Below are 72,089 nucleotides of genomic sequence, written 5' to 3' on the forward strand. Positions count from 1 at the left end.
GTTTTGGTGTTTGTTTTTGTCTGCCTGTCACCTTGCACTCTGTCACCTCTGCTGGACCTGCCTACCTCCCACTCCACACCTGCCCTGCTGCTGCAATCAAGCCACCTGGTTTCCATCAGCTCATCACCCAGTCTGCACTTAGTTCCTGTCCCTACCTTCAGTCTCTGCCGGATCGTCACTCAGTGTACACGGTTTGTTGGAAGAAGACTACTATTCGAACTAACCTTTAGAAACTGTACTCTGTTGCCAGTCGGTGCAAAATTTAAACCTGTTTGTCTTTTGTTCAGTCCTTCCTGCCTGCCCGTCTGCCAGCCCAGCCATCACCTCAAGCCCTCCAGCCGTCATCCCCCCTCCCCCCGGACCAGCACCCTTCCTTCCCCGCATTCCCTCATCTCAAATAAACTTTTTCTTTCGTCAGTCAGAGTCTCGTTCTGGGTTTCTTGCTAAGCCGTGACAACCAGGATCAGTGTCTTAGTTTCATAAGAGCTGAGTCATCCCCCCCCCACACACACACACACTCTTGTACAGAATTCTTAGTTGACATTGACAGAATGCATTCCGGAACCTTAACCATGACAACCAAATGCCTAACCCTAAAACCAGGTCTCAGCCCCCTTTAAAAGCCCTAAAAGCCTCATTGAATGAATGAGTGAAATCATGCATCAACAAAACTGAAAACTCAGTGGACGCTTTCATCTCATCAACTTTATCCAACGTGTTGCTCTGTTTTGAAGAAATTACAAGTAAGGTTTGAAGAAAACAAAGGAACATTCCACTGATTTAAAACAAACACTCTCTTTAGCTCCACATACTGTGAACCAGGCATTATTTTCATTAGCTCTCATGTGATGGAGTTCAGAGTTTTTGAATATTGAAGCAATTGTTCTGTCAAATATTATAAATATTTTTTATAAATATATTAAATATAAATATATAAAGGTTATGGATATTATTAACATTGTAGATGAATACTCTTGGGTTCTTCACTCCCACCTGTTGAGAGAAGACGACAGAGAAGAAGAGTCAGAGTCAGTGATGCAGCTCAGATGTGGAATAATAACATCACATGTTACAACAGCTCCTGATGCTCCTGACAACAGCTTCAACTCTTCTTGGAAGACTTTGCTCAACACTTTGAAGTGTTTCTGTGAGAATTAGTGTCCATTCATTGTGTCGAGCAGGGGTGTCAAACATACGGCCCGGGGGCCAGAACCGGCCCGCCAGAGGGTCCAATCCGGCCCAGAGGATGAATTTGTTAAAATTTCACACTACGATTACAATCTAAACGTAATGTCAAATACAATATTTTTCACTTCCAGATACCAGTGACTAAATGTTTGTGCCTTTTTTGTGCCACTTATATTTCTCAAGAAATTTCATGTTTTGTAAAAATATCCTTCATTAAATGTAAAACAAAGGAGAAAAAACAAAGGAGTTCTTGTTGTTCATAGGTTATTATGCTATTATTTTACTATTTTTACTGGTACGGCCCACTTGAGATCAAATTGTGCTGTATGTGGCCCCTGAACAAAAATGAGTTTGACACCCCTGGTGTAGAGCATTGATGAGGTCACACACTGATGCTGGACCACAAGGTCTGGCTCTTAAATTCTGTTCCAGTTCATCCCAAAGGTGCTGGATGGGGTTAAAGGTCAGGGCTCATGTCTTTATAGTGGTTGCTTTGTCCACTGGGACACAGTCATGTTGGAGTAGAAATGTCTGCGTCTGCTGAACTTCAGATTGTCCTTCACTGAGAGAAGAGGCCGAGAGTCCAAAGCCCGATTGAAACCCGTCAATTCAAATACTTTTGTCCATATAGTGCATCTATAGTGCTGCAGGAACTACTCCTCATCTCTGTTGACATGGAAGTCAAGGTCACATGTTCAGCTGTGGCCTTAAATGCGTACTCTGTGTACTTTGATGGAAAGTATTTGTTAGTAGATATATTTCAGGGACATTTGTTTTTTTGATTGAATTGTTGTTGCCACTGTTTCATGTTGCCTCACACACACACACACACACACACACATGGTGACGATACTCAAGTCACTCATTTGCATATTTCTTCAGGAAAAAGTTGTTTTTATATTCTGTTCATGCAGAATTTGTCTATAAACCTTAAACCAGAGAGAACTTTGATTTTGACTCCTGTTACAAAAGTCATGTTACAGAGTCTTGGAGGCGGAGCTTTAACCTGAGGTCCAACTGAAAGGGGCGGGGTTTGTCACTCCAGTATTCATGTTTACAGCAGAGTTACTAACAGCCTCTTCATGTTATTTGATATAATGTGAATGTAAATGACTTTCTCGTGGTTTTATGTGGTTTCACTACATCCATAAACCTTATCTTTGGTCTTCCTCTAGACCTCCTGCCTGGCAGTTCCAACCCCAGCATCCTTCTACCAATATACTCACTATCCCTCCTCTGTACATGACCAAACCATCTCATTCTGTCCTCTCTGACCTTATCTCCAAAACATCTAACGTGTGCTGTTCCTCTGATTGACTCATTCCTGATCCTATCCATCTTCGTCACTCCCAAAGAGAACCTCAACATCTTCATCTCTGCTACCTCCAGCTCTGCTTCCTGTCTTTTCCTCAGTGCCACTGTCTCTAGACCATACAGCATTGCTGGTCTCACCACTGTCTTGTATATCTTTCCTTTCATTCTGGCTGATACTCTTTTATCACACATTACCCCTGACACTTTTCTCCACCCATTCCAACCAGCTTGAACACGTTTCTTCACCTCTTTTCCACAATCTCCACTGCTCTGGACTGTTGACCCTAAATACTTCAAATCCTCCACCTTCTTTATCTCCACTCCCTGTAGCCTCATGGTTCCACTTGGGTTCCTCTCATTCACACACACACATATATTCTGTCTTGCTGCGACTAACCTTCATTCCTCTCCTTTCTAGAGCATATCTCCACCTCTGGAGCTTTTCCTCCACCTGGTCTCTGCTCTCACCACAGATCACAATGTCATCTGCAAACATCATAGTCCATGGAGATTCCTGTCTAACCTCATCTGTCAGTCTGTCCATCACCACCGTAAACAAGAAGGGACTCAGAGCCGAACCCTGACGTAGTCCCACCTCCACCTTGAACTTCTAGAATGACAACTTAATGTCTTTCTTCCATGCAATCAACTCATTTCCCTCACCTGGTTTTCCATTGGCTCATTAGTCCCTCAGTGATTATATAGCAGCCCATTTTCAGATGGTCTTGTGTTGGTTTTTTGCTCCAGCATTTCTAGTTAGTCTTCTTGTTCTGATGTGTTTGCCTGTTTGTGACTGATTTCCTGCTTTTGGACTTAGTAATCTGCGTTTTCCTGCCTCGTTGTCGTGCTTTTGGGTTCTCCCTTGCCAAGGTGTCAATTCTTAAAGTCAGAGAAGACTCACTTTCATTTCTTTGCTTGTGATAAAGATCATTTCTTGATATTTTGCTCATTTCTTCATGCTTTTGTCAGAGTTTGAAGGAAAATGACGTTCCAGTCTGAAAGTGGCTACTTTGACGTTTTCTAACCAAACAAGATGTGCTGCTGTTTTTACAGTGTATGATACAGTGGATCTATAATCTGTGATGAAGTCAAACTACAAACAGCTGATGGACGCTCATCATGTGAGGCGCTCAGCTCTAGTCTGTGAGTAGCAGCAGCTCATGGCTCGTCTGTTGTCTCTCTGTGTCTTTGTGTCCAATCATGAAGTCTGTCACTATTGTGCTGTCACAGCTTCACTGAGGAAACACTGATTTTTGTCTGACTGTGATTAGAACAACACTCTACTCACTCCAGAGTCTCCAGTCTGTAGTCTGGACTCTTCTGAAGATCACACAGAGGCTTCACTGCTGAATCCTGCAGCTTGTTCAGACTCAGGTCCAGGACTCTCAGGTGTGAGGGGTTGGACTTCAGAGCTGAGGCCAGAGAAGAACAGCTGATCTCTGTCAAACTGCAGACCATCAACCTGAATAAAGAATAAAACATGAGACTTTAGACAACTGTGTGTGAGTGTTTAAGGAGTTTATTATTTTATTCATCAGTGAATAAAATTAGTTTAATGTAAATGAAATGAAAGTTTAAAAAAACAACAGCAGCATCAGTCAGTGAACTCACTCCAGAGTCTCCAGTCTACATTGTGGACTCTCCAGTCCAGAACACAGCAGCTTCACTCCTGAATCCTGCAGCTTGTTCTCACTCAGGTTCAGGTCTCTCAGGTGTGAGGGGTTTGACTTCAGAGCTGAGACCAGAGAAGAACAGCTGATCTCTGTCAAACTACAGCCCAACAACCTGAATAAAGAATAAAAGTGTTTTGTTCAGCAGGTGAATTTTAATGTGTGAGTCAAATATCAGCTGTGAGGATGAAAATGTATCTGAACATTTTCTACAGTGTATTTAGAAAGCATGAGTCATGTGACTGTGAGACACACGAGTGTGTGAAGGTTCAGTTCAAGTGAACGTGAAGAATAAAGACGTTTGACGCAAAGAAACAGCAGCCTATAAAAGTGTCCACAGGACACCTGGAGACATGGACACAGGCATGTATAGATCTTCATAATCTATATTTTTAATTCATGGAGTTTCACATTTGTAAAACCTTCCTAAAGGCCATGAAAAGCCCAGAAACATCTTATTTCTCAGAGTGACGTCACTGCTGTGTACGAGCACAGCAAAGCGCGTGTTGCATAAACTGCCGCAGTATGTGACTGTATCAGACTGAGTCTGTGCTCCGGTCATGGAGGACGTACTGAACAAATATTTATAATTAGGACATGTCAGAATGGTCAGTTATGAGCTCTATGTGACCTTTATTAAGATTCAAGATTCTTTATTGTTATTATGCAAGCATAACAAAATTTCCTCCCGAGACTCTCAGCACACATTGAAATTTTCTAAATAAAATAAAAGCACTTGTAGAAAAAAAGATAACAACAAAAATAACAAATACAAAAATAGAATGAACAAAACCAAAACAAGATAAGGTAGTGCAGGTGAAGTGTGCAAATTGCAAGTGAACAGTGCAGGCAAATGTATGTACAGGGGGAAAGAGGGGCGGTGGTATGATAAATATAAATATAAAGTGCAGTGTAACCAAGATTAAATAATCCATGCTGTTATTTTGAAAGGATTGTTCCCTCTGCCAGTGGGTTACTTCCTGTTTATTTTAGCAGAATGTCGCATGTCGAGATGCTGGTTCGGCTGACCCATCAGGTGTCAGCTCTCACCAAGTTCACCTCCAAAAAGGTTTTCCTTCTCTTGGGAAGCGAGGAGTGAGTGGAAACAACACATGAAACAAAGACATAAAAACTCTAAAAGTTGATTAAAATTGATAAAAAAAACGGCTGGATAGTTTCACTGCAATCCCGTGAGAGAACGGCAAGAAGGACCTGTCCTCACTAGAGGAGGAACAACGCATCGGTGAGAAATGTTTTGACCATGCTAATCGCTAGCCGCTAATGCGCTAGCTGCTATTGCGCTAACGCTAAGAAAACACTATGGTAATGCCATTCACTTATGCTAAAGATGTTAGCTTTGTTCATTTGAAAGTGAAGTCTAAATTGGTCCAGTGTAATATCTGTTTGTTGTTGTTGTTTGTATGTATTTAACCCTTGCATAACGGTTATATGCTGTGTGGTTATTTGTGTGGATTTAAGGACTTTAATTTGTGCTTTTTAAGCACACAAATCTGCACTTGAATGACTGGGGTGATGGATTTGGTGGATATGTACACCTGGGTGTCGTCGGCATAACAGTGGAAATTAAGTCCATGATGACGGATAATATGACCAAGGGGAAGCATGTAGATGATGAAGAGGAGGGGGCCGAGCACCGAACCTTGGGGAACACCAGTGGAGACAGGGAAGGTATTTGATTTGAAATTATTTATGGAAACATAATGATGGCGGTCGGTGAGGTAGGAGGAGAACCAGGAGAGTGCTGTGCCGGAGAAGCCAATGGTTTGGAGACGGTGGAGGAGGATGCTGTGGTCGATGGTGTCAAATGCTGCACTGAGGTCGAGGAGGAGGAGGATGGAGAGTGAACCAGAGACGGCGGCAAGGAGGAGGTCGTTGGTGACTTTTAGAAGGGCTGTTTCTGTACTGTGATGGGGGCGAAAACCGGATTGAAATGTTTCAGACAGTTGGGAGTTGAGGAGATATTGCTGGAGCTGTGAAATGATGGCGCGTTCCAATATTTTTGACAGGAGTGGGAGGTTGGAGATGGGTCTGAAGTTGTCCAGGTTGTCTGGGTCTAGGCCAGGTTTTTTCAGCAGGGGTGTGATGGTGGCTAGTTTGAGAGTGGGAGGAACGATACCAGAGCTGAGGGAGGAGTTTATGATGGTGGTGATGAGTGGCGTGAGAGTGGGGATGCAGGCTTTCAGGAGGGGGGCTGGGATGGGGTCAAGGTGGCAGGTTTTTAGTATCATGTCTTTTAGTAGTTTGGTAGTGTCTGTGGGGGATAAGGGAGCAAAGGAGGACAAGCCGTGGTGTGTGGTCATAGTAAGGTCAGATTCTGGGGCGGGCTGAGCTGAGACAGAGGTATGAAGTGTGGTGTGGATGGTCTTGATTTTGGAGTGAAAAAATGACAAGTAGTTATTGTATTTGTTTGTGGTGAATGTGGAGGTGATATTGTCTATGGGTTTGGTGAGCTGCGCGAAGGTGGTGAACAGGGTACGTGGGTTTGATGCATTGGAGTGTATGATTTGGGAGAAGTAGTTTGACCGGGCAGTGTTTAAAGCTGTGATGTAGGTGGAGGTGAAGTGTTTAAATGCATCAGCGTGGACAGTGAGACCGGTTTTCTTATGGAGTCTTTCTAGTTGTCTGCGTTTGCGTTTCAGTTGGTGGAGATCAGGAGTAAACCATGGGGCAGAGGCAGAAAAGGAGACAGTTTTTGTTTTGAGGGGAGCAAGTTGGTTAAGGCAGGAGGAGAGGGACTGGTTATAGTGATCGACAAGTTCTATAGTGGTGGAATCTGTGGAGAGGGAGGAGCGAGATAGTGATTCAGATATGAAGGATGAATATGAGATGGGGTTGAGTGATTTGAGATTGCGGAAGGTTATTGACCGGGTTTGACTGGGTGTTGGAGTGGGGGTGACAATGTCCATGGTGATGGCTCGGTGGTCAGATATAGCGAGGTCGGATAGTGTAAGGTTGTGGACTGAGAGTGGGGCTGAGGAGCAGACGAGGTAGAGGATATGTCCATGGGAATGCGTGGGTGAGTTGACATGTTGTGTGAGGTCAAGGCAATGTAATATGTCCAGGAAGTCTGCAGTGAATTTTGAACTCGGAGTGTCGATGTGGATGTTGAAATCGCTAAGGAGGAGGATACATGGAGAGATGGAAGAGAGCTGGGTAGAGAAGTCTGTGAAGTCTGAGAGAAATGATGAACAGTTTTGGGGGGGACGGTAGATTATGGCAATGAGAAGTGACCGAGAACCAGGAAGTCGGAAAACCAGGTGTTCAAATGATGATGTGGGTGGAATGGAGATGGGGCGGAGTTTGAGTCTGTTGTGGTAGATGACTGCAATGCCTCTTGAGAGGCTTTTGTTGTGAAGTCCTTGTGACGGAAGTTGAGACAGGGAGGAGGTTGAAATTAGTCATGTGACCATTGCGCGGATGACGTATACGGATGTTGTTGTGCCGGTGTCCAAGATGGTGTGTGCTGCGGTTGGAACAGAGCGTGGGAATGCTGTTTTCGGTGGTGGAATGGAGAATGAATCTGCGACGTGAGCCACAGTGGATGTATGGGCAACGTCGGAGGAGGCAAAGCTGTTTCACTGTTGTCAAAGTGTCCGAGGAGGGAGGTGCGCGATGGTTTAGGCTGCGGAGCCGCGAGGTAAGAAAACTTTTTACAGGAGCTGTTCAAATGTTCAAAAATGCAGACAGACGTATTTTCCCGAAGTCTTTTCCATATGGAGAAGCTGCAGCCAACGCGCGCCAGCGTCCTCTCGTCTAGACACTTCCAATGTGTCTGTGTGTTAGGCTGTCAGAGTCCAGATCAGGTAGACGGCGGCCCACAATCCCCTGTGCAGTTCTCACTGGGTCCTGTTGGTGAGGAAGTCGCTGATCCAGGAGCAGAGCGATGGTGCCAAACCCAGATTTTGAAGTTTCAGCGCCAACACGTCCGGGAGAACAGTGTTAAATGCTGAACTAAAGTCCACAAACAGCATCCTGACCTAGGTGTTTGGATGCTGAAGGTGAGTCAGGGTTGTGCTAATGAGACAGCATCCTCCGTAGAGCGGTTCTCCCTGTAGGCGAACTGCAGGCTGTCCAGGCCCGCAGGGATGGCGTCTTTGATGTACTTCAGGAGGATCCGCTCAAAGCACTTCATTATGACTGGGGTCAAGGCGACAGGACGGAAGTCACTGAGACAGGTGACAGTGGATTTTTTGGGCACAGGCACAATGATGGAGGACTTTAGGCAGACAGGGACCGAGGAGAGCTGCAGCGACATGTTGAAAATGTCCAGGAAAACTGCTGCTAGCTGATCCGCACATGACTTCAGTGTCCGACCTGACACCTTATCCGGGCCTGCCGCCTTGTTGGTATTAATCCTCCTCAGGGTGGACGTCACCTGGTGCAGCTGCAGGGTGAGAGGCTGGTGCTGCACCTCTGGCTGAGGAAGATGTACAGTCCTTCTGCTGCTCAGAGAGTCGAAGCGTACAAAGAAGCTGTTTAAGGTGTCAGGCAGAGTGGGGTCGTGACTGGCCTGCTGCTCACTACGCTTGTAGTCGGTGATGGTCCTGATGCCTTTCCACATGTTGTGGGTGTTGTTGTCACGGAAGTGTTCCTCGATGCGTTGCCTGTACCGGTGTTTCACCAGCTGGATGCCCTTCTTCAGTTCTTTTTAGGCCCTGCTATAAGCCAGTTTTTCTCCTGCTCTGTGGGCTGCATCCCGGGCTTTTAGCAGGGACCGCACTGTGTTGTCCACCCATGGCTTCTGGTTGGGAAAAACTGTGATTGTTTTTGTGGGTAGAACAGCGTTGGTGCAGAAGTGAATGTAGGACAGCACAGATGACGTGTAATCCTCTAGGCCTGCATCCCTTTTGAACACCTCCCAGTTTGTCCAAACCTGGATGGTCCTGGTGGTGGGTTTGGTCCTGCAGATCAGAGATCTATAGGCAGGGATCAGCTCCACAGAAGTATGGTCTGACATGCCAAAGTGAGGTCCTGCTGCAGCCTTGTATGCCCCTTTGATGTTACAGTACAGTTGATCCAGTGTGTTATTGTCTCTTGTTGGAAAGTTAATGAATTTGTGGAATTTGGGGAAGACAGCCTTTAGTTCCACATGGTTAAAGTCCCCAGCCACTATCACAGCCGCTTCTGGATTCGCATTCATTTGGCCGCTGATGAGGCAGTACAGCTCCTCCAGTGCTCGCTTAGCATTAGCTCGCGGTGGAATGTACATGGCTATGATAACAACAGAGCTGAGTTATCTCACCAGTTTGAATGGTCTGCACTTCACTGCCAGATATTCGGTCGGGGGAGCAGAGTGTTGAGATGACGTTCGTAGCTGTACACCAGGAGTCATGGATTTACAGCGCCAAACCTCCGCCTTTAGACTTGTCTGAAGCTGCAGTCCTGTTGGCTGGGAAAAGGGCGGCCCGCTAGCTCCACCGCTGCGTCGGGGATGTTGTTGTCCAGCCAGGTCTCAGTGAAAACCGCCACACAGCTGTCAATCCGACGTGAGACGATCCTCAGTTGAATTTCGTCCAGTTTGTTCGCGAGTGACCTGACGTTAGTGGACACTAACCGGCCTGTGTGGGTTAGCTTGTAGTCTAGCACGCAGCCCGCTCCGCTTACTCCGCTTTTGTTTCCGTAGCCTCCGCCGTCTCCTTGGCCACAGAGGGGGGATGATGAGAGCCTCTGTGGTCCGCTGCAGCTCCGGTGGAATAAAGTCCAGTTTTAGGGGTGAAAAAAGTCCACAAATCTTCCCCAGGTCCCATATTTCGGCCCTTCCATATTGTATTAAGGCGGATGTGGGTGAAAACACAAACAGAAACACGAAAAACACAAATGTAAACAAAAACAGCTGAGAGCCCCGAGCGGCTGCGTGTGCACACGATCCATGAAATGTGTGTGTTTGTCGGTGAAATACGGTCACTGACTAAATGCGGCGACCGCTGGCCTCAGTCTGATGCGAAGTGGTGTGAGCACACGAACACACATTTGCGGACTTTATCCGGCAAATTAGCTTCATATATAAAATGTATCTACTGGACACACAAATACTCTGAGGCTGGAAGTTTGTGTAAAACACTGTGCTCCACTGTGCAGCCACCAACAACACACTTGCCCCTCCACGTTGACATAATACCCCTCTTCCTCCCTCGCCTGCACTCTCGCCTTTTATAGGGACAAGGTTGAGCTAAGGTGGAGCTCTCCAAGTAAACTTACTGGTGGGGCGGTAACATTCGCGGCATGCTGCCGTCATAAGCGCAGGGAATTCAACATCGAGTGTTTTATCGTCTATACTTACACTAAGGGGGACCACGAAAAAAGGACTAAATATTATTTTTCCACACTTTGGCGACTGGTAGGGCCTCCAGAGTCCCAAATATAAGTATTGAAATGTTGTTTCTGCAAAGTTGATTTTGCATAATATGTCCCCTTTAAAATATTACAACAAAGCAGGTTTTAGTTATTTATTCGTCGCTTATTCGCATTTATTTTCAAACTTTATAAAATTATAGATGTATTAATTGGCTGCCAGCCATGTTCAGAGCAGTGGGCATCTATAGCAGTCAATGGCAGCCAATGAGTTAACGACCTGCTGTGTGGAGTCATTTGACTCCACACAGCTTTGAACTCACAGTTAAAACTGTGTCCGTCACAGTTTGATCAATCGTGAGTCTGGAGGTTTTCTGGCCTGACTTTATCTTAATATTCAAGATTCAAGATTCAAGAGGTTTATTGTCATATGTTCAGTTAAGACAGACGTCACACTGCACAATGAAATTCATACTTTGCACATCTCCCTGGGCACACGAAAAAAAATTAAATAAATAAAGTTAAAAATGTACAGACTAAAAACAAAAACAAAATTAAAATGTAAAAAGGAATCTTTGAACAGATCCAAGGACAATTTTGCACGATTGATTCTGTATTGACAGTACAGAGAGTAGCAGCAGTGTTTGTATGTTAGTCAGTTCGGGGGTGTGTGTGTGTGTGTGTAGAGTTCAGGGATGTGAGGGAGGGGCGGGTCTTGATGAGGGAGCTGTTCACCAGTCTGATGGCCTGTGGATAAAAACTGTTTGTCATTCTTGTGGTTCTGGATCTTAGACTCCTGTAGCGTCTGCCTGATGGCAGCAGTGTGAAGAGTCTGTGCTGTGGGTGTGTGCTGTCTTTGATGATGTTGTGGGCTCTTCTGGTGGCCCTGATGGAGTAGATGTCCTGAAGTGAGTGGAAGGCTGCTCCAGAGATGGACTGTGCAGTTTTGACCACCCGCTCGAGGGCCTTCCTGTCTTGGGCAGTGCAGTTTCCATACCAGACTGTGATGGAACTGGTGAGGATGCTCTCGACTGTACACCTGTAGAAGTTGCTGATGATTTTGGATGACATGCCAAATTTCCTCAGCTTTCTCAGGAAGTACAGTCACTGCTGGGCTTTTTTAATCCTTTGCTGTGCGTTGTGAGACCAAGCGAGGTCCTCGCTGATGTAAGTTCCGAGGAATTTGAAGGTTTTCACCCTGTCCACTTCTGTCTCACCTATGCACAGTGGTATGTGCTGCACTGTCTTCCTTCTCGCGTCAATGATCATCTCCTTGGTCTTTTCTGCATTCAAGGAGAGATTATTGTCCTGACACCAGGCCACTAGTTCTGCCACCTCTCTCCTATACGCCGTCTCCGACCCACCAGTAATCAGTCCGATGACTGTAGTATCGTCCGCAAACTTTACGATACTGTTGTTGTTCTGGGTGGCCACACAATCGTAGGTGAAGAGGGTGTACAGTAAGGGACTCAGCACGCAGCCCTGGGGGGTCCCTATGCTTACAGTTCTTGTTTGAGATGTGCAGTTGCCAACTCTGACTGACTGGGGTCTGTCATTGAGGAAGCGCAGCACCCAGTTACAGAGACCAGGTGTCAAACCAAGAGTGAGGAGCTTAGTAGAGAGTTTATGGGGAATGACCATGTTAAACGCTGAGCTGTAGTCTATGAAAAGCAGTCTGACGTATGTATCCTTGGCCTCTAGGTGAGTGAGGGTGGTGTGAATGACAGTCTTGATGGCATCGTCTGTGGACCGGTTCTGACGGTACGCAAACTGTAAAGGGTCCAAGATGTCCGGGATGTTCTTTTTGATGTGTGTCATGACTATCCTCTCGAAACACTTCATCACTATAGGGGTGAGTGCAATGGGACGATGGTCATTCAGGCAGGTCACAATGTTTTTCTTCGGGAGGGGAACAATGGTGGTGGATTTGAAGCAGACAGGAACAACAGCTTGTGCTAGTGACAGGTTGTAGATATCAGCAAGCACATCAGCCAGTTCCCATGAACAGACCCTGAGGGCACGCCCGGAGATGTTGTCTGGGCCGGCTGCTTTCCGTGGATTTGTTCTCCTCAGAGCTGTACGCACCTCAGCTGTTGTCACGGTGAGTGGTGAGTCTTCTCTGTTGGTTGGTGTTGAGGGGCTCGAAGCGGGCATAGAACTCATTTAGCTCATCTGGTAGTGAGGGCTGGCTGGTTGTGGCCCATCTGTTCCCCTGCTGGTAGTCAGTGATGTGCTGCAGTCTTTGCCACATGCGACAGGAATCTGTGGTGGAGTAGAAACCCTCCAGCTTCAGTCTGTATTGCTTCTTGGCATCTCTGATGGACCCACGCAGGTCATATCTGGCCTTTTTGTAGTCCTCAGCGCTGCCTGAGGCAAATGCAGCAGAGCGTGCACGTAGCATGGACCGAACTTCACAGTTGATCCAGGGCTTTTGGTTTGGGTATATCCTGCGACGTTTCGTGGGTACAATGTTTTCTTCACATGTACTGATGTAGCATGTGACACTGGAGGCATATTCCTGCAAGTCCACAATACAGTCAGTCCCCGTAGCAGCAGCTTTAAAAATGTCCTAATTTGTACTACCAAAGCAGTCCTGAAGCACCAGTTCAGTTTCTTCATTCCACACTTTAACAGTAGTACATACTGGGGGGCCTTGCTTGAGGCGTTGTCTGTATGCGGGGTAGAGGAAAGCTGAGATGTGGTCGGACTGACCAAAGTGAGGCCGAGGCACGGCCTTGTAGGCTCCCTTTATGTTGCAGTAGACCTGCTCCAGAGTGTTGTTCTCCCTTGTCGGAAAGTTGACTTGTTGGTGGTATTTGGGGAGAACACTCCTGAGGTTGCGGTGGTTACATTACATGTCATTTAGCAGACGCTTTTATCCAAAGCGACTTACAATTGAATTGAGTACAATCAGCCAGGGGTGGAATCGAACTTGCGACCATTGCGACTATGATGTCTTTCGCACACAGGGTACCGGTCTTAACCACTGAGCCAATCCACCCCTGGTTGAAATCGCCGGCTGCAACGAACACTGCGTCCGGGTGTGTGGTCTCGTGTTTGTTGATGATGTCATGCAGCAGCCTCAGCGCCATGGCGGAGTCCGCCCACGGCGGGATGTGAACACTCAGTCCAAATCGTCCAAGAAAACAAGTAAAAGCCAGAACCCTTAAATTTACCATTTTAACTGTAATGACATCATTATATTTCCAGCTAACTGCATTCACTGTCGTTGCTTTTGACATTCATTTATGAATCCATGGTTTAAAGTCCAAAGCAAACGTGTAATCGGTATTCATGAAATCCGCTTGCGCACGTCAGTAGCATACTCCCATCATGCCTTTCGCTGTTTATGGACGCGCCGAAAGGGAGTTTGTCCACGTCAACCTCGAGCAACTCTAACTTAATGAAGCATTTGTGTGTATTGGTTTAGTACCTGAATGCAAAGTGTGTGAATATTGTTTATTTTCAATATTTAATTTAGTTATTTTACTGAATATTTAAGAGTTGGATAGTGCCCTGTTTATTGCGCAATGGTATACAGATACAGAGATTTGCACTACTGAAAGGCCATTTTTCCTTTGTTTCTCTTTACCCAAGTTAACATTCGTGTGTCAATTGTGCCCTTCAATTCAAAGTTAAAATAAATGCTCTAAAATACTGTACATTGGTTTTTATTCTTCATTCAGGTATTACAAACATCTTTGACATATAGGATGTTAAAGAATGTAATAGTGTTATAGAACATAAAAAAATAATGTCAGTTACTTTGCTGAGTAACTGAATTACTTTTACAATGTGGTAACTGAGTTACCAACCCAATTACTTTTTGGGAGAAGTAATTTGTAACTATAAATAATTACTTTTTTTTTACTTTTAATTCACTTTTTAAGTAAGATGCCCAACACTGCACAGCTGTGACGTCACAGTGACGTCACTCTGAGAAATAAGATGTTTCTGGGCTTTTTATGGCCTTCAGGAAGGCTTTATAAATGTGAAACTCCATAAATTAAAAATATAGATTATAAAGATCTATACATGCCTGTGTCCATGTCTCCAGGTGTCCTGTGGACACTGTTATAGGTGTCTCTTTTACTTTTGTGCTCAATGGGAAAATTGCTTTTTGGGCCGCATGAGTGTTTTTTGTTGCAGTACCACGAGTGGCCACCATGACAACATTGTAGGCAGAGGAGGTGAATCTCTATCCAATTCTCATAATACATCCATGCCATGGAGTGCATTGTCACTTTAGCTAGATTATACATGTAAAACACTGCCACCTGCTGATGAAGGGAGTCATTATTGAGAGAAATATAACGTCTCAAAAATCCGTAACTGTGGAGAGAGGAATGCGCGTGGTGGCGATCCACAAATGCAGAATCACAATTCACAAATGCAATTTTTAGTTTTACAAATGTCACATTATTTACAAATAGACACCTATATTCAAAATCAATGTATGGATGTATGAATTGGATTTTCTTATTTGTGGATCTCAAAACACGCATTCAGATCAAGAAACACGTGTGGGTCACCCTCTGCACATATACAAATATTATTGAAACAAATTTAACCCCATAAAGCTGCGACTGACGTGAAAACTACAGCGACTGAAACACTTTAGAAAACAAAAAACACGTCAGCTGTGAAAAGATCCTGATTCTACATCTGTGGGAAGCAAAAGTGGAAACATGGAACAACCATCACTGATTCAACTCATGTGACAACATGAATGACTTTCAGTTGTGGATTAAACATCTGATATTTACAACAGTAACAGAGAGTCAGTGAACTCACCACAGAGTCTCCAGTCCACAATGTGGACTCTCCAGTCCAGAACACAGCAGCTTCACTCCGGAATCCTGCAGCTTGTTCTCACTCAGGTTCAGGTCTCTCAGGTGTGAGGGGTTGGACTTCAGAGCTGAGGCCAGAGAAGAACAGCTGATCTCTGTTAAACTGCAGCCCCACAACCTGAATAAAGAAAAAAATGTGTTTTGTTCAGCAGGTGAATTTTAATGTGTGAGTCAAATAATTTTTTACAGTGTATTTAGAAAGCATGAGTCATGTGACTGCGAGACACACAAGTGTGTGAAGGTTCAGTCCAAGTGAACGTGAAGAATAAAGACGTTTGACGCAAAGAAACAGCAGCAAAATTACAAAGAAATCACAGGTGAATTTCAACACAGCCTCACTTTTCACATCAAGTTCAACTCAACGAAATGAATCAATGATAAGAAGGAGAAACAGGTGGAGTCTGTGTGCAGGCTGTACACTGAGAGGTTCAATACTGCCCTCTACACTTCAAAGTCCTGAATCACACTTCTTCTCAACATCTTTACAATTCTATATTTTACACTTGATTTGATTCTTTGATTCATCTGTGTTTAGTAAACCAGCTTAAAGATGCATTACCACCACCTTTATTGCTGCAAAGAATTCTGGGACACGGTCGTCCGCCAAAGATACACCAGATGAATCCTTCATGACGAGTCATGTGACAGTTGGGACACACCCATGTCACGGTGCTCTGAAACATGTTGACAACATCTGGACCATGAGTCCACACTTGGAGGATCCAGCTTTATGAACTGAGACACAGCTGGAAATTTAAAGAGATCATCATTGTTTTGATGTAACAAGGGTTAGGGCCTCCGATTGATAGGAGATAGATGATTCATTTGCTGTCACCTGCATTCACTTACTGTAATAGGGGTCCTCGTCTCCATTGAATTGCTTGATTTGGGGGGTTCCGGTTCCGGTTTCGAGAGGATGGCAGCCTAAACTTTTAGCTCCCTAAAGGTTTTACCAATTAACCCCAAAAAAACTTGATTTTGTTAACCCTGGTGGGTATTTCTTAAAAGAATGAGGAAAGGGGTTACTACTAGAAGTGGATTAAGCATGGGTTCAACAGAAGACGACCCAGACTCGAGGCTCAGCCGAAGCAGCTCTCCGGATTTACACTCACGGGAGGACGATATCCCGGATGCTGGCCTTAGAAGTATCTTCAACGAAATTCGTGAGTTCAGAAGAGATAACAGGGAGCAACTCTCTGACATTAAGCAGGAGTTGAAGAGAGCGAATGACAGATTGGACGAAGTAGAAGGGAGAATAGATGAAACAGAGACCGTGCTTCTAGCAACGACAACGTTAATCAAGCGGCTGACACAGCGTCAGGCTAGCTTGGAGGCGAGATTGATTGATCAGGAGGCTCGAGCGCAGCGGGTCAACCTGCGCATCTACGGAGTACCCGAAGGCACAGAGGGCTCTGACATGGCTGGTTTCCTGAATAACATGTTGAAAACTTCACTCGACTTCCCACTTGATGGAGACCTCAAGATTGAACGGGCACATTGAGCTTTGGCACCGAAGCCCACCGGCCCGCAGGCAAAACCTCACTCCATAGTAGTCAGGTTTGGCAGCTGGCAGATTAAAGAAGAAGTGATAAAGAGAGCGTGGCAGAAAAAGAAGGTGCTTTACGACAACGTTCGTTTCTATGTTGACCATGACTTTCCTCCTGAAGTGTTAAAGAAACGCAGTGAATACATCAAGGCCAAAAAGGTGTTGAAGGAAAAACAAATAAAGTTTCAGAAGCCCTACCCTGCAAAGATGCGGATTTTTTATGATGACGGCACCCGGTTGTTCCAGAATGCGGCGGAGGCTACGAGGGATATGTCGGCGCGAGGGCTTCCAGTTACTGTGGTGAAGACCCCCGCCACACCGGACCAAGAGGAAGTTCTCCTCCTGTCTACCTGGCAGATTGCAGGGAGTAGGGGAGACCAGGTCGGAAACCAGGAGCCTATTGCTGTGAGCGGCAGCGCACATCCGAAACACCAACACTCTCGTTTTAAAGACAGACTTAAGGAGTTTAGAAGACAACCCCGCTAGGACACTGTTGGTCACTGATGGATTGTTTCCTCACACTTTACAGATAAGTGCTCTCTGATTTAATAGTGAAATGTGTATCATACACTTTGCTTTGGTTTAGCTATGCATGCAGAATTCTACCATACAGTTTTGCTCTATCTGGCCTGGGTTCGCGTCTAATCATAGTCCACACTTCTATTTTCTTTGTTTGATCAGATGAACGGGATGTGTTTGGCGAGCCATACTCGATTTATTTATTTATTTTTTTTTTTTCTCACTTGGACTTTGGCTGAAATGCGGCTGCATTTCAGGGCCCAACCACTACATCGTGCGATGTTCCCTTATGAGGGCTTTGACTTTACAAGGCCCCACAAGGCTCCTTTGGAACGAGCCTCAGCATCGGAAGCAACTGCTCCAAATTGCACCGGTGATGTTCTGTTTCAGACTGTTATATTGTTTCTGTTCGTGTTTCTTGGGAAATATAGGTTTGGTATAATGTACTTGCAGAGATGCCAGGAGAGATTTTTGGCTAGGTGATAATCAATGTAGCCCACAGTAGTAGACGATGAATAGGCAAACCCTTAAAATGATTATTTTAATGTGAATGGGATTTTAAATCCAGCTAAGAGGAGGCAGATACTGGCGAAAATGAGAAGGGAGAATGTGCAGATTGTGCTCTTACAAGAGACACACCTCACCCCACTGGAACATGAAAAACTTAAAAGAATGGGTTTTTCAAGGGTATACTTCTCATCTTATAAATCAGGTCACAGGAGAGGCGTAGCAACTTTGATTTCACAACAAATACCATTTGAACAGATCTCGGAAACATCTGACAAGGAAGGGAGATACATAGTAGTTTCAGGCAAAATAAATGACGTAAATATAACAATTTGTAATGTTTATGCTCCCCTAGGAAGTAACTTTGCTTTTTATAGAAACATATTTGATTTGATGATATAGGGCATAGGGGTTGTCATATGTGGTGGAGACTTCTCATCCAAAACAGGATTCATCCAAAAACCCAGTTATTATGCAATTACATAGGAAAATGATTGCATTAATGACAGAACTTGGTATATTAGATTTATGGAGGGATTTCTATCCATCAGGCCGGGACTATACTTTTTATTCACACCCACACAATGTTTATTCAAGGATAGATTTTTTTGCTAGAAAGTGATCGTCATAGAATACGTGATTGCGATATTGGATTTATTGATCTATCTGACCATGCCCCCCTCTCCTGCCATGTGGACATTATCGATAATCCGGGTAGAACTTTGTGGAGGTTGAACACAAATATCCTAAATAATCCAAGATTCAAAACCCAAATGAGAGAAGAAATAAAAACGTTTCTAGAAGAAAATGATAACGGAGAGGTTGACTCAGTTACGGTGTGGGATACTTTAAAAGCTGTTGTTTGAGGGAGAATAATATCATTCTGTTCCTATGAAAAGAAACAAAAACAATTAAGTCTGATAGACCTTAATAAAGAACTGAAAGACCTTGAGACACAACATAAAAAAGAACAAAAACTAGAAACACTAACTAGAATAAAAGCAACTAGAGATGAAATAAATAAAATATACACAAGACAAACTTATTATGAGTCAGGAATAAAATCACAAAAAATCTTGGCGAGAAAACTGCAAAAGCAACAAGCAGACAACACTATATACAAAATAAGGGACATAGATTCTGGAACTATACGATATAAACAAGAAGAAATACAAAGAACATTCAGAAAATACTACAAATGCCTGTATACACAACCCCAATTAGAAGGTGACCAGCAAATTGATAACTTCTTAAAATCTCTCAAATGACCTGCTATATCAGAAGAACAAAATAGAATATTAACAGCCCCTATAACTGAGATAGAGCTGAATAGGGCCATCTCCACCCTGAAAGCAAACAAATCACCTGGCCCAGATGGCTTCTCCTCGGAGTGGTATAAGGCATTTAATACTGAGTTGGTGCCAATCCTTCTCCAAGCTTGTGATACGACATTAAAAGATAATAAAATGCCTCCATCTTGGAATGAAGCAGTGATTTCCGTCAATCTCAAGGAGGGAAAAAGTAAATTGGAGTGTAGTTCATACAGGCCTATATCGGTGCTGAATGTTGACTACAAGCTTTACACAACCATCCTTGCCAGAAGACTGGACAAGGTTCTTCCTCAGCTTATACACAATGATCAGACCGGATTTATCTCACAAAGACAGACTCACGACAACATCATTACACTTAATACATCATATCCAAAATAATAATATTGAAGCTTGTTTAGTTGGTCTAGACGCAGAGAAGGCCTTTGACTCGGTAAGTTGGCCTTTCCTTTAGAAAGTTTTAGAAAGAATTGGCATGGACAACATTTTTATTAGAGGGATCCGTACATTATACTACAAACCACTGGCCCGAATAAAAATAAATGGTTACCTTTCAGATACTATTTTACTAGAACGTGGTTCGAGACAGGGATACCTGATTTCGCCCCTGCTATTTGCACTCTATATAGAGCCTCTAGCTCAGTGGATAAGACAGACTCAGAGTACTAAAGGCATCTGCATTAATGGAGACGACCACAAGGTGGCGCTATATGCTGATGGTTTATTTAAGTGACCCTCCTAATTCACTCCCCAAATGAATGGTCTTTGGTAGTTATTCAGGATATAAATTAAATATACAAAAGACACAAATTTTGACTATCAACTACCAACCCACAGAGCAATTTAGGGACAAATTCCATATTAAATTGGATCAAAATTCATTAAAATATCTAGGAATAAACCTGCCGAAAAGAATTCGAACACTGGCAGAGATAAATTATGGCCCCCTCTTAACTAAAATTAAAGAAGACATGCATAGATGGAACTCAAGTTTTTTTTCTTAGTCTCAGTCACAGAATTGATTCTGTAAGAATGAATATGCTCCCACGATATCTCTTCTTATTCCAGGCACTCCCTGTAGAAATTTCCTCAAAACAATTTTCTGAACTGGACAAGATTATTTCCAGATTTATTTGGCAGGGTAAAAAACCCAGGATTAGGTTTAAAACTTTACAACTTCCAAAGAAGCAAGGGGGATGGCACTATCTAATTTTAAGGATTTTTTTATGCAGCTCAGATTAAACCCCTGATTAATTTGTGTAACCCATCCTTTTGAGCAAGATGGAAAGATATCGAACTCTCCACTCTGATTGACCCCCCAATACAAGCAGTACTACCGTACAAACATCTGGGAAGATTTATAGACAAGGCACAGAACACCTGGATCAAAGCACACCTAAAAATCTGGACTATGATAAAAGACGAGTATAAATTAAGTAATAAATTACAGATAATTCAATGGTGTGCCTATGATCCGGAATTTAGGCCTAACACGATTGATAAGGGATTTAAATCATGGATTTTGAAAGGAATAACGACATACTACTCTCTCACAGAAAAGGGACAATTTAAAAACTTTGAAAGAAGACTGTAACCTTGAAAGAACCGATTTTTTTAGATTCCTCCAGGAACGTAACCGCTTTGAGCATATCACTAATCTACCTAAGCAGTTTTCTACATTATTTTTAGGAACTTCGGATTCACAGATTAGGCAAGCTGATTAATATTTATTTCGTATTTTGATAACCGCTGGTAAAAAAGCACTGACACGGCGTTGGCTTCTCCCTGATCCGCCCACAATACAGGAGTGGATAAGTATAGTAAGTGACATTTACCTCATGGAACAGATTACCTTCTCTATTCCCCTACAGAAAAACATATTTATCGAATTGTGGACCAAATGGGTAAGATATGTTAGTTTTGAACAGACAGAAGTATTGAATGGATGATCCTGTAATGCTATTTTTATGCTTTATTTTTGAATGTTTTATTTGGCCTAACGACTAGTGCGTATGGTTTTATTTTATTTATTTAAAAAAAAAAAACTAAACTCCCTGGTGGACATTTCTTTATTTGTTCTTTTGTATACGTCTATCTTTCCCAATTTGTTTGAGTTCTCAAGTATACTTTTATTTGATTTTTTGTATTTTGTTTCTTGTTTTGTATACAAAGATTTCAACTGTGAGTGGCAGAAATTCCATTGTATGTTATTTAAAATGAAAGTAATTGCTGTATTGTAATGCTCTCACAAAACAAAACAAAAAATAAAGAAAAAAAAAATAATAATAATAAAGAATTGCTTGATTTGCTAAATGATTCTAGATAAATAATCAATAGATCTGTCATATGATTATTTCCTATAGAATAATAACCAACATTGCATTTCTTAATGTAATAATCTACCATCAATTGTATGATAAATGTGATGAGTCATGTAAAATACTTTGATTAAATGTAGCCTATTATTATCAAAAATGTAGGCAAGGCAACTTTATATAGTACATTTTAGCACAAGGTGATTCAAAGTGCTTTACATAAAATAAGATGAAAATACAACAATTCAACATATAGCATGTGGGACAAAATACAGAAGTAGCACAAATGCAGCATGTAAAAATGACAGGCTTAAATGAAAATGATATCAATTCTATACAATTGGCCATGCAGGAAATAAAGCTATCCCATCGATTTGCAAAACATTCAGTTGATAAATGTGATGAATATCACGTTCTAACATTACTACTAGGACTGCCAAATAATAAAATATGGAGAATTTCACATACATTGCAGTGAAACAATAATGCTATTTTAATTATGGTCTTTTTGTTCTTTGGGATTATGTGGCTGTAATCCTCATATACCTCCATGAGGAGAACATCTCTGCACGCTCTTTTTTTCCCTTGCTTTTCGGCATTTTACACAGTTTTCGCGCTCGACTAGAATGGGCTTTTTATTTTCCCTGTGGGCGTGCACAAGTTGAGGCTTAACAGGTGAGGCTTGACTAAGCGTCAGTTAGAGCCAGCTGATTTCACTTGATGGAACGGCTTGGAGCTAGATTGGGACGTGGAGCTTAGTCAAGCTTCAAGCTTACACCTAAGTCTGGCAATTCTTAGCTACGTTGATGGAATACCCCCCTGATTTGAAGATGAGAGGAAGCTCCTGTTTGTTTGTAAACAGTCACAGCTGTGACATCATCAACAACAGTCATTCTGATTGGCTTCATGTGAACGTGACAGAGGAGAAAGTGAAAAACATCAAGTTCAGTAAGAAAAGGTCAAAGCTGCGACTGACGTGAAAACTACAGCGACTGAAACACTTTAGAAAACAAAAAACACGTCAGCTGTGAAAAGATCCTGATTCTACATCAGAGGGAAGAAAAAGTGGAAACATGGAACAACCATCACTGATTCAACTCATGTGACAACATGAATGACTTTCAGTTGTGGATGAAACATGTGACATTTACAACAGAAACAGAGAGTCAGTGAACTCACCACAGAGTCTCCAGTCTACAATGTGGACTCTCCAGTCCCGAACACAGCAGCTTCACTCCTGAATCCTGCAGCTTGTTCCGACTCAGGTTCAGTTTTCTCAGGTGGGAGGAGTTTGACTTCAGAGCTGAGACCAGAGAAGAACAGCTGATCTCTGTCAAACTGCAGCCCCTAAACCTGAATAAAGAATAAAACATGAGACTTTAGACAACTGCGTGTGTGTGTGTGTGTTTAAGGAGTTTATTTTATTCATCAGTGAATAAAATGAGTTTACTGTAAATGAAATGAAAGTTTAAAAAAACAACAGCGCTTCAGTCAGTGAACTCACCACAGAGTCTCCAGTCTACAATGTGGACTCTCCAGTCCAGAACACAGCAGCTTCACTCCTGAATCCTGCAGCTTGTTCTTACTCAGGTCCAGTTTTCTCAGGTGGGAGGAGTTGGACTTCAGAGCTGAGGCCAGAGAAGAACAGCTGATCTCTGTCAAACTGCAGTCCAACAACCTGAATAAAGAATAAAACATGAAACTTTAGACAACTGTGTGTGTGTGTGTGTTTAAGGAGTTTATTTTATTCATCAGTGAATTAAATGAGTTTAATGTAAATGAAATGAAAGTTTAAAAAAACAACAGCAGCTTCAGTCAGTGAACTCACTCCAGAGTCTCCAGTCTACAATGTGGACTCTCCAGTCCAGAACACAGCAGCTTCACTCCTGAATCCTGCAGCTTGTTCTCACTCAGGTTCAGGTCTCTCAGGTGTGAGGGGTTGGACTTCAGAGCTGAGGCCAGAGAAGAACAGCTGATCTCTGTCAAACTGCAGTCCCACAACCTGAATAAAGAATAAAAGTGTTTTGTTCAGCAGGTGAATTTTAATGTGTGAGTCAAATATCAGCTATGAGGATGAAAATGTATCTGAACATTTTCTACAGTGTATTTAGAAAGCATGAGTCATGTGACTGTGAGACACACGAGTGTGTGAAGGTTCAGTCCAAGTGAACGTGAAGAATAAAGACGTTTGACGCAAAGAAACAGCAGCAAAATTACAAAGAAGTCACAGGTGAATTTCAACACAGCCTCACTTTTCACATCAAGTTCAACTCAACTCAATGAATCAATGATAAGAAGCAGAAACAGGTGGAGTCTGTGTGCAGGCTGTACACTGAGAGGTTCAATACTGCCCTCTACACTTCAAAGTCCTGAATCACACTTCTTCTCAACATCTTTACAATTCTATATTTTACACTTGATTTGATTCTTTGATTCATCTGTGTGAAACACTTTAGAAAACAAAAAACACGTCAGCTGTGAAAAGATCCTGATTCTACATCAGAGGGAAGAAAAAGTGGAAACATGGAACAACCATCACTGATTCAACTCATGTGACAACATGAATGACTTTCAGTTGTGGATTAAACATCTGACATTTACAACAGTAACAGAGAGTCAGTGAACTCACCCCAGAGTCTCCAGTCCACAATGTGGACTCTCCAGTCCAGAACACAGCAGCTTCACTCCTGAATCCTTCAGCTGGTTCAGACTCAGGTCCAGGTCTCTCAGGTGTGAGGGGTTGGACTTCAGAGCTGAGACCAGAGAAGAACAGCTGATCTCTGTCAAACTGCAGTCCCTCAACCTGAATAAAGAATAAAAGATGAGACTTTAGACAAAGTTGCTGCTTGAAACCAGTAGTATTGTTATTATTAATAATATGATACTATAATTAAAGTTGATATCAGTCTAATGTTCATGTCTCATTAATAGAACATCAATAACATTGTAGTTGTATAAAAATGTCATAAGTCCTGTTTAAACTTAGAAGCTGACACAACTGTTATATTTCTGCTCCTGGTCTCTCTCTTCTGTCTCTACCTCACCTCCCTCTTTCACTTTCTCTCCCCCTCCTCTCCTCTGTCAACCATTTTGTCCTTTCACCACAACCAGTCGAGGCAGATGCTGCACATGTTTGAGTCTGGTTCTGTCACAGATTTTCTCTCCACTGCCCCCTAGTGTTTGTTCATTGTGTGAACTGTTGGTTTCTCTTGTCTTTCTGTCTTATCATGAACAGAGACTTGAGAGAATGTTGTGATTTGGTGTTTTTATTCAGTTCAAAACAAGAATCACAACCAGCTGACAAATCTTCAATTTCATCATCTCCAGAAACGAACTGAGAAGAATGAGAAGAACTGACTTCTGTGTGTATTTGATAAACTAAACCATGAATCATCACTGACTGATGATGTTACTGATCATGTCTGAACTCACCGAGCCTTCCTGCAGTTCCTCACAGCTGAATCACTGGTCTGATGTTCTGTACTTGCTCAGGTTTCATCCAGAACCTCCTCAATCATCACTGCTGATGATGTTACTGATCATGTCTGAACTAGCAGTTCCTCCAGCTGGAATCAGTCTGATGTTCTGTACTTGCTCAGGTCCAACTCATCCAGAACCTCCTCAGACATCTGCAGCATGTAGGCCAGAGCTGAGCAGTGGATCACAGAGAGTCTCTGTCCTCTGTTCTTTGACTTCATGAACTCTTGGATCTCCTGATGCACTGATTGGTCGTTCATCTCTGTCAGACAGTGGAAGATGTTGATGCTTCTGTCAGGTGAGATGTTCTTTGTGTTCATCTTCTTCAGGTTCTCAATGACCCTCTGGATGATTTCTGGACTGTTCTGAGTCTGACCCAGCAGACCTCCTAAGAGTCTCTGGTTTGTCCCCAGACAGAGTCCATGAAGGAAGCGAACAAACAGGTCCAGGTGACCATTTTGACTTTGAAGGGATTTCTCCATGGCTGCTTTCAGGAACACATCCAGAGATAAGTCACTCTCAGCAACGGTTTCAAAAAATGAGGAGAGCTTGTCAATACAATTAGGTTTTCTCAGGAAGTTCTTCCGGACCTCTGTCTTCATGTCTTTATCTTCTTGTCTGAAGAAGTCCTGCAGTACCTCTGTCTTCCTGTTGGTGAAACAGTGGAACATGTAGACTGCAGCCAGAAACTCCTGAACGCTCAGATGAACAAAGCAGTAGACTGATTTCTGGAAGATCACGCTCTCTCTTCTGAAGATCTCTGTACAAACTCCTGAGTATACTGAGGCCTCTGTCACATCAAGACCACACCGCTCCAGGTCTTCTTGGTAGAACATGATGTCTCCTTTCTGCAGATGTTCAAAGGCCAGCCTCCCCAGCTTCAGAAGAAAGTCCCTGTCGGCCTTCATCAGCTCCTGTGGACTCGTCTCACGTCCTTTATCGTACTTGTTCTTCTTCCTCTTTGTCTGAACCAGCAGGAAGTGTGAGAACAGGTCTGTCAGGGTCTTGGGCAGCTCTCCTCTCTGCTCTGTGGTCAACATGTGCTCCAGAACGGTAGCACTGATCCAGCAGAAGACTGGGACTTGACACATGATGTGGAGGCTCCTGGACGTCTTGATGTGTGACATGATTCTGCTGGACAGATCTTCAGTTCTGGATCTCTTCCTGAAGTACTCGTCCTTCTGGTCGTCAGTGAAGCCTCGTACTTCTGTTACCCTGTCAACACATGTAGGAGGGATCTGATTGGCTGCTGCAGGTCGAGAAGTTATCCAGATGAGAGCCGAGGGAAGCAGATTCCCCTGGATGAGGTTGGTCAGCAGCATGTTGACTGATGACCTGTGTGTGACGTCAGAAACCAGCGTCCTGCTGCTGAAGTCCAGTGAGAGTCTGCTTTCATCCAGGCCGTCAAAGATGAACAAAGGTTTACAGACAGCGAGCTCCTCTGCTCTGACCTTCTCTAATGTTGGATAGAAAACATGGAGCAGCGAGAGAAGACTGTGCTGCTGATCTCTGATCAGGTTCAGCTCCCTAAACGAGAGCACAATCAGCAGATTCACATCCTGGTTTTCCAAACCCTCGGCCCAGTCCAGAGTGAACTTCTGCACCGAGAAGGTTTTTCCAACACCAGCGACGCCATTGGTCAGGACGACTCTGATGCTCCCCTGCTGGTCAGGTAAGGCTTTAAAGATGTCGCAGCACTTGATGGGAGTGTCCTGGACCATCTTCTTCTTGGAGGTCTTCTCCAGCTGCATCACCTCATGTTGAGTATTGACCTCTTCACTCTGTCCCTCTGTGATGTAGAGCTCAGTGAAGATCCTGTTCAGGAGGGTTCTACTTCCTGTTCCTTCAGTTCCTTCAGTCACATGTTCAAATCTGCTCCTCAGACTGATCTTATGTTCATCTAGAACCTTCTGCAGAGGAACATCTGCTGAAAGACAAGCGACAAAGAATCTGAGCAGCTGAGGATTATTTTCATCAGCCACAGAAAAACTAAAAAAGTGTTTTAATAAAAAAACCCTGACAGTGTCACGTCGTTATGTGATATTGTTGTATTCTGAAAGACGGAATCATTCTAGAATAACGGTGATGACTGTGAAGGAAAGTGTATCATCTGCATAGAAAACAACAATAATAATAGAAAAGCTGGAAGATGAGTGTAAAAGTGTGTTGAAGGGGGCAGCAGAGGATTAAACTGAATCACCTTCATTATCACTTTGATTAACATGAGGAACAGATTTCACTTTGAAACATTTTTCTCTTGTTCTTTAATTTTAAAGGTTTATTGGTCTCTGTTTATGAAAGTGATGAAGAACAAATGTGAATGATCTGTTTGGTCTCATGCTCTTTACCTGGTCCTGGTCTCTGTCCACACTGGGGACAGTAGGAGTCTCCTGGTGGACCAGACTGGTCCCGGTATGAGGAGATGCAGCGTCTGCAGAACCAGTGACCGCAGCTGGAGACTGGATCCTTTAGGACTCTGTCTCTGTGAAGACATTTCTTTATCACCGACATGTCGGAGACAGGTGGACATGTGAACATGTGTCTGTGGAGACATTTCTTTATTACTAACATGTCAGGGACAAGTGGACATGCGTCTGTGAAGACATTTCTTTATTACTAACATGTCAGGGACAGGTGGACATGTGTCTGTGAAGACATTTATTTATTACTAACATGTCAGGGATAGGGCTATAGCGATACACTAATCTCACAATACTTTACACGATATTCAGCTCAGGATACGATATATATCTCGATATTCAGCCAACAATGCAATTTGATACGATTCCATCATTTTCTAAAAGATTTTAAAGGGACAGTGTGATTTTAGTGACATCTTGTGAGTGTTCCATTGACTTGGGTTGAATTAATGAAAACTGAAAGCATCAAGTACACAATATATGGCTCTGCCTGGACAGACAGTCTACAGCTTGCAAATGCTGGACAAAATAAAATCAAAAGACCTTTAACTATATGTTATTATTAATAATATTCAGCTATGTGAAGACACTGCTCATATCACTGATTCCTCATAATTAATATCAACAATGATTTAACAAGATAGGAAACAGATAAATATCAATATGCCGCGCTTTATCTTATATTTTACTATACTGGTCCCGGTAATTTTTTCACCTTTTTGAATGAAATCAACGGAATTCTGTTCCTCTGGTCCCCGCCAGGGGCCGTGGGCTGTTTGATTAGGAATTTTCCGTTTTTTCCCCTAAAAAAACCAGAGTGACTCTGGTTCTTAGGACCGAGCGGAGCGCTGCTCTCTGCCCAAGCTCGAGTGCCTATTTTCGGATACCCGAGGGCCATTTTAACGGGCTGTATCTCAGTCATTTTTTCACCTTTTTGGATGAAAACAAGGGTATTCTGTTCTGTGAGCTGTTGGATTATGAAAAAAACCCAAAAAAAACTTAGATGTAGCTCACTGGTAAGTGCCGCTATTTGAGCTATTTTTAAAACAGGCCGGCGGGCGACTCATGTGGTCCTTAGGGGCGACCTGGTGGCCACAGGCACTGCGTTGGTGACCCCTGCTCTACAGAGACACTAGCGGCTGGTGGACCTAATCGCTCTTCCTGCAAAAACGAACGGGGGAAATGGGCAGCAAGCAGAGTGGCAGGCGGAACACAGAGGATTTGAATGGGACTTAATGTATCGATACTCGTGGCTGAAAAATCGATACTTTCTGTGGAAACAAAATATCGATATATACCACAGAATCGATAAAATCGCGACACTGCAGGTGTTTTATGAGGTTGGATGTGTTCCCTCCTTAGGCTCCTATAGCTTGGTGGCAGCGCCTGCACAGTGGACGGCCAGCGTCTATTGCTTTACCGTCTGTGTCTCGTTTAAAGCCAAAATAGTTCCAAATGCGACTTTTGGAGTTTGTTTTTTTTGAGCAAAGTTGGCGGTGCCACTGACGACGCCGCCACGGCAGACTCGCCGCTCGGGCCCGGTGCTTCTGCCATGGTGAGTGTGTTGTCTCGTGTTTGTGACGTGTAAGCCGTGCGCACGTCTGGGCGAGACAGAACTTTAGCTTGTTGTTTGTTTTGAAATGAATTTCTATCGAAGCGGAGCTGTATTCATGGAGTTCGTTCTTGCCGGCAGAAACACACGAACAGCCAATCAGCTAACAGGGGGGCGGACCCAGCGTGCAGAAACAGCCTATCATATCCCAGGACGTCACCAGTAACAAGCAAACAGCCAATCAATCAGCAGCTGTGTCGTTCGGTTGCAGTAGTTACAATGTGGTTTGTTTACAAGGGAGTAGCATGCAGTGAGAAGCTGAGAGGAGAGTAGAGGCGGCCGCTATGTAGCAACAACTGGCACCGGTGGTATAGTAACCCACGGTAGTACCGTCGTGTAGAATTTCTAGTATAGTGGGAACTGGTACGATTTTGGCACCGTGCAACTCCAGTCTGTGAAGACATTTCTTTATCACTGACACGTCAGGGACAGGTGGACATGTCTCTGTGAAGACATCCTTACAGCTTTGTCTCACAGTGGTTCTGATGGACTGTTGTAAAGGTCTAACCCTGAGGCTCATCCTCACACTCTCTCTGACTCGTCAATGGTTTGACTCATTGATCCGTTTCATCAGATTCTGAATCAGTTCAGTTCAGCCTGTTGCTCACACACACATTTACCGTATTTTCCGCACTATAAGGCGCACCGGATTATAAGGCGCACCTTCAATGAATGGCCTATTTTAAAACTTTGTCCATATATAAGGCGCACTGCATCATAAGGCGCATAGAAAAGACGCTACAGTAGAGGCTGGGGTTACGTTATGCATTCATTAGATGGAGCTGCGCTAAAGGGAATGTCAACAAAACAGTCAGATAGGTCAGTCAAACTTTATTTATAGATTACAAACCAGCGTTCTGACAACTCCGTTTACTCCACAATATAGTAACACTCGAAATAGTGCAAAGCAATAACAATATATAAATAACTCAACGTTGCTCAAACGTTAATGTCACACAACACAACACACAAAATAAACATGTAAAGCTCACTTTAACAAGTTATTCCTCATCCGCGAATCCCTCGAATTCTTCTTCTTCAGTGTCCGAATTAAACAGTTGGGCGAATACGGGATCCAACATGCCCGGCTCCGTCTCGTCGGCGTCGTCACTAATCGAGTCAGTGTCGCTGCTGTTGTCTAGCAGTTCAGTGACAATTCCTGCCTTCCTGAAAGCTCGGATCACAGTTGAGACTGATATATCAGCCCAGGCATTTACGATCCACTGGCAGATAGTGGCGTATGTCGTCCGGCGCTGTCTCCCTGTCTTGGTGAACGTGTGTTCGCCTTCTGTCATCCACTGTTCCCACGCAGTTCGCAGTCTAGCTTTGAATGCCCTGTTGACACCAATATCTAGCGGCTGGAGTTCTTTTGTCAATCCACCCGGAATGACGGCGAGTATTGAATTAGTGTGCTTCACTTGTTTTTTGACACCATCTGTGATGTGGGAGCGCATGGAGTCGTAGATCAATAGGGACGGAGCTGTGTGAAAAAAGCCACCCGGCCTCTTCACGTAAATTTCTCTCAACCACTCGCTCATCTTTTCTTCATCCATCCATCCCTTCGAGTTAGCTTTGATGACGACGCCGGCTGGAAAGTTTTCTTTTGGCAAGGTCTTCCTCTTGAAAATAACCATGGGTGGAAGTTTATGGCCATTAGCCTGGCAAGCGAGAACCACAGTGAAGGAGGACTTCTCATTCCCTGTGGTGCGAACATTTACCGTGCGTGCTCCCGTTTTATCCACAGTGCGGTTCACAGGAATATCGAAGGTGAGTGGAACCTCGTCCATGTTGGTGATGTGCTCTGGCCGGATCTTTTTTTCAGTAATGTTGTTTTTGCAATATGCGCGGAAAGTGGCCAGCTTTTCTTGGTAGTCTTTTGGCAGTTGCTGTGAAACAGTAGTCCGTGTGCGGATGGAGAGATTACGTCTTTTCATGAACCGAAAGCACCAAGAAGGACCGCCTTTAAAATCGTCAATGTTAAGTTCGCTTGCTAGCGCTGTTGCCTTCATTCGAATAGTGATTGTACGGACACTTCTACTTGCTGCTCTCTGTTCAACAACCCACTGTTCGAGTTTGTCCTCCAACGGTAGCCATCTCGCCTTGTTCCCTCGGAAACTCTGTTTAGTTTTCTTTACTTGGCGCAGGTCGTCTTCTTGCTTCCTCCACTTCCGCACCATTGATTCGTTAACGTTAAATTCTCTGGCTGCTGCTCTATTTCCGTGTTCTACTGCGTGACTGATCGCCTTGAGTTTGAACTCTGCGTTGTAGGCGTGTCTCTTAGTAGGAGCCATGTTGGGGTCTGTACGTAAACACACAAATGAATGAAACGGCGCCTCACGCAGTCATATATCCCAGCATGCACCGCGCGCTTCTTCTTCTACGGGGGAAAATGAAGTCAGCGGCTGCTTACCGTATTGGTCCATATATAAGGCGCACCGGATTATACGGCGCACTGTCGGCTTTTGAGAAAATTTGAGGTTTTTAGGTGCGCCTTATAGTGCGGAAAATACGGTAGTTCTTCTTCCTTCACAAAAGTCCAGTCAAAGACGTTCCCCTCCAACAGATGGAGGTTATTTCTTATCTTAATTCAAGAGCATATCATATTGATTCGACAGCATTATTTATTGAGTCTCTTACTTTGTCTCTGAGGCTCCAGGTTCATGACTGAAGGTTAAAGGTTGTCCCATAGACTCATCACTCTTCACAGACAGACCGCTGGGTCCTGGAGACTCTGCTCTCTGTCTCTGGTTCTGACCTCTGCCAACACAAACATCACATGATCACTGATGATGGTCTTTGTTTAGACACTTTGATCACAAAGCAGATTTCAGGTTTACAGCCTGTGGTCGCTGATCTTTGTGTAAAGATTGATCCTCTACAGCACAGGTGCCAAACTGGCGGCCTGCGGGCCCCTCTATCGATTACATGCGGTCCCCCCACTTAAATATCATGTTATAATACAAACATGGCTGACGACCCCACCTTGTTTTAAACACAGTGTGTAGCTGAGGCACAGCTGCCAGCGAGGTGATAGAATATATATGTTTTTATAATAATAAGACATTTGCTCATAATGATCACATTATTAAACTTATGACATACAACATTCAATAACATATATAAATAAGCTTGTTAGTGTGAGGAAACCATTGTTATCCTTGTCATTATTATTATTTTATTATTATTATTATCATTATAATATTATTATTATTATTATTATCCTTATATGATTATTATTATTATTGTCATTATATTATTATTATAATAATTATTCTATTATTATAATTATTCTATTATCATTATTGAAATGCAAAAGATTATTACTATTATTCCTAAAAGTAAATCGCGTTTTTGAGGCCTTTCCCATACCCCAAAACTCACTTTTGGTGACCGCATCAATCCTGGTGTAAATTTACATCTGAAAGTCATTCTGCGAAAATGCGTGGAAAATTGGAAGTGGGAGGGGCTAAAAAGTCATGTAAAAAAACTTCTATTAGGTCAACTCATGTCGGGTTTAAATATTATTATTATTACTATTATATTATCATTATTATTATTATTATTATGATTGTTAGATTATCATTATTATTGCGCGCCAATTTGTACTCGACACATGAGAGGTGAAAAGTTGTCAAAAGGTTCCGTGGATTCAAAAGTGAGGTCAGAGAACTGCTGCACTCCCCATCATCAGTCCTAGTTTGATGGTTTCATTACAGTTGTCCACTGTTGAACTGTGCCCTCAGTTATTCTTTGTTTATTTGTATTGATTGTTTATTGATGTTGGGCAAACTTCATGTGTGAAAGTGACAAGCCACCTGTGATACTTAGCGTGTTCAATCAAATCTGCGTCTGATTGCAGTTCATGAGCGTGGAGCAGAGTGATGGAGAAGAGCGTCTTCTTTCTTTTCCTTTAAGTTCGTGCTGATCTGGGTTCGCCATGTGTCGCCGCTGTATGACCTTGCTCTGCCGACATCCACGTTATTATTTGCGTCATTTGAAATAAATGTGTATTTGATATGAACAGATTGATTCTGCATCATAAATAGTATCATAAAGTATACGTGTGATATCATGATGCAAGATTGTGTTTTAACTTGAAGCTCGTGCTACTGCAGGGCTTATACAGAGATTCTTAAGTTGAACTTACTACCTTTTTACTACCATCACAATAGTTTTTACTACCAGCACGACTTCCAGCTTCAACTGTAGCAGCTTAAAGTAAATATATATATACACACACGTACATACATACATATATACAGAGAACCAGAGAGAAAGAGAAAGGGGGAGAGAGAGAGGCTTTGAAGGTGTATGTGAGTGTTTGTGTTAGGGCCAGCGAGAGAGCTACATTGAAGTAAGAGGGAACTCTAACATAGGAGTTGGATTAATCAAGATGTCCCAACCAGCCTTGGTCCATAGGTTTTACTTAATGTCAAAAAGTAACAGTTCCATGACAATTAGAAGACAGACTGGACCTTTAGAATGAACAGCTATACTGTACATTGGAATCTGAAACAAAATGGTTAAATTAGGGCCTCAAAAAAATGGCAATAAAGTGCAACTTTACACTGTAATAGTATTTTATTAACAAACAACTTAATAACTTCAACACTGGACACAAAAAAAAAATTGCAGTTACAAGTGCCTCAGCTGTGTGGCTTTTTCTTCTATCATTTTTACCACTTGGAGAAGGTCTGCTTTTTTGTCCCTGTGTCTTCTACGAAGAGAGTTGGATTTTGTGATGAGCTCAGCCATCTTTGTTCCTGCCTTTCCCTCAGCCATCTCTGCATACTTGTCGGCATCATTTTCAAGTGAATGGCACACGCTATTGAGTACCTGCCGCTGGTTCCGAAGGTCCTCAAGCTCTTTCTTTGCTGCTTTCCTCTTCAGCTCTTGTGTAGCGCTCTCCTTTTTTTTCCGCTCACTATCAAGGTATAGCCTGTATTGTGACCTCGCTGAAGCAGCAGAAGCCAGGAGCTCCTTGGTCAAAGGAACTTTAAGAACGCCACCACAAACAGCTACCTTATCACAGATTAACCTGAGGGCTTCGAGAGATTCATCACGGAGGTTGCACGTTTCTACCTCTTTATTCACCGAGAAGCCTCTCTCCACTGTGGCCTGTCCATGGGAAAGGAGGAGAGCACTTTGGCAGAACTTTAGCAGGTCAGGATGGGACGTACAGAGTTTAGAGTGGAGAAAGACATCGAGACGCTGCCTCAGGGGTTGGAAGGAAACAAACTCATCTTCTCTGCCCACGACAGAGAGAAAGGATGTGAATTGTTGAATGATGACATCACCTGCAACATTGACAGGTACAAATTAAGATATATTCATTACATTAACACATTCCAGTCAACTGCTTTATCATCCATTCAACAAAAGTACATAGAGTACATCACAGATACACAACAGTATCTAAAGCATTGGTTCTCAACCTGGGGGGCACGGAAGTCCTGCCTAAATTACAAATTGATCATTGACACTTTTTTTTACACCTCTTAGATTAAAAAGGCAGAAAACCACAAATGAGATTTCTAGCACAAGACGTCAATCAATTTGAATAACCTATCCACTTCTACTGTCCCTATACAATATTTTCTTACCAGCTGCAATGCCACCTGCCAGCTGCTGCCCCTGGATGAAAGTCTGTACCAATGCCTTCATCTGTACGATGCACCACTCTGGATCTTTGACCATCTTTGTGGGATCCAGGCAGGAAATCTGCCTAACAATGGGGAATTTCAATGGGGACTTTTCCTGCAGATTCTTTATGATCCTAATCAGACACTGCAAACACTCTTTTCTCAGGCTGAGTACAGATAGTTCCCCTATCTTGGTTCCTGGTTTGCCCAGGAGTGCCTATCAAGAAACATTAAGAAACATATAGTCGATGCTTTCTTTGAAAGGATATGTTTACATAATACTAATGATAATATTAATACTGAACAAACTGTATTTGCTAGTTGATTTGTGCAGGCATCATAATTCACAAATTCAACTCACAAAACAAATAAACACTGAAAATACCTTGATGGCAGATTCAGCCCCCAAGCCTATGTCTACCCTTTTGAGGGAGACCCAGTTCTTCTCCTCAGAGATGTCCAAATTAATGAGCTGCAGGGGGCTTTGGTCCTGTAGGAGCTCCCTTTTAATGAACCGCCTCAGTAAACTCTGATGATGATAACAAGCAGATAGTTACCCAACCATTCAATCAATTAATACAGGTTTACTTTCAAAATAATTAATCAAAATCTTTATAGTGATACTTACCAACAGAAGCTCAGTTAAATCTTTTGCCAAAAAAGGCAACACTGGCTCATCTGTTTGGTATTTCTGAAGAAATGGGTTAAAACTTCTCGCAATGGCGAGGAAAAATTGAAGCTTTGGGATTAAGAGTGGATCGCCTAGTGCTGCCAGGATGACGTCATAAGAGGCCGTGTTCGGTTTTTGGACCTTCTTCTCCTCAGCAGCATCAACATACTTCCGAATCATGGGCCAAACTTCCAGGAATCTCTCTGCAACCGGCACATTTTCGACCCATCTGTGGCCGCAGAAAGAGAGGGGAAAGCAGGATGATCCAGTGATGTTGGTGTAGTCCTCTCTTCGGGCAGGAACGTTGTGGAAGAGAAAATGGAGCGCACGCAGGAGTTTGTCAATTTGCCAGGCTGTGAAGCCTGCCTTCATGGCATTGTGGAGAGTGTGCAGTCCACAGCTCCCAACCATCAGGACTTGAGCACCTCCGTACAGCTCAGCATGCTCCTTTTGAAGGAGATCCAGGAGTCTAAAGTTGACATTAGGGCCATCCATTCCTATTGAGAGAAGCTCCCTCATGTTGAGTTGTGCAACACATTCCTGTGAATTATCACACAGAAGAAAGTTTGATTAAATAACATTTAAACCACATTCAATATACAGACAGTAATACTGTATATCCTTCAAATTAAACATTTAGCTTTACTATCCTAAAGTAAAACACAAGTCAGGTGTTGGAATACATTTGACAGTCATAGATATTAGGCCTATATCAAGGACTGCTTTGCCAAAGTTAGATCATTGGTTCTCCAAATGTGGCTCACTGTAAACAAAATCCCAATAATGTAGATCTGACTTTATCTGAGCCATGCTCAACCTTCAGATTGAGCATAACAGTTTGGCTATAACACTTTTAATTATAGACACTATTCCAATATTGTGTTACAGAAATTCAACGATAGGCTAAATAATAATAAATAATAATAATAATTTATTAATAATAATAAATAAAATTATCAAATATCCATGAAAAAGTTAAATTGTAAAGATGTAACCAATAAGTGTAAGTATAAGAAAATAAACTTACTTTGATGTGCCGCAACAGATCGTCAGCTCTTCCATGTCCCAGGAACTGTGAGCCAAAATATCTGGACTGTACACAACCATTTTCCAAAAAACGAATGTGTATATCCATTTGTTTTTTCTTTGATGACTGGTTGAGGCTCTCATCAAACATTAGGACGTACGGTCCAGCATGATTGATGGCCTCAACCAGTTGCTTCTTGAAATAGGGGGCAATGCCAAATTTGATGATGTAACCGGTCTTGTCCTTGGCCAACGCGAACGATTTTGCGATTTGGGAGTCCAGGAACATCATGCAGAAGAGCTCTCCTATGTTATCGTTCGAATTGAACGAGTGGTGTTTTACTGCTAAATCTAAACACCACAGTACCTCGGCCTGCAGTGTAGAGGTGGCAGCGCAGAGCATCTGTGTGCTGGTCGTAGGAATACTGGCGGTGGATTGCGGGGCAGGAGCAGGCGAAGTTGAGGGAGCAGTGGAGGTTGAGGGCGTAGAGCTAGCAGTCGTGCTAGCGCAAAACAGCGACAGCGGTAGCTGCGCGCTATGTCCCCGCATCCTGGCTCGGTGACTGGCAGACTCCAGATGCGATTTGACCGCCTTCACCCCCATCCAGGTAATATTAATGGTCTTTTTGCAGGCACTGCAATACGCCTCTCGGCTGTTGCCAGTTACTGGCCTAAGCCAGTCTTTAAAGGCTGATTCCTCCAGCCAGAGGTCTGAAAATTTACATTTACCCATTTTGATGCGAACTCACGGAGAGGTTTGGTAGCAAGCCAGCCGGGTACCCAAACTGACTTTAGCGCGCGCGGGGTACACGTGATCCTAGGACCTAGGATCACGTGTACCCCCGCGCGCAGGTCCTACTCGCAACATAAAAATAAATTTACGCAAGTTTAGTAATTGAAGAAGCTTGGCCTTCACGTAAGTAAAATTAATTGGAAAACGCAGTTGAAACGCAAATCCAGTTGGATTGGGGTTCGAAAATTTACTACCTCGTCAGATGACGTTTACTACTTTTTACTACTTTATACTGGCTTTAATTTGGCCTAATTTAATTTACTGCCTTTTACTACCTTTTAAAACCCCACGGCAGCCGTGTACTGAACACTTGTTTTTTGACGACTCTATGTTCCGTAGTCCGGCCCCCTCTTGACCAGAATAGACGCTCATTGGCCCCCAGGTCATTAGAGTGTGACGGCCCTGCTCTACAGGTACAGTCAGCATTTAGACATGACGGTAGTCAGAAATCCACAGGACGTGATGGTTTCTCAGCCTCTGTGCTAAAAAACTGCTCTCCTGAACTTCATGATGCTTTCTGTGCAATCTGAAAAACTGACAGAGAATCCTGTTGTTCCAGAGCTATGGAAGCGTTCTATTATCATTCCTGTGCTGAAGCTCTCATGTCCGGCTGAAAACAACACAAACAAGTACAGGAAATACAGTGTTTCCAAAGACTTATGGTCAATATGATCAAGCCTGCTATTTCTGAACATTTAGACAAAGATCAATACAATGGATGTCATCATGATGACGTGCAGTGAGTCATGTGACCCAAGGACAACTGCAGCTGGTTTAAAAACTCACAGCTGATGAGAAATGACTTTGATGTCGTTGCAGAACGAATCACACGAAACTTTCTAGTGACTTTTTCACTCACTTCTAGTTGAGTTTTCTACAATTGTTTTGTGTTTAACGCACAACAAAGTCTGTTGTTGTCTTGTTGTCAGTGCATTGTTACAAGTTTTCTCAGGATTAAAGTTTTTATGACGGTAAAACAGCTGTGTGTGTGTGTGTGTGTGTGAGGACACAGGTTTGGTTGTGACTTCTTCAAAGGACAAAGTGTCTCTTACTTTGTCTCTGAGGCTCCAGGTTCATGACTGAAGCATAAAGGTATGTGCATAGACTCATCACTCTTCACAGACAGACCGCTGGGTCCTGGAGACTCTGCTCTCTGTCTCTGGTTCTGACCTCTGCAAACACAAACATCACATGATCACTGATGATGGTCTTTGTTTAGACACTTTGATCACAAAGCAGATTTAATGTTTACAACCTGTGGTCGCTGATCTTTGTGTAAAGATTGATCCTCTACAGCAGCAGTCTCCAACCTTTTTTGCGCCATGAACCGGTTTAATGTCAGACAATATTTTCACGGACCGGCCTTTAATACAAAAAAAATAAAAAATAAAATGATACGACCGGCATATTTTTAAATATAATAATAGACGTGAATCCACTGTGTATGCACATTTATTATCAGTGTCCACGTGACATCGCGCCAACGATACTGCACAGAGCGCAGCCGTGCGTCAACGGCATGCTGGGGGAAAAATGGCCAAGTCCATCAACTTGGGTGCTTCGTCAACAGCAGCAGCAGCACCCGCTCACTCTGCTTCACACAGACAGGATGTTGCTGTTGTGCTGATCTCAGGGTTTTCTGCCATGACTTTAATTCACAACACCGGCAGAGTTGTTGTCTCAAACATACTTTTAATGCCGCCGTCACTTTGTGATCTCCAGCAGTTGATCTTCTTCTTCGATCGTGACGTGTGACCGAGGCAAGCATGTTGACATGTGTCAGAGTGAAACATAGACAGATGTGGCGAGAGAATCCGGTCATTTTTCAAAATAAAACATCGTACAGAATCTGATAATAAATAAAACGGAAATAATGTAAGTTATGTATTCTTTCTGTTTGGCCCGGTACCAATTGACCCACGGACCGGTACTGGTCAGCGGCCCGGGGGTTGGGGACCACTGCTCTACAGGTACAGTCAGCATTTAGAGTTTGTGTTTAGCGCACAACCAAGTGTGTTGTTCTCTTGTTGTCAGTGCATTGATTGCAAGTTTTTCACAAGAAAAGTTTTTATGACAGTTGGTAAAAAAGCTGAAAGGTGCATTAAAGCCACCTGAAATGATCTTCAGCTATCACGCTTCACTGGACACACTGTCTCTTACTTTGTCTGTGAGGATCCCATCGTTACTTCTTACTCTTCACAAACAGACCGTTGGGTTCTGGAGACTCTGCTCTGTCCTCGTCTTCCTCCACACAACCACTCATCTGCTGGACTTCAGTCATTCTGAGAAACACACACACACACACACACACAGAAACACAGACACACACACAAACACACACATCAGATCATTACAGACGGACTGAATGTATAAACCGTCCCAATATACAGATTTACAGAGAATAACTTGTTTTCTACTGTAAAGTGTAAACCTCATATATAAAAAGCACGTCTTCTCTTTGTTGTTGTCATGAGTTTGTGCAAATGAGCTCCTCACTGACTTATCACTGCTCCACTCAAAGCATCATATTGAAAGCACTTTAAAGAGTTACCTCTCAGTTTGAGTGGAAAATCTCCTTCATGTTTCCTGGAGGACGTCTGATGTGGATCTGTGTTCAGTCCAGTGATCACACGAGAGAAAACTGTAACACATCAGGAGTTTTCTGTCAGAGAAGGTGGTTTATGAAACCTGCTGTTCATGTCACTTACATATTTGTGCCAGTAGATGGTGCTAGGCTACTCTGTATGTGACTGAAGGGCTGTTGTCTGCATTCAAGTCAGCTGATGAGCTCAGTTTTGAGAGCAAAAGTCAAATTAGATCCTGGATTACTTATTAACTGCATATTTGTTTATGAAGGACAAAAAATCATAAACTACGAATGAAAAATGTGGATTTGATACGACTTTAAATATAGACGAATATTGTAATTTTTGCAATTGATCTTTGACCCTGGATTACTCCAAATGTTCACAGTAAAAGTACTTCATACAACTTTCCATTAATTACTTATAGTACTTAAACCTACTAAATCATGTCATTATTTTCATAATTATATAATATAATATGAATATATGACATTATTATCTCATTTTTAATCCAAATGATCATTTACAATCGTTCATTTAATCTCATTTAACATTGTGTTCGCGTTTGACGGGACTTTATGTTTCGGTTTGGACGCTTGAGTAGAATTGACATAAAGAAGAAAACATGACACTGAAGACTACTGAAGGGTGTCTTCGTAACACCCTTCAGTAGACCTGTCTTCACTTCAAATAGTTTTTCATCAGTGTATCATATCATCATCATCATCATCATCATCATTCACCCTCAGCTCAGATTTAAACCTGCATGTCGTTCTGGCCTAACGCTGCTGTCATCTTCTAAGCATCATAAATAAATGTGTTATTTATTTTGATTTACTGACCATTTCACACCTGTAGATATTCAGATACAGGGCGACACCTGCTGGTCAGATTTAGTCATTTTTCAATTGATGTCTATTAAAGGGGACATATTATGCAAAATCAACTTTTTAACCATTTTAATACTGATATTTGGGACTCTGGAGGCCCTACCAGTCGCCAAAGTGTGGAAAAAGAATACTCAGTCATGTTTTCGTGGTTCCGCTTAGTGTAAGTATAGGCGATAAAACGCTCGATGTTGAATTCCCTGCGCTTATGACGGCAGCATGCGCATTTCACCGCGAATGTTACCGCCCCACCAGTAAGTTTACTTCGCGAGCTCCACCTTAGCTCCACCTTGTCCCTGCGAGAGTGCAGGCGAGGGAGGAAGAGCGGTATTATGTCAACGCGGAGGGACAAGTGTGCTGTTTGTGGCTGCACAGTGGAGCACAGTGTTTTACAGAGGATTTTATATATGAAGCTAATGTGCCGGATAAAGTCAGCAAACGTGTGTTCGTGTGTTCGCACCACTTCACATCAGACTGCGGCCAGCGGTCGCCGTATTTAGTCAGGGGACGTATTTCACCGACGTACAAACACACAAATTGTTAAGAAAAGATCGCACAGAGCTCATAACTGACCATTCTGACACGTCCTAATTAAACATATTTGTTCAGTACGTCCTCCATGACCGGAGCACAGACTCAGTCTGATACAATCACATAAAGCAGCTGTTTATGCAGCTCGCCGCTGACGATCAGCGGTGGCGATCAGCGGTGCTGCACTCTCTGAATCAGAAACCCCCTGGAAGAAGTGGGTGTGTGTTTGCCTGTGTCTCATTTGCATGTAAAGGGACCATGCACGAAAACCGAGCGTTCTGAAAGGGGCGGGTTTAGCAGGGTTATTGAACTACTATGATTCTTCATCCTTATGGTATTTTGACCAAAGCATGTCACTGACATGTTCATTAGGACACCAGGGAACTATTTTAATGGGGGAAATAGGGTATAATATGTCCACTTTAATGCTGTCCATAGTGTGAAGGGAGCAAAATCTGCATATTCTTACCAACTTTGGAAATAGATATGATGTTTAAAGATATATTAGGCAGCTGATCAAAATAGGAAATAAACAAAGAACTCAGTTAGGTTATGAGCACATTTTGACTAAAAACTACAAGTCTCGAATCCCGACCCATAAATTACGAGACATTAGATTACATATCTGATGTGAGCTGTCGAAGATGCTTATTACATGATACATGTTCGCGTTTGACGGGACTTTATGTTTCGGTTTGGACTGCTTGTGTAAGCAATTATATATGAGATTCCACTTGCTGTGTATTGGAAATGTATTTTTGGGAGTTCAGTGGCTCAACAGCGCCCTCTTTCAGTGGCAGTTGATGAATGCTCAGTGCACGTTAGAAACGCTGCCAGTTAATGAGAGGTGCGTTCAAGGTGATCATTATTACATACATCATTATTATGTACGTATGTCAATATTCCCTCTTGTATGATTATAAAACATACTGTGGTTATTGAAGATGTAAATGTGCACGCTATAAGTGAGTCGTGGCATTTGTAAGTGCTGGAATGTTAATTTAATGGTGTAAACACAGTTTCTCAGTTAACTAGTTAGCCTCTGTGCTAACGTTACCTTGCTGTGTTGTTGTAGTGTGCTGCATGTGAGCCGCCTATCGAGCCTGTATGTGACCAGTAACATATTCTGTTCCTGTCCAGAATAAACAGTGTTATGAACTGCAACGCAAGCCTCCTGGCCATCATTTAACACAACGCAGAGTCGAGGGGTTGAACCAGCCAGCTATAACAAAGTGTAGTTGAGCTCGGTTACACTTCTACACAGTAGAATTGACATCAAGGAGAAAACATGTTCACAGGCTGTGGACGTTTCCGTTATAATCGGTCAGGATTAAGCAGTACATATACTTCATTACTGTGCTTAAGTACAAATTCCACGTATTCATACTTTACTCTTATTTCGAGCAACTTTTACTACATTTTATATCAGAAATGATTTTTGATACTCAAAATGTCAAACTTTAAGACTTTTACTCAAGTATCACTTTAAGGTAATTCACTTACACGCACTAAATCATCATAAATAATCATATATTATCATCATAATCACGTCAACACTCACCAGTCTGTCTTCGTGCTGTACAGTTAAAATGGCGACTGAAGCAAAGTTACAGGATAGTTACTTTCACTTTCTGCTCGTCACTCTGCACTTACAGGAAATGACGACAACAGTTTTCTCGTCCATGGACGAGAGTTCTACATATAGTTTTGTGGACTTGAATTTATTATTTACAGTTATTGTTCCTAACACTATGATCTTAAGTCTGCAGGTTTTCTGGCCTGAATTGATTTTAATATTTTCTGATCGTTATATTAATATAATTTCAATGTAAGAATGATATTAATATAATGATAACAGTGAATTGAACACATACTACTCTAAAGTAGTAAAATATAAGTGTAAAATAGTATCAGACAAAAGACATCCAACATAATTAATGAAATATCATTTAAATAAGAGGAAAATTCAATCAATAAATCCCTTCAATTTAACTGGGATTAAAGGCTTTAATGAACAAAAAGTGTTTATAACACTTCTAATCATTGGTAGCAACTATAGGTGAGAAGTAAAGTGCAATTATTGGTGTTGGTTTGAAATAAGTGAGCAAAGATGCTTCAGAAACTATTTTTATTCACTTGGCTCCAGCGTCTGCTCAACAACTGTCACTGTCAGTGAGTCAAAACAGCAGAAAACCCGCGCACCACCGCCACCGTGTGGCAGACATGTGAAGTGCGAGTAAGATAAGATAAGATAGCTTTATTTATCTCACAGTGGAGCGAAAAGGGCGTTACAATACGACAAAACAAACAGGCAAACATGATGATACCATGGATGTATTATAAGAACTGGATAGAGCACTGTTCATTCCTAAGGAGTTCTTTATTATTATTATTATTATTATTATTATTATTATTTATTTATTTAGTTATTTATTTATTTATTTAACAAAATAATGTAGAAACAACAAGGCTCACATCTTTGTTTAAACCTTTCAAAGGAGCAGGTGCACAGAGAAACATTTACATGATAAAATACCGAAAAATAAAACAAGATAAAAAATAAAAGAAAAAGTTAGCTGAGGCTTTTGTTTTTAGATCATATTTTTCAAATAAAGTGAAAAGTTTCATTGCATTTTTACCTTTCATCATATTAAAGAAACTGGTTATGAAACACAATAAATCTAAGTTTCACGTTCATATATTTCCATGTGTGTATGTCAAATGTTCCAAGTATTAATATATTGTTTAGCATTATTGACCATAACAAGAGCATAAATCATGTCCTCTTTAGAGAAGGGCTGGAGTCGGATCTCTGTGTGCAGCCAGTCACGTGTGCTTCAGAGGACACACAATGAAAGCTTTCAATATCATCACAAAATACACATTTATTTGTTTCCAAAGCAAATCTCTGCCGTAACATTTCACTGGACACAGGTTACACAACATTTAACATTTTCAAATGGACTTCTTTTGCTTTTGGATTTATGGGAAATTGGAAATATTGAGATCACAAAGAATATATAATATCTTTGGAGAAGATTGGTTTGATGCACTTTTGAAAAGACAATAAAGGGTGTGTGACGTTTTATTAGGAATTTGAATGCTCTCAAAGTTACAGCTTCCAACTAGGAGATGTGGAACATTAGGAGTGATGTGAGTCGAGTTTGAAATAATCCCTTGAATTCAATTCAAAGTAGGATTAGGGATGGCTTTCATTATGGATGCAAAGGAATTACGATTAACGACTAGATGATATTTAAGGCGAAAATGTTCATGTGTCATCACACACTAAATGAATTAAAGAGCAAATACCTTTATCCATGCAGTTCTTGTTATACAGCGACTTGTTTTTAATTGTAATGTATCTATTTGTTACGAGGGGTGAAATTATGATTGTACAAAAGTTTCCAATATAAAAGGACTTGCTGGTGAAACAGGGATCATTTAACAGGACGTTTCTGAATATTGAAATCACACTTTAATAAAAACTGCCTCCATATGATACCAGAAGCTCTTATTGTGAAGGAAGGATTTGAACCCGTTCATGTTCAGTGTTCCATTGATAAAATCTGTGTATTCTCTTAATAAAGTGCATCTTTTTCTTCCAAATATAATCCAAATGAATTTGGTTGACCTTCTGAATGGCTCTGTTAGGGAAGGCCAAAGAATACGCTGGATAGAAACATCTCCATATGCTTTCAATCTTAGTAAGAAAGACTCCACCTAGTAAACTGATGTCTCTCAATAACCAGGAGTTCAGTTTAGTTTGACTGATTGAGTTATTACACTCCACACATAGATACATGTATCCCTAAGTATTGAACAGCTGATTTGATAGGAATGTTTTCTGTTTCTGCTTCTGTTAAATCACTCTGATGAATTTGTTCAAATCAAGTTTCAGCCTCGAGGCGTCGCATTATCTTGGGGACCTCAGTTTCACAGAGACGGTCGTATCGTCTGCGCGCTGGCTAACAACAACAACAGGTATCCCAATAACATTTAAAGGAGCAATGTCTGAATTTTTAATAAAAAAAAAGAGAGCATTTCTGTGGCAATGATAAAGAGAAGCGGAGAGACGGGGCAGCTTTGTTTGACCCCACGTTTGATAGCAGATCTCGGTGATGTACCTCCTGGTAATGAAATAGAGCTGTTTGCATTATCATAAATAGACTCAATAGTGGCTCGAAATTTATTCTCAAAGCCTAAAAGTGATGCTCAATTGAGTCAAAGGCTTTATAAAAGTCAAGAAACAGTATGAAGCCGTCGTCTTTTATTAAAAGATTATAATCTAGGAGATGGATCACCAAACGGATGTTGTTGTGGATGGATCCATCTTTCATAAATCCAGAGTCACGTATAATTTTGTCTAGGTTACTTTTGAATCTATTGGCATGCACAAGTGATTCAATCTTATAATCAGTGTTTAATAACGTGATAGTTCTAAGATTATCCAACATTTTGGAGTCTTTACCCGGTTTGGCGATTAAGTAATCACACTTTGTTCCATAGGGCCACACGGTGGTCTAGTGGTTAGCACTCTCGCCTTGCAGCGAGAAGACCCGGGTTCGAGCCCCGGTTGGAACAAGGGCCTTTCTGCATGGAGTTTGCATGTTCTCCCCGTGTGTGCGTCGGTTCTCTCCGGGTTCTCCGGCTTCCTCCCACAGTCAAAAAACATGCAATGTGGGGATTAGGTGAATTGGACACTCTAAATTGACCATAGGAGTGAGTGTGAGAGTGAATGGTTGTTTGTCTCTATCTGTGTGTGGCCCTGCGATGGACTGGCAAACTGTCCAGGGTGTACCCCGCCTATCGCCCGATGTAGCTGAGATTGGCACAGCACCCCCTGTGACCCTCTGGTGGAGGATAAAGCGGTAGATGATGACTGACTGACTTTGTTTCATAGTGGGAGGGAACGACAGATTATCAGTTGCTTCCTTCAACATGAAAGCAAAAAGATCCCAAAAATGTGGGTAGAAATGAGATGTAAGGCCATCACAGCCAGGAAATAATAAATAAAAATCAAAAATATTAAACTTAAGACTTCCTAGGCCATTTTTCAGCCATTCTGTTTTTAATTGTTAAGCCATTTTGGCTGTGTTGAATGAATATAGCTCAAATGTTCCAGAGCATATGAATTTTTCTTTAACTTTAGAACTGTCATCTCCGTTTCTTAAATTAGCTTAAAATGGCTAAGCGATTTAAGAATTTCCTAATGTGTTCCTAGTGGCAGAAAACGGCACCTTCCCAGAAACAGCTGTAAAAACATTATATAGTAATATTTTTTTCCACTTTAAACGAGTCAGACTTTTAAAGCTACTTCTGCCTGAAATATACATATCAAATGTTAATAATATTTTTGAAGATTTAACCCTTTAAAGGCCAGTTTGCTTTCACAACTCACAACTTTTCCATCTAAAAAAAAACAAAGAAACGTTGATAATTTCTGTAAAATACAATTCAAGGAGTATTTGGTTATTATCATTACCAGGCCCTCAGATGGGTCAATAATTGGCAGCAACATTGATTTTGTTGCATTGTTGGTTTTTCTGCATTGCCAGATTTACAACAAACTTACCTAATTTGTTCCTAGGGCCAAAAAACGCCCCATTGAAAATACTATTTTTGATCCCACATTTATCTTAACATAAAATATTGCATTTCTTTATGTTAAGATTTCATGTTGGACTTCTAGCATTAAATTTAATTTGTTATATTTGTCCAACAGGTGGCATACTTTTTCCCATTCAAAGCATGCAGCAAATGTTCACTGTTTTCTGTACCCATTTCTTGCTACTGAAAGGATAAGTGTGTTCCACAATTGATGTTGGATAATGGCGTATGTCTTGAAAAATGTGTGAGTATGTCATTTATGTTCAACTTCATAAGAGGTTTTTCTTAGAAGACCATACTCTGCATTATAAACCTATTCAATAATAAAAAAGTAGCCTCTCAGCACTTCAATGATACCTCAGCAGCAAGACTCAAAACAAAGTTGAACTTTGTTTTGAGTCTTGCTTAGGTAGTTCTAGTATGCAGGTGCACTGCAGCCAGTCATTTTGGAGATGGAACGACTCTATATCACACAAGAGACTTTGGAAATGACTTTTGGAAATGATCATGAATGAATGAAGCCTCAGAAGTAGAAACAGACAAGCTGTAGTCCAACTCCAATTCATGTGAAGATGAGTGTGAAGTGGAGGAGGGTGATGCTTTTATGAAGATACACACACTGGTCTGTTACATCCCCTGTGGAGCCAAGAATGTGCTACTCCAGAAACAAGCGTTGAAAGGAAGAGAAAGCCCATCAAATATTACAACAGATGCAAAGGTGTCGATAACCTTGGTAGGTGCCATTACGCATCAGTTATACACACATTTATTTATTGTTACTCTAATATTCTAAATTATTAGTTTTTTTTGTTGCAAATTTGGTATAAAATAAATAATATGTGTATCATGAGAAAGAATACTTTTTTTTAGGTTGTTGGCACCAACCCCTGCAGAAGCAGAATAAATTAGCAGCCACTGGCCCTTTTCACAACCTGGTGGACGTTTCACTGTACAACACCTTTACCCTGTTGTGGGAGAGATGCTGGTGACCCCCCACACATCAAGAGGAGAAGGCACCTTCCCTGCTCATCAGCTGCTGCAGGAATGGTTGCATATCTGCAGGGTGCTGCTGCTGCTGATGGAGCATTGGGGAGTTTACATGGTGCTGCTGCTGCTACTGCAGGCCCTTTTCTCATGGGTAAGGAGAGGAAGCAGTACCATTTTTGCACTGAAAGAAAGACCAGAGTTGGCAGCACCTGCTACAAATGTGGGGAGTTTACATGCAAAGACCACAGCCTGTCCATTTGAAGTCTCTGCTCCACCTGAGCTGGAGTCTCACACTCACTCAGACACTCAGTCAGTAACCCACTCACTTACCATCAGCCATCTGTATCTTTTGCCATCTTCCCAACCTCAACAACACACCTAACTGCCCCATGTTTCATATTCAATGTTCATATTTCAGTGTTCATCATTCAATGTTCGTCTTTGCAAAATAAATGTTTTTTTTTCTTTTATTTTCCTGTTTATCTTAGAACAAAACAGGGTAATACTTATTTAGTAGGAAAGAAAAATATTTTCCTTGTAGCAGGTCTAGTGAAAATCATTGTATATCATAGGCTAAGATCATTAAATTAGAATAAGAAAAACTAAAACTGCATAAAAATCAATGTTTATTCTAATCTTTGACCCAACTCAGGGCTTATTATTAATAACAATAATAATAATAATAACCAAATATTTGTTGAAATGTATTTTATGGAAATTATTGGTTTTTGGGGTTTTTGTCGATAAAAAAACGAGTTGCGTAAACATAATGGCCTTTATAGGGTTAGAATGCCAAACATTATTAATATTTGGTATGTTTATTTCAGGCTGAAGTTTGAGTACTTTAAAATGGAAAACAATTTTACCATAAAATTACAGCAGTTTTTGTGAAGTTGATATTTTCTACTGTGAGGATCAAATAAGACAGTCTTTTCTAAAAAATCTGATACTGCAAAAAAATAACAATGCATCAAAATCAATGTTTCTGCCAATCATTGACCCATCCCAGGGACTAACAATAATTATTATCAAATTCTCCTTGAAATGTATTTTATGGAAATTGTAGTTTTTTTGACTTTTTTTAGATAGAAAAACAGTGGAGTTGTGAAAACAAACTGGCCTTTAAAGGGTTAAAATCTCAAAAATATTAATATTTGATATGTATATTTCAGGCTGAAGTAGCTTTTAAAGATTGACTCATTTAAATTGGAAACAAATATAAACATATAATACTTTTACAGCAGTTTATGGCAAGGTGGCATTTTCTGCCACTAGGAACAAATTAGGAAGTTTTTTTAAAGGGAATCTTAAGGGTTAATATCAGCTTCACAGATATTACGCCCCAGTCTAGGGGGCCTAGGACATGACGTGATAAGGCCTCATCTTCCCCAAGTCCCAAGTGACCACAAACGAATTTTAGATTTATATTCAAAAAAGTAGGGTAAATGACAAAAAATAGATGAACTGAGGTCTAGGCTTCAGGGTGGACTAAGGTCAAAATAACAAACAATAAAGGTCCCTGTCTAGAAAACAATAAGCCTAACCTAAGCAACCTTAACCAAACCAAATGACAAGAACTTACCTTCCTAACTAATTAAACAGGAGAAAACGCTGTAACAAAACTGGCAGTCCACCCCTACTACTGAAACAACAACTAAACTATACAAAAACACTAAACTACTGCTGAAGTGTGGGCGGTTGGGAGAAGAGGAGGATGAGAAAGTGTGTGCTGCCATCTGCCATGCTGCTCCTTTACCTTTTTGCTGTCCACCATATTGGCACCTTATGTATCAGGTGGTGATCGAGTACAGCCAATTGAGAGGCAGGGCCCAGAACCACTCCACCAATCTTGGCACGGCTAGGGCACACAGCAATTTGCCTAGGAGATTGATGACAGAAAAAAAACACAGGGCACACACACGAAGCTCACACAGAGCAGTTAGACTGCAAAATAACAACGACAGTCGTAACACCCCCACACCCGAGAATTAAACACACCCCTACAGTGTTTAATCCTACGGGTCTGAGGAACACCTGGACAAAGCATCAGCTATTACGTTGTCTATGCCCTTCTTGTGTGAAATCTGCAGATTAAAATCTTGCAGGAGAAGACACCAGTGCATAAGTCGCTGGTTAGAGTTTCGCATATGGGCTAGAAATACTAACGGATTATGGTCGGTAAAAACTTGGACAGGCTGCGAACTAAACCCAAGATAAACCTCAAAATACTGCAAGGCAAGCAAGAGGGCGAGAGCTTCTTTCTCGATAGTGCTATAATTAACCTGGTGCTTGTTAAACTTTTTAGAAAAATAACAGACCGGGTGGTCAATAGCCTGCTCATCTTCCTGCAGGAGCACAGCACCTGCGCCACACGCACTAGCATCAACCTCGAGTTTAAAGGGCCGTGTGAAGTGGGGCGCCACGAGGATGGGCACGTTATACAGAAGTGCCTTGGCAGATTCAAAGGCAGCCTGGCAAGCGGGGGACCAAACAAAGTTTTTCAACGGACTTACAAGACCTGTGAGAGGAGCCACAACATCAGAAAAGTTTCTACAAAAACTACGATAATAACTACACATCCCAAGAAAACGGCGCAACGCTTTTTTTGGCTGAGGGGCAGGGAAATGAATAATCGCCTGCACTTTTTCAGCTAACGGACGCAGCTGCCCCTGACCTACTTGTTTACCTAAATAAGTAACAGTCGCCTTGCCGAATGCACATTTTGCAAGGTTTAATGTGAGGGAAGCTTCATGGAGACGGCTGAAAATAAGGGACAGAGTGTGTAAATGATCGGACCAGGAGGAGGAATAAGCAACCACATCATCTAAATAAGCTTTGCAGTTATCGACGCCAGATAACACGCTATGCATTAATCGCTGGAATCGATTTAGTTGGATTTACACGATATGCATGCTGCTTAATGGGTCTGTGGCCCTCCACGTCAATGTCATGATACAGGACAGATGTTTGGCGAGGATGATCAGAAAAAAGCAACAGATTATCCTTAATCAAAGCTATGATATCTGCCCGGGCCAAAACAGACAGATGAGACAAAAAACCTTCCAGGTTACTTAACACCTCTGAATTCCTCAAACGAGCGGCAGGCATTAAACCACTTTTCTCTGCCAACCCATCATCAGCAAGGTGGTACTTAGGAGGAGCAGCAGACACAGACATCACGGGCGCAGCAGGAGTCGACGAAGGATTACTCTCTCTGGAAAAGTAACGTTTCAACATGTTTATGTGGCATACTCTGGACATTCAGTTCCAATCAGGGGTCTGAACAACATAATCAGTATCACTGAGTTTTTTCTCCACCGTGTATGGACCTGAAAACCGAGACCGCAAGCTGGATCCAGGTAACGGAAGCAACACCAGAACTTTTTCACCGGGTTGGAATACACGGGCGACAGACTTGTTGTCATAACGACGTTTCATTTCAGATTGGCTTTGTGCCAAATTTTCACGAGCTAACTGACAAGGGTGATTAAGACGCTCATGAAAAGAACTGACATAATCCAGCACATTGTGCTAAATTTTTGGCAATTCTGACAGCTACTTCTCTTTAAGGAGTCGAAGGGGACTACACACCGTATGGCCGAAAACTAAATCACAGTGGCTGAAACCTAAGGACGCTTGTGGAGTTTCACGCACAGCAAATAACAGGAGAGGGAGGCCCTCATCCCACTCTTTGTTGGACTCGAGACAGTATTTGTGCAGCATGGAGTTTAATGTTTGGAACCTCTCAAGCGCACCTTGGGACTCTGGGTGGTAAGGACTTGATTTTACATGTTTAACTTTTAGCTCTTTCATTACCTGTGCAAACAATTTGGACATGAAATTTGTGCCTTGATCACTCTGCATAGTTTTAGGCAAACCAAAAGTCGAAAGGAACTTAGTGAGAGCTTTCACAACCGGTTTTGCTCTTAACGAGCGCAGTGGGATTGCCTCAGGGTACCACGGCGCGGCGCACATCACCGTCAGAATATACTGATGTCCGGACTTGGTTTTTGGGAACGGACCTACACAATCTACCAACACTTGTTCAAACGGCTCCCCAAGCTCCGGGATCGGATGCAGGGGGGCTGGACGAACAGGTTGATTTGGCTTTCCTACCACCTGACATGTGTGACAGGTGCGACAATATTTCACCACTTCAGATTTTAATCCAGGCCAAAAGAAATTGCTTAACACACAGTGGTAAGTCTTTTTTACACCAAGGTGGCCAGCTAAGCTGGAGCCATGTGCCAGACTCAGAATTTGCACACGATAATCTGTTGGCACCACCACCTGATTAACAACGTGTATTTTACTGGAGTTAGGACTCCACCGTCTCATCAATACACCATTGTCCAGAAAAGCACACTCAACTCAACTCAACTTTATTTATAAAGCGCTTTAAGCAGCCGTAGCTGAGACAAAGTGCTGTACACAAAAAGCAATAAAACAAAAAGTAAAGCAATAAAAATACTAAAACAATAAAAGCAATAAAACAACAAGAATGTTAAAACAATAAAGATATTGAGAGAAATAAAAACAATAAAACACTAAAAACAAGAGCAGAATCTCATGCTGAGTTGAAAGCCAAGGAATAAAAATGGGTTTTAAGATTAGTTTTAAAAATGGACAGTGAGGGGGCTTGTCTGATGTGAAGCGGGAGGACGTTCCAAAATTTGGGACCGGCAATGGAAAAAGCTTGTTCCCCTCTGAGCTTCCGCTTAGACCTCGGTACCTCCAGGAGCAGCTGGTCAGCTGACCTGAGACACCGGGCAGGAGCGTAGGGATGGAGAAGCTCAGAGAGGTAAAGCGGGGCGAGACCATTTAAAGATTTGAAAACAAATAAAAGAATCTTAAAATGGACTCTAAAATGCACAGGCAGCCAGTGGAGGGAGGCCAGAATAGGGGTAATGTGCTGACTCTTACGTGCGCCAGTTAAAAGGCGAGCAGCAGCGTTCTGGACCAACTGGAGACGTGTGAGGGAGGACTGGCTGACTCCAAGGTAGAGTGCATTGCAGTAATCCAGCCGAGATGTAATGAAGGCGTGGATTACTGCTTCAAAGTGCTTGTGTGCAAGCTGCCTCAGGTGAAAGAAGCTGGACTTAACTGTTCCACCAATTTTGCAGATAGACAGTGATTTAAAATCACTGTCTATCTTAAAACCCAAGTTTGAGACTACTGGCTTGATATATTGTGCCAAAGGTCCGAAATCAGCAGGGGGGATTACTAGAGCTGCTCGGACCAAACACCATCAGTTTGGTCTTCTTTTCATTGAATTTTAAAAAGTTCAGAGACATCCAGTCTTGAATGTCTTCAAGACATAGCAGAAGTGACTTCAGACAGGCATTTGTCTTTTTCAGCGGCACATAGATCTGACTGTCGTTGGCGTAAAAATGAAAGGAAATGCTGTGATTTCTCAGGATGGAACCCAGGGAAAGTAGATACAGAGAGAAAAGCAGGGGCCCTAAAATTGAACCCTGTGGAACCCCATATGACAGCAGAGCAGAGCAGGACTCCGAGCCACCAAGGCGTACACACATAGATCTTCACTCAAGATATGATCTGAACCAATTTAGGGCACTACCACTAATGCCCACAAGGTGGGACAGTAGAATGCGAGACAGTAGAATGTTGTGGTCTACAGTGTCAAACGCTGCAGTTAGGTCCAGCAGGACAAGGACCACGTGGTGACCAGATTCAACCGCCACAAGGATGTCATTAAATACTCTTAGTAAAGCTGACTCCGTACTATGCATTGTTTTAAAACCAGACTGGAAAACCTCCAGGATATCATGCTCATCCAGGAACGACTTCAACTGAGCGTAGACAACTTTTTAGTAGGATTTTCGAAATAAAAGGCAGCTTGGAGATAGGTCTATAATTGGCTAGCATACCACAATCAAGGCCAGGTTTCTTAAGCAGGGGTTGCACCGCAGCATGTTTAAAGCTTTGGGGGACAACACCAGAAGACAGGCTGCTGTTAATAATGGCCAGAACTGACTGCCCTATACAGGGGAAAACCTCTTTAAAAAAGTGAGGTGGGACAGTGTCACAGGGAGAACCAGACGGCAGCCAGCAACACACAGCAGCGCCATCTTGCTATCCCAAGACACAAGATTGGCGATCTTCCTCGGTGGCTACGACAGAGGAGAGACACAAAGTTAGAGACGGATCATTTCTCTGCGCATCAATCAACATTTTTCTTGTCACTTTTGAAGCAGACCACTTAGGACTGCGTCAGCAGGACAGTAATCAGACTCAGTGACACATTTTACTACGTCACACTCAGTAGTGGGGGACACACTCTCATCTAATGTAGCCATAAATGACTCAGACAAATCTACAACTTCACCCAATTTACGAGCCTGTGCCTCAGCCTTGGAGATCGGTTTCTGCGCGCAGGCACTTCATTTGAGGTGCGAGGTGCCGTCGGCATAGAAAAAACACTTTTGTGTGTCGGAAGGAATTCATCAGCCAATACAGCTGCTTTGGTTACCGACGCAACTTTTTGTTCATTTAAATAAACAACAATTTGTTCCGGCAAACACTTTTTAAACTCCTCAAGTTAAATCAGCTCTCTCATTTGCGCCACAGATTTAACATTACATGCCTGGCACCATTTGTCAAACAAAACTCTCTTGTCACGCACAAACTCAACGTATGTCTGGTTGGCAGTTTTTTCAGATCCTCTCAGTGAGGGAGCAGCAAGCTGGTTTGCCGATGCAGAGCGGCGTGGGCGGGCTGGGGTGTAGGTTTTGATCATGTCCTGGATGTAGGCTGGTCCAGAAGCGTTTGTAGCATGGAATGCAAGCCACTAGAGTCTTGAAGCGGATGCGAGCAGCTACAGGAAGCCAGTGAAGGGAGCGGAGGAGCGGTGTAGTGTGGGAGAATTTTGGTAAGTTGAAGACCAGTCGAGCTGCTGCATTCTGGATGAGCTGCAGAGGTCGTATGGCACACGCAGGGAGATCAGCCAGGAAGGAGTTGCAGTAGTCCAAGCGTGAGATGACAAAAGCCTGGACCAGAACCTGTGCAGCCTTCTGGGTTAGAAGAGGCCGTATCCTTCTGATGTTGTGTAACATGTATCTGCAAGATCGAGCTGTTGCAGCAATGTTGGCAGTGAGGGAGAGATGGTCATCAAGTGTCACACCCAGGTTCCTTGTGGTATGAGAAAGAGTTACCACAGAGTTGTGGAGGGTGATGGTCAGATCTGTGGTGGGAGAACCCTTTCCTGGGAGAAAAAGAAACTTGGTCTTGTCGAGATTGTGATGGTCAGACATCCACTGAGAGATGTCGGTCAGACAAGCAGTGATCCATTCTGCTACATGTGTGTCGGAGCTGGGAAAAGAGAGAATGAGTTGGGTGTCATCGGTGAGAGTGAATAACAGAACCAAGAGAGTTGGTGTATAGAGAGAAGAGGAGAGGGCCGAGGACAGAACCCTGAGGGACCCCAGTAGTTAGAGGACAGGGTTCTGACACAGATCCTCTCCAGGTTACTCTGTATGTTCAGTTTTGAAGACAGGATGAGAGTAGAGTAAGTGAAGGGAGGAAGTAAGGATCTGGTGGTTAACTGTGTCAAACGCTGCAGAAAGGTCCAAGAGGATGAGCACAGAGGAGAGAGAGGCAGCCCTGGCAGTGTGGAGTTGCTCAGTGACAGCAAGAAGTACAGTTTCGGTCGAGTGACCTACTTTAAAACCAGACTGAAGAGGATCGACAAGGTTGTTCCAGTGAAGGTAGGAGGGGAGTTGATTAAAGACAGCACGCTCCAGAGTTTTGGAAAGCAAAGGAAGAAGAGAGACAGGTCTGTAGTTATTTACTTCAGACGGGTTTTTTAAGGAGGGTGGTCACTCTGGCCTCTTTGAGAGAGTCAGGTGGGTAAGGAAAGGAAGAAGATCAGAAGCAGTTGACTGAAGAAGGTGAGAGGGGATAGGGTCAAGGGGACAGGAGGTGGGGCGGGCAGAGGTTATTAGGGAAATAACTTGATCATGAGATAGAGGGTTGAAAGAGGATAGAGAAGGAGCTGAATTTGTGGTTGGTAGAGTGGTGAGATCAGGAGGTGGGGTTGAGAAAGAAGAGCGAATGTCATCTACTTTTTTGTGAAGTAGTTGACAAAGTGAATTGGTAGAAGGGAGGAGGGGGAGTGGGGGGGTGAAGGAGGTTAGAGAAGATCAAAAACATTTTTTTTGGTTAGAGAAAGAGGATTGAATATTAGTCGGATAGAAAGATTGTTTGAGATGAGATGAGATTCAACTTTATTGTCATTACTCAAATACAAGTTTCGGGTAACAAAATTTGAAGTGCAACAAGCAGAAAGTGCAAGAATATAAATATATATATGTATATAGATGATATGTAGAGCAGTAGATTTAGATATTTTTTACAGAGAGTAATATGCAATTGTTGGGTATACTCTATATGGATGGGTGGATTAGTGGGATGCTCCATAAATAAGTATAAATGCCCTCTGCAGGAAGGCAAGGGGACAAACAGTCTATGGGCAGGATAGGAAGAGTCCTTGAGGATGCTACAAGCGCGACACAGGCAGCGTTTCCTCTGAACGTCCTCAATGGTAGGAAGTGGAGTACTTATAATGCGCCGTGTGGTTTTGACCACTCCTCGTAGTACCTTACGGTCTGTGATGGAACAGTTTCCATACCAGACTGGACCAGTTTGTCAGGATGCGCTCAATCACACAGTGGTAGAAGTTCCTCAGAACGTCTGAGAACAGGTGGTGACGCTTCAGGATCCTCAGGAAAAAGAGGTGTTGATGAGCAGTCTTGACCAGACTGGAGGTGTTGGTGGACCAGAAGAGGTCCTCTGTGATGTGGGTCCCCAGTAACTTAAAGCTGGAAACACGTTCAACAGTTGATGTGAATGGGGTTGTGCGTGTTTCTTCTTTCTTTCCTGAAGTCCACAATGAGCTCCTTTGTTTTGCTGGTGTTAAGGAGCAGGTTATAGTCAGTGCACCAAGCGACCAGATTTTTCACTTTCTCCCTGTAGGCTGTCTCATCATTGTTACTGATGAGGCCAATTACCGTTGTATCATCCGCAAACTTGACGATGGTGTTGGATCCATGTCGGCTGCAGCGATAGAGGCAGTGAAGGTGGAGTGAAGAGAATGATAGGAAAGCAGGTCGTCAGGGTGTTTTGACTTCCTCCATTTTCCTTTCTGCTCTCTCAGCACTGAGTCAGACAACCACGGGGCTGAGGACACGGGGCTAGTTCATGACACTCCCACTTTCCTCTCCAAACCTGCAAGCTTCCTTGTGTTCTGTTTTTTCTTGTGTGACGAGAACTGAATAACATGTCCCTTATAAAAGCTTTCAAGGCCTCCCAGACAATGTCTTCTAATGAAACTGAGGCTATATTTGTTTCAATGAATTACTTCTGTTTTCAACATTGCCATTGCCAAGAGGCCATAGCATGGTCCTATCTCACTTACAGTATATGTGAGATATGGAGGTGTACCTAATCGCAGCCGATGTAAATGTCTCATCACTGACGCTCTCGTCAGCCAAAACCACACCCGCAGAACACGAACAAGAACCTTATTCCTCTGAGCTGGGCTTCCTAAACCATTGACATTCCAGGTGGCTAGACACAAGTTATTATTATTATGAACAGACATAGTAACTTTGCATATAAATGTATAACTGTGTTAGTAAGCAGGTTCCACGACTTGAACTGTCATAAATGCACAAAAGTGAAGGGCAAAAAGCAAACAAAAATAATAATAGTAACAACAATTACAGAATAAACTGACCCTGAACACTGTGCACTGTAAACCTTAAACAGGCTGTCACTGTCAGAGGTGGTCTACGAGGATTTATTAGGATTAAAAGACACGGAGCAGCTGAGGTTGCAGCAGACAGTAAGAAGAATGCAGATGCTTATGCTGATGGACAAGAGCCTCTCCTTAATTATGAGAGATGCACCAGACAATACAAGAGAACACTAAAGATATTGAGGGGGTATTAGCAGCGAGATGGTAACAGACTATATTATTAGAGCGGAGACCGCCATTACAGCACTGCAAACCGCAGGTGAGACGTTGGGAGATGGTCTACTGACTGCTACAGGACTGCCTGAGAGTTTTAAGCCTTTTGCAATACATGTGACGACAATATAACGTTTGCAGAATTCAAAACAAAGCTACGTAGTTTTGAAGACACAGAGATATTGACTGCAGCTGAGTCCAGTGACAATGGGATGAAGTCTGTGATGTCATATCCCCAAGACATCTTGGGGATATGACATCACCATGGCTTCCAGTTCCACTGTGAGGAACCTTGGAGTTATTTTTGACAAGGAAATGTCATTTGATTCACACATAATTATTAAAACTCATTTCCAGAACAGCCTTCTTCCACCTGCGGAACATTATGAACATTAGAAACATTCTGTCAGGATGCTGAAAAACTAGTTCATGTTTTTGTTACATCTAGATTAGATTACTGTAACTCCTTATTATCAGGATGTTCCAACAAGTCTGTTAGAATCCTCCAGTTCATTCGAAATGCTGCAGCACGAGTTCTGACAGGAACTAGAAAGACCATATAAGACCATATAACTCCATTGTTAGCCTCTCTACACTGGCTCCCCGTAAAGTTTAGAATTCAATTTAAAATCCTGCTCCTCACGGACCACTTAGGTCACAAAATACAGGTTTACTTGTATTGTATTGTATTGTATTGCACTACTCTGTAAGAGGAGAATGGGAGGCGGAGCCTTCAGTTACCAGGCTCCTCCTCTCCTGTGGAACCAGCTTCCAATGACAGTTTGGGAGGCAGAGCCTCTCTCTGTATTTAAAGTTAGACTTCAAACTTTCCTTTTTGAAAAAGCTTATAGTTAGAGCTGGTTCAGAGAAACCTGGACCATCTCTTAGTTATACTGCTATAGACCTAGACTGCTGGGGGATTTTCCTGTGGTGAATGTTTGATTGACTTTACAGAGACCCGTATATGGGTAGAGATCACTTTAGAATGGATACTTAATTGATCCACAGTCCTAGCTGTGATGTTGACAGTGTAGTTCATACACCTTTTCAGTCTTTTTGTTCAAAAGCTTTTATTTTTCTTCTTCTTCATTCACTCTCTCACACTCAGGGTATGAATATGACTTTTTATATGTCATTAACCTTGTCTCTTTCTCTCCCTAGTTTGTGTCTTTCATTCCTTCCCTTTCTCTCTCTCTGTATTCTCATCTTGCAGGTTGCAGGATCAAGATGTCATGGTTTGGTTTGTCTGTCATGTTTTGCTCTGTGTCTTGATTTCTCCTTCATGTTTCATGTGTTGTCTTCCTGTTTTATTTTGTGATCACTCACCCCTATCTCTGTTCCAGGTTCCTGTTTGCCCTGCCCCCTTCTCGTCTGTGTCCACCTGCTTCCTGATTGTTCCTGTGCACCTACATGCACTTACTCTTTAGTCAGCACTGCTCTTAAACCCCTTCTGTGTCTTGTCTCGTCGCCAGTTTGTTGTAGCCTTGTCTCGCGTTCCAGCACAATTTTTCCACGTACCTTGTCTCAGTTCTTGTCTTCCTGTGCTTCGACCCTTGCCGGTCGGATTTTCACGACCTTGTCTCTTGCCTTGTGATTCTGATACTTCTGCCTGTTTGGACTGATCTCCCGTGAACTGACTCTGCATTTGTTTCCTTCTCCTGGTTTCCACAACCTCGTTCCTGACAGAACAAACTGGCCAGAAATGGACGCAGCGGCGGCTGACCCGGTTCGTTTAGCCCTTCGTGCACATGGACAGAAGCTAGCTCTCCAGCAGGAGCAGCTCACCTCCTTGTGCACAGCTTTGAGAGACCTGGGGGCGCGCCAGGATGATGGAAAAGCTGGGCTTCCACCAGCTCACCTCACAGGGCGCGCTTAGTCATGGGCTACAGCTTATCTCTGCCGACCTCCCGGAGGATTCTCGACTCCCTCATCGCTCTGGTAGTGAGGACCGACAAGCGCCTCAGGGAATGCGACCAGGAGCGCAGACACTGCCGTGCTCTTCACCTCCTCCACCAACTCCAGGGACCGGTCCAGTCTCGCCCGCCGACCAGCAACCTACCTGCCAACCCATGCAGCTGGGACGAGCCCGCCTCTCCGCTGAGGAACATCTCCGCCGACGGCATGAGGGGAGGTGTTTCTCCTGCAAGCAGTTGGGACATGCGGTGAGTGTCTGCCCTGCCAAGGGAGGTGGAGTTAGACCCTTGAAGATGCTCACGGTAAGCCACAGTTTCTCCATGAATAACCATGTCCAGCATCAGCCCCAAGTTAAGATCATTACTGACTCTAGTTCCGTGCACTTGTCTGCTTTTATTGACTCTGGCGCTGATGCTTGCATCATAAACTCATCTCTCGCCAACAGACTCAGGCTAAGAATAGTCACTCTACAACACCCCCTAAAGGTAAGAGCTGTGGACGGCAGCCCTCTGGGGAAAATAACTCATTGCACACAGCCAGTGACTCTGGTGTTTCCTGACTCTCACACTGAGCAATTAAGTTTCCATGTACTTGACTCCACCATTCATCCGTTAATTTTAGGACACCCCTGGTTAGTGACGCATGGTCCTGTTATTGACTGGGCTAAAGGGGAAATCACCTCTTGGGGACCTAGTTGTGCCGATTCCTGCCTGCCCAAGCCATAGAGCTCTCTGCTTACCTCAAGTATTGTCGACCCCGATCTCAATAACGTCCCACGCTGTTACCATGATCTTGCCGAGGTTTTTAGCAAGTCTGAGGCCACATCTCTACCCCCTCACAGACCATATGACTGTGCCATAGACTTGTTGCCAGGCAGCATCCTGCCAGGGGGAAGCTGTATTCTCTGTCTGCCCCCGAACATAAAGCCATGGACACCTACATCAAGGAGTCACTGACCGCCGGAATAATCCACCCCTCCTCCTCTCCAGCTGGTGCTGGATTCTTTTTCGTTGAAAAGAAGGACAAGTCCCTCCGTCCATGCATTGACTATCGTGGCCTCAACGACATTACAATTAAGAACCGGTACCCTCTTCCCCTTATCACTACGGCATTTGAACTGCTGGAGGGGGCCAAGGTGTACACCAAGCTAGACCTCCGCAATGCCTACCACCTCATCAGAATCAGGGAGGGGGATGAATGGAAGACTGCTTTCAACATGCCAACTGGACACTATGAGTACTTAGTGATGCCTTTTGGGTTAACCAATGCACCTGCAGATTTTCAAAATCTGGTCAATGATGTATTATGAGATATGCTCAATGTCTATGTTTTTGTGTACCTAGATGACATCCTGATCTTTTCCCCCGATGAGGAGACACACACGCACCATGTTCGCTCTGTGCTTCAGCGGTTACTCACTAACCAGCTGTTAAGGCAGAGAAGTGCAAATTCTTCAATCCCTCTGTCTCGTTCCTTGGGTTGGGCTTGCTGAGGGCGAGGTCAGGATGGATCCAGAAAAGGTCTCGGCAGTGGCAGATTGGGCCACGCCCACCTCCCGTTAGGAGGTGCAGAGGTTCCTTGGGTTAGCCAATTTTTATCGTAGGTTTATCAGGAATTATAGTACCATTGCCACACCTTTACACAAACTGTCTTCTCCCCACAGACCCTTTGCCTGGAGCCCTGAGTGCGAGAACGCATTCAGGAGCCTCAACAAAAACTTGTCCAGAGGACAAGCTGTTTGTGGTCCAGGACCTTCGGGGGGAGATGATAAATTGGGCACACACAAATAAGACTGTTTGCCATCCAGGTATTAAGAAAACCATGTTTGTTTTGCAATCGCATTTTTGGGGGCCACAGATGAGCCAAGATGTTACCGATTATGTTAATGCTTGTCCTGTGTGTGCCATTTACAAAGCCTCTCACCAGAAGCCATCTGGAGAACTCAGGCCCTTGCCCATCCCTCAACGCCCCTGGTCCCACATCTCTATGGACTTCTTCACAGGACTTCCCCCATCTGACGGTAACACTGTGGTACCAACTGTTGTTGACAGATTTTCAAAGAAGGTCCACTTCATACCCGTCTAAACTCCAGTCAGCCAAAGAAACAGCAGATATCATGATCAAGGACATTTTCAGGATTCACGGCTTCCCCAGTGACATTGTCTCGGACCGAGGTCCACAATTCATCTCGCATTTCTGGAGAGAATTCTGCACCCTGCTCGGCGCCACCGTAAGCCTCTCATCTGGCTTTCATCCCCAAAACAACAGCCAATCCGAGCGTCTAAATCAGGAGCTGGAGACCGGCCTTCGCATCATGCAATCACGGAACCCCGGAACCTGGTCCCGAGAACTGGTTTGGGTTGAGTTTGCCCACAACACACTTCCCTGCTCCTCAACTGGTGTCTCCCCGTTTCACATTGTTCACGGTTATCAACCCTTTCTCTTTCCCCCCACAGACTCTGAATCCTCTGTTCCCTCCGCATTGGCCTTGGTGAGACGCTGCAGGAGAACCTGGAAGCGGGCCCTTCAGAGCCTACTACGCCAGTGCAAGGCCTACAAGGTAGCAGCGGATCGGAAGAGGACCCCTGCAACCAGAAAGTGTGGTTGTCGACCAAGAATCTGCCTCTCCGGGTGGAATCCAAGAAGCTCGCTCCCAGGTTTGTCGCTTCCTTCCCCATCGCCAAGGTGATAAATCCAGCCAGCGTCCGGCTAAATCTTCACCCCACATTCCACGTCAGCCATGTCAAACCTGTAAAGACCAGCCCACTCGTCCCTCTGGCCACTCCCTCTCCACCCACCCGGTTCATTGACAATAACCCAGTGTTCACCGCCAGGAAACTCCTGTCTTCTCGCCGTCAGGGCTGGGGGCTCCAATACCTCGTTGACTGGGAGGGCTATGGGCCTGAGGAGCGCACCTGGATTCTGTCCAGGTTTATTCTGGACCCCTCTCTCATTAGGGACTTTCATGCGGCTCACCCTGACGCACCTGGGCCTTCAGGAGGCGGCCCTTGAGGGGGGGTACTGTCATGGTTTGGTTTGTCTGTCATGTTTTCTTTTGTGTCTTGATTTCTCTTTCATGTTTCATGTCTTGTCTTCCTGTTTTGTTTTTCATTAGTCAGCACTGCTCTTAAACCCCTTCTGTGTCTTGTCTCATCGCCAGTTCAAACATCACAGACACTCAGATTCACCCTTTCACCATTAGTGACCATGCACCAGTCTCACTAAAGATAAATAATAAGGCCATCACATCACCAACCAGAAACTGGAGATTTAATACATCCAAATGTTTAACCAGCTTACACTGAATAAAGAAAAAACAACTATTACTCCATAAAAGACTCAGATGGTAAATTAACCCATGCACCAGATGAAATAAAGAGAGATTTCTATAACAACGTATATTCATCAAACAATAACTAATCTAGTACAGACATAAACACATTTTTAAACTCCATAGATCTACCGAAACCTAATCATGAACAGGTCAAGTTCCATATCACAATAGCTGAAGTGAATGAAGCCCTACTTCATATACCAAACAGGAAAGGCCTGGGACCAGATGGATTTCCTGTGGAAATCTACAAAAAAATATGGTCTACACCAACAGTATGTAAAATGGTAATAGAAATTCTTTCTTTCCCCACACACAAACACAGCACATATCTGTGTCCACCCCTGTCCAATCTCACTCATCTGCAAAGGCCCAGCAAGGAGATTGGAAGCAATCACCCTCTTCATAATCCACCCAGACCAGACAGGATTCATCCAGAATGCAGCAGCTCGACTGGTCTTCAACTTACCAAAATTGTCCCACCCTACACCGCTCCTCCGCTCCCTTCACTGGCTTCCTGTAGCTACTCGCATCCGCGAGACTCTAGTGCATGCGTTACATGCTACAAACGCATCTGGACCAGCCTACATCCAGGACATTATCAAAACCTACACCCCAGCCCGCCCACTCCGCTCTGCATCGGCAAACCAGTTTGCTGCCCCTTCACTGAGAGGATCGCGGAGGCATTCACAGAACTCGAGACTGTTCACTGTCCTAGCTCCCAAATGGTGGAACCAACTCCCCATCGACATCCGGACAGCAGAAAGCCTCCACATCTTCACACATTTCTTCCAACTCTACCCCGACTAAGACCAAAAAAATAGAAGAAAAAAATTGCTTAAAACACTTGTTTATACATCGCAGTTATGACTAGCACTTTATAGTTTGCCTTACTTGAAGCTCTTATTTACTTCTAGCTCTTGTTTGTACCCAAATGTTTAAATGCACTTATTGTAAGTCGCTTTGGATAAAAGCGTCCACTAAATGACATTAATGTAATGTAATGTAATTAAGGACAGACGTTAAACTAATAATACACGCAGATTAGTAAATATAATAGACTACTGCACAATCAATATACTTAAAGCAGCAGTGGTTTCACTTGATGCAGAAAAAGCATTTGATATAATAAACTGGAAATTCCTTCTTGTTACAATACACAGAGTCATGAGGGGACTTTTATGTCCCTTCCAGCTGTTGCCATACATGTGAGAAAGCACCAGGGGGCAGTATAAGGGTCAAACTAATTCATTCAGTTTCCGAGATATTTTGATTGATCTCCATAGATTTAAAGTGAGCAGTGAACAGTTTGAAAGCGGCGTGTACACTGTTCATTAACTAATAGCTCATGTATGAGGTGTTTGTCTGTCGCCACAAGAACATTTTCTTTTTTGAGCTCTCCCCATTTCTCGTGGATCATTTGTGGATTATTGCACCTCTGTGCTTCTGAGAATCTGCTAACTCTTGATCCCGCACCTGTTCAGTGTCTGTCTCACGTCGATCTTGCGCCAGTGGCTCACTAGACGCTTAATTGAGGATCTTTGTGCCTGTTACCTGTGTGTGTAAAAGAAAATAAAACTTTTTACTTACCACCGTCCTGCATCTGGGTCCAGTCCTGTCCTTGACAGAACAAATCACCATCTTTATGGACCCAGCACACGGTGTAAGATGGAAGCCATAATTCTGTGGCAGGAGGAGTGCATCGCCGCGAACACCACTCATCTGGAGGGCTTGGGTTGCAGCTTGGAACAGATGGCTTTCACCCCTCCTTGTTCAGCTTGCTGAGCAAACAGCTCTCTGCCATCAGCGCGCAGTGTGCCACCCTGGGTTCTCTGCCCTGAACTCCACCGCCTGTTCCTGCACCACCGCGTCCTGTCGTCGTTGCCGCCGCTGCTCCTGGCTACTTCTCAGGTGACTCGGGCGACTGTCGCCCTTTTCTGACCAACCAAGGACAGGGAAGGTATTTGATTTGAAGTTGTTTATGGAAACATAATGATGGCGGTCAGAGAGGTAGGAGGAAAACCAGGAGAGTGCTGAACTCGGAGTGTCGATATGGATGTTGAAATCACCAAGGAGGAGAATAAATGGAGAGATGGAAGAGAGCTGGAAGTCTGTGAAGTCTGAGAGAAATGATGAACAGTTTTGGGGGGGACGGTAGATTATATTAAGTGACCGAGAACCAGGAAGTCGGAAAACCAGGTGTTCAAATGATGATGTGGGTGGAATGGAGATGTTGGGGTTCAACGATGTAATTGGTGAGAAAATGTAAATATGAATAATTAATTAATTTTAATAATTCATTATTTTATAAATTTTCTTAAAATTATCAAGAAAAACGGGGCACCACTCCTCTCACAGAGGAGAAAGACAGGTCCAGTAAGAACTGTCACTTAATGACCTTGAGATGGCTCTCGACTATCAGTTATCATTAATTCATAATAAACAAATTATTATTAATTACGGAAAAATTTAGGAAGGGAGGGTGTTAGGTCGTAAACTGGGTTCTTTTAATTACCCTCGTTGTTACACACATGCAAACACAAAAGATAGAAAGCAGTACTTTAGAAAAAGATTATCATTTAAGTATAAGTATAAAATGTATTAAATATAAGTATTTAAATTGATAAACAAGAAAATAACTAAATAAACATTAATCCTCTAATCTAAACTACTATTGATAAAGTGATTGAATGTGCATAGCAGGACATGTGTGTAAACGTGAGAGTGTGTGTGTGTGTATAAAGGAAGGTTCCCTGGCAGCCGGTGACAACGTGGGAACCAGGAAGTGAACAAACAAAACTAAAAAAGTAAACAAGAAGGAGGTAGTAGTGGAGGGGTCTATGACGCGCCGGTTGTCCCGGTGTCGCTCGGTTGTCCCACTTCCGGGTTACTCAACGTGACCACTACGTCACGTATAATGGCGTCACACGCTATTACCGCGAGGCAACGTAAGATGCCGCCTGTGCTCAGACTCCGACCGTCAGCTCTCGCCTCCCACCGGCTGGGGCCGAGTGAAAGAGGGGTGAGGGAGGAAATGGAGTCAGCAGTGACGGGGGAAATTTAAAAGGGAGTGAAGTAACGGGATGTGGCTGATCGTAAATCTCCTGTTGATCACGCAGTTTATCCGATCGACTTAAACTGCGATTGTAACAGATCAACAGAGATTTCCCGTCTCACCACGTGATCACGATCCGTGTTGAGGACACAGGGTGATCAAAATAATAACAGGGGAATAAGGATCACACAGATCATCGGCAAGAGAAAAGAGGGAGAAGATATGAAAGAGGAGACACACGGGAAATAGAGATTTCCCTCGATCACACAGTTTAACTCGAGTTTGTCCAGTTACTCTGTAGTTTTACAGATCGAGTAAAATCGTCTATCCTGCTGTGTGATCGTGCTCCGCGCGAAGCAGCGGCGCAACGGAAATACACAGATGGACAAATAATGTTCACAAGCAGCTGTGCGGGCGGCACCGCCATTAAACCCAGAAGCAAACTTGCAGTCAATATATTCAGCTCGCTAGTCACGATCTATACTCAACTAACTACAATCAAAACTATATTTCACAGCATGTGCGTGACACACGTTAACATTAATCAGAAATGCACCTGAGTTATATAAAGTTTGCTAGTCGCGATATCACTGATACTAACACAGGTGATCTACAGCCGTGCGTGGAACATGCGCACGGTAATAAATGTGTTTGAAAAACACAAAGAAAATAATAATAAATAAACACAGTGAAATTATCGGGTGTGCACTACCCGTTCCTATAATAATCACTGGGATAAACTTGTCTGCCCAGACATTAATCCTCTTACTATGAGTTGTCTTCTGGGGCGAGACGTGGTGAACGCCCCAAGACGGCACAGGAATCCCACGTTGGGTCGTCCCCATTGAACATAGAGGAATCATGCTCGCTCATGCTCATGACTCCCCCACCAGTGGCCACCGGGGACGGAAGATCACCTGTGGGTTCTTGCGGAAGGTAGCATTCTGGCCATTGATGTTGCGGGATGTCAAGACATATGTAGACGGTTGCCTTGTTTGTTGCCAATTCCAGCCGACAAAACCATTGAACCACGCACCACCTCCCTTGGTCCCACCTCCAGATAGACTGGATTGGTCCGTACCATTGTGAGCATGCTAAAGAAGTATGTCAGCAGCAGTGGTAAGGACTGGGACGTGAAGCTACCTTTGGTGTTGATGGCCATCAGAGCCACTCCACACCGGGCTACGGGAGTCACACCTTTCGAGATGATGACGGGTCGCAAGATGACACTACCGCTACACCTCATCTTCGGAATCAGGTACAGCGAGGGGTCCCTCGTCATGGAAGGCAAGGACTGGTGTTCCTGACGGTCCCTCCGGGGGCCACGATGCACATTGATGACCTGGTCCTCCATCATCTTGATTGATCACGCGATCTCGATTTCTGAGTCCGAGACGCTCGGACTCAGAAATCGAGATCATGGATGCCTTTTTGGTTCACAACGTAAGCATCAACCTCTCCCTTCTGCAACAACTTGCAGCTGAGGGGACAAAAATTAGGAAGTTCAGGCTCAACTCCACTGGCCTCGCCCCCCACTAGACGGAACTCCCAACAAGGCCCGTCTTAGAACAACATTCGGTCAGCCTAGTTGCTCTCGTACTTCTTGGTTGGGCCATCACGGCTCTTGTCGCGCACTTCATGTACAGGTACATAAAGAAACAACAGGAGAGGTTAGACTCTCTCCTCTTGGTCCGACCACGGTTACCCAGCCCACCAGAACCACGACGACTACCTGTGGCTACCCCAGTTCCCTTTTCCCCTCTCACTTCCTTATCGTGTGTGTTTTGTTTTGGTTGTTTTATTCTTCCTTTTCCTTACCTCAAGAAACTAAGTTACCAGTATGTTGTAATCACTTTGATGTCACACCTAAAAGACAATCAATTGTATGCATGTTATATATATATTATGTAATTATTTGTTTTCTTTTGGGTAATATTATAGTTATCACTAAGTCGTCTGCCCAGACGCCCTCAGGTAGCCCAGACACGATCCTCTTGCTAGATTTATACCTGGAACTGTACCCCTGTCTCAAACCATTGACTAGTCCCACTGTCTCCTCAGGATCCTATTGACTTTCTCTTTGTCCCAGGCCTGTCAGTTTCCCTGATCAGCAACCACATGGGAGCAAGGCCCTTCACTTGAGCCAAACCCTGTGGCCTACACCCCAGCCTTCAGATCAAAAGGGGGATTGTTGGGCCCAGCATAAGTGGACTGTGAGGCTTTACTGCATTCTTGGAGCCTGACTGCGGCCTGGTCAGTTAGGGGTCATAAAAGCCTGGCCTCATGGGCCGAGAGAGACAAAGACATTCCTCTGACCCCCACTTTCAACGGGCGGGGGCCCAGAAACCACTGCAATATGTGACATCAGCAGCATACGGCTCGTTGCCCATTGGTGAGAATCACTGGGTGGTCAGCCCCCCAGGGGAGACCTTAAAACCCACAGGCGGCCGTTACCTCCTCCCTTCCAACCTGACATCGTCGGCGTTAACGGAGGTCACAAGCCCCTGAAAATCGTTCATTCTTGCTGGCCAAGTTGAAGATTTTTCTGTGTCCATCTTTGGTTTTTTGAGTTCAAGGATCCTGTGAATAACTCCCCTTGAGAGTTATTCCACCTTTACCTGCAGAAGAGGAAGTGTCAATTGAGCATACTCCTAACACGGTCGATTGACTCTCCCTCATCTCCACTGATCGCCGTCTACAAATCGGACGTTCACCATGGAGCGGGAGCCCCACGTCTCGCCCCAGAAGGCAACTCATAGTAAGAGAATTAATGTCTGGGCAGACAAGTTTATCCCAGTGATTATTATAGGAACGGGTAGTGCACACCCGATAATTTCACTGTGTTAATTTATTATTATTTTCTTTGTGTTTTTCAAACACATTTATTACCGTGCTCATGTTCCACGCACGGCTGTAGATCACCTGTGTTAGTATCAGTGATATCGCGACTAGCAAACTGTTTATATAACTCAGGTGCATTTCTGATTAATGTTAACGTGTGTCACGCACATGCTGTGAAATATAGTTGTGATTGTAGTTAGTTGAGTATAGATCGTGACTAGCGAGCTGAATATATTGACTGCAAGTTTGCTTCTGTGTTTAAAGGCGGTGCCGCCCGCACAGCTGCTTGTGAATATTATTTGTCCATCTGTGTATTTCCGTTGCGCCGCTGCTTCGCGCTGAGCGCAATCACATAGCAGGATAGACGATTTTACTCGATCTGTAAAACTACAGAGTAACTGGACAAACTCGAGTTAAACCATGTGATCGAGGGAAATCTCTATTTCCCGTGTGTCTCCTCCTTCAAATCTTTTCTCTCTTTCTCTTGCCGATGATCTGTGTGATCCTTATTCCCCTGTTATTATTTTGATCACCCTGTGTCCTCAACACGGATCGTGATCACGTGGTGAGACGGGAAATCTCCGTGATCTGTTACAATCCCAGTTTAAGTCGAGTCGGATCAGAAAAACCGCGTGATCAACAGGAGATTTACGATCAGCCACGTCCTGTTACTTCACTCCCTTTTAAATTTCCCCGTCACTGCTGACTCCATTTCCTCCCTCACCCCTCTTTCACTCGGCCCCAGCCGGTGGGAGACTACGGCTTTCTGTCTTTTGTGTTTGTGTGTGTGTGACACGGCAACACCACAGTGGATGACAGGCTAAGGTACCATCAGATGGGGCAGGATCCATGCACAACCACCGCGAGGTAAGAACACTTTTGACAGAAGCTGTTCAAATGTTCAAAAATGCAGAAAGAAGTTTTTTTCCCGAAGTTTTTCCCGAATGGAGAAGCGACAGCCAACGTGCGCCAGCGTCCTCTCCCGTCTCTGTGAGAGGACAACTCACACTCACTTATGATTTCCACTCATATCCTTATGTACACTGTAAAACTCTATTATGTCTGTAATGTATATCCTCATGTACACTGTAAAACTATATTATGTCTGTAATGTATATCCTCATGTACACTGTAAAACTCTCTATTATCTCTGTAATGTATATCCTCATGTATACTGTAAAACTCCCTATTATCTCTGTAATGTATATCCTCATGTACACTGTAAAACTATATTATGTTTGTAATGTATACTCATTGGCCATTTCTGCCATCGTTTTTCACCGAAATCTTTCTGATGGAGTCTGATTGAGTAAGTCATTTGTACATTAGTACATGTAGTTGTTTGACAGTATTGTTTTCTGGAGCCAACATTTTGTGATGTGATCTCATGTTGTTCACAAGTCGACTCTCACCTCCTTTAAAACCTGCGTTTTCACTGAAATGCAGGTTTTTTCCCTTGCAGCCATATCAGTTTGAAAACTACATTCGATCATCAAAGCAGCGATAGCATTTGTCTTTTTTACATAATATCATGTCTCTGGGTGTCCTCAAGAAGAACACTGTACAAGAATATGTGTGTGTTCTTGTATTTGTATTTGTTTCATAGGAGCTGAGTCATTCTATATATTTTAAAAGCATTATTTAAAAACTCATCAGTAGACAACATAAATACATTTAACTGATGCAAATAAAAAGGAAACACATGTTGACTGGTCAGGGTTAAACTGTTAGATATGTAATTATACATATTGTAATAAAGGTTATGGATATTATTAACATTGTAGATGAATACTCTTGGATTAAAGACACATTATGTTAAATGTTGAAACAGCTCGTCACAGGTTCAGGACGTTAGGACTGAAAAATCACACCATCATCGTTGGAGTGGCTCAGTGGTTAAGACCCTACCTTGTGTACCAAAGACATCATGGTCGCAAGTTCGATTCCACCCCTGGCTAATTGTACTTGATTCCATTGTAAGTCGCTTTGGATAAAAGCGTCTGCTAAATGACATGTAATGTAATGTAATGAGTTCTGTCACAGATCTGTTGAAGCAGCGTCACACACACACACACACTTATCACGTTCATGATTTCCACCTGTTGAGAGAAGACGACAAAGAAGAAGAGTCAGAGTCAGTGATGCAGCTCAGATGTCTTAAAAGAAGAGAATGACAACTTCATGTAAGCTTTAATAAACAGTAACAAACAACAGTTTGAATGAAATCCCTGCTGCTCCTGCTTCACTACTGCTGTGTTTAAAACACAAAGGTCAAATTCACTCTCTCTGTACTTACGTACTTACACTAACTCTTAGTTTGTTTCATGTCTTTTTCATTTGTTTCCATGTCTTGTCACTAGTTCTCCTGTCATCTTTCTTCCATGCAATCAACTCATTTCCCTCACCTGGTTTTCCATTGGCTCATTAGTCCCTCAGTGATTATATAGCAGCCCATTTTCAGATGGTCTTGTGTTGGTTTTTTGCTCCAGCATTTCTAGTTAGTCTTCTTGTTCTGATGTGTTTGCCTGTTTGTGACTGATTTCCTGCTTTTGGACTTAGTAATCTGCGTTTTCCTGCCTCGTTGTCGTGCTTTTGGGTTCTCCCTTGCCAAGGTGTCAATTCTTAAAGTCAGAGAAGACTCAGTTTCATTTCTTTGCTTGTGATAAAGATCATTTCTTTATATTTTGCTCATTTCTTCATGCTTTTGTCAGAGTTTGAAGGAAAATGACGTTCCAGTCTGAAAGTGGCTACTTTGACGTTTTCTAACCAAACAAGATGTGCTGCTGTTTTTACAGTGTATGATACAGTGGATCTATAATCTGTGATGAAGTCAAACTACAAATAGCTGATGGACGCTCATCATGTGAGGCGCTCAGCTCTAGTCTGTGAGAAGCAGCAGCTCGTCTGTTGTCTCTCTGTGTCTTTGTGTCCAATCATGAAGTCTGTCACTATTGTGCTGTCACAGCTTCACTGAGGAAACACTGATGTTTGTCTGACTGTGATTAGAACAACACTCTACTCACCTCAGAGTCTCCAGTCTGTAGTCTGGACTCTTCTGAAGATCACACAGAGGCTTCACTGCTGAATCCTGCAGCTGGTTCAGACTCAGGTTCAGGTCTCTCAGGTGTGAGGGGTTGGACTTCAGAGCTGAGACCAGAGAAGAAC

The 72,089-nt window shown here is 43.2% G+C and overlaps 3 protein-coding genes across 4 annotated transcripts in view; all 3 read right to left on the minus strand.

Moving 5' to 3' along the window:
* Positions 1-685: 685 nt before the first annotated feature.
* On the minus strand, positions 686-26,380 carry LOC122777276 (ribonuclease inhibitor-like). Its single transcript, XM_044038402.1, is given in 10 exon segments — positions 686-993; positions 3,791-3,964; positions 4,114-4,287; positions 15,279-15,452; positions 22,732-22,905; positions 23,057-23,230; positions 23,381-23,554; positions 24,182-24,355; positions 24,985-25,012; positions 25,100-26,380. Coding segments are annotated over 10 exon segments (2,508 nt in total). The 5' UTR covers positions 26,352-26,380; the 3' UTR covers positions 686-983.
* A 7,240-nt stretch (positions 26,381-33,620) lies between these two features.
* On the minus strand, positions 33,621-38,309 carry LOC122777275. 2 transcript variants are annotated; one of them, XM_044038401.1, is made up of 6 exons: positions 38,245-38,309; positions 36,401-37,802; positions 35,332-35,913; positions 35,089-35,232; positions 34,665-34,920; positions 33,621-34,358 (listed from the first exon to the last, which is right to left on the minus strand). In XM_044038401.1, exons 2-6 carry the CDS (start codon positions 37,130-37,132, stop codon positions 33,697-33,699), a joined length of 2,376 nt encoding a protein of 791 aa, XP_043894336.1. In that variant the 5' UTR covers positions 37,133-37,802; positions 38,245-38,309; the 3' UTR covers positions 33,621-33,696. The 2 variants fall into 2 exon arrangements, with proteins under 2 accessions (XP_043894336.1, XP_043894335.1); XM_044038400.1 differs by lacking the exon at positions 38,245-38,309 and having other exon boundaries at positions 36,401-38,108.
* A 33,646-nt stretch (positions 38,310-71,955) lies between these two features.
* Positions 71,956-72,089, minus strand: part of LOC122776872 (NLR family CARD domain-containing protein 3-like) — a gene marked incomplete at its 3' end in the record, with an annotated part of 18,963 nt that continues 18,829 nt past the window's right edge. The window contains exon 8 of the mRNA XM_044037630.1: positions 71,956-72,089. This exon is cut by the window's right edge and continues 32 nt beyond it. Coding sequence (XP_043893565.1) covers positions 71,956-72,089 — 134 coding nt within the window.

This window comes from Solea senegalensis, linkage group LG11 (assembly GCF_019176455.1).
Source record: "Solea senegalensis isolate Sse05_10M linkage group LG11, IFAPA_SoseM_1, whole genome shotgun sequence".
In the NCBI taxonomy this organism is placed as follows: Eukaryota; Metazoa; Chordata; class Actinopteri; order Pleuronectiformes; family Soleidae; genus Solea; species Solea senegalensis.

What these genes read in the sequence shown, in the direction of transcription:
- LOC122777275 (XM_044038401.1), bottom strand. Translation starts at nt 37,132, where the DNA reads ATGGGTAAATGTAAATTTTCAGACCTCTGGCTGGAGGAATCAGCCTTT. An exon ending in ATTTAACTGAGCTTCTGTTG is followed by an intron (nt 35,233 to 35,331) that starts GTAAGTATCACT and finishes TATCATCATCAG; the next exon opens with AGTTTACTGAGGCGGTTCAT. An exon ending in GGCAGGTGGCATTGCAGCTG is followed by an intron (nt 34,359 to 34,664) that starts GTAAGAAAATAT and finishes TCAATGTTGCAG; the next exon opens with GTGATGTCATCATTCAACAA.